The sequence below is a fragment of the Bos indicus genome, chromosome 26 (assembly GCF_029378745.1).
Source record: "Bos indicus isolate NIAB-ARS_2022 breed Sahiwal x Tharparkar chromosome 26, NIAB-ARS_B.indTharparkar_mat_pri_1.0, whole genome shotgun sequence".
Classification (NCBI taxonomy): domain Eukaryota; kingdom Metazoa; phylum Chordata; class Mammalia; order Artiodactyla; family Bovidae; genus Bos; species Bos indicus.
The window spans coordinates 1,271,391-1,343,479 of NC_091785.1; positions in this window are offsets into that span (position 1 = coordinate 1,271,391).

A 72,089-nucleotide genomic window follows, 5' to 3' on the forward strand; every position below is an offset into this window, starting at 1 on the left:
TGTGCAAAATTTAATATCTAATAAATTCCTAAATCGTGATTCAAGTTCAGAACTGACTTAGGGTTCTCATTCTGCCACAACTGGCTAAACCATAATGACTATGTACATGGTCAGTCTGATACCACACATAGTGTAGCATGTGGTTTAGCAAATGGTATATTATAGATAATGTTTTATGTACATTTGCAAAAAAAGACATAGTGTGCTCTTTTGGGCAGAATATTCTACAAATGCCAGTTATATCAATTTGATATTGCTGTTCACGTCTGTAATGTTCTTACTGATATTGTATCTAATTTTCTTTCAATTACTAAGAGAAGGTTATTGAAATATTCAGCTGTACATGTTGAATTCTCTATTTCTTTCTTCATTTCTGTAAGTTTTTGGAACTCAGTTGACACATGCATATACCTTTATAATTTTTATATTTTCCTGATATTTAGCATTATGAAATTATTCTTTGTTTCTAGGGATGTTTCTTAAGGTCTGTTCAGTCTAGTATTAGCGTAATACTTACGGCTCTTTTATCATTAGATTTTGCATTGTTTCCCCATTCATTTACTTCCACCTATTTGTGTGTATTTCTGTAGACAGCATATGTTGAATTATGCTTAGTTATTGTGTTTGGCAATCTCCATATTTTGATTACAGTGTTTTTTCCATTGGTATTTAATATAATTGCTATATTTGGACTCATATCTGCCATTTTATTGTTTTTTTCTGTTTCATGCAATTCTTTTTGCCTTTATTTTTTAAAATTAGTTTATTTTTTATTGAAGGATAATTGCTTTAAATAATTTTGCTGTTTTCTGTCAAACCTCAACATGAATCAGCCATGGGCATACATATATCCCCTCCCTTTTGAACCTCGCTCCAATCTCTCTCCCCATCCCACTCGTATAGATTGATACAGAGCCCCTGTTTGAGCTTCCTGAGCCATACAGCAAATTCCTGTTGGCTATCTATTTTATATATGGTAATGTAAGCTTCCATGTTACTCTTTCCGTACATTTCACCCTGTCCTCCCCTCTTCCCATGTCCATAAGTCTATTCTCTATGTCTGTTTTTCCATTGTCACCCTGTAAAGAAATTCTTCATTACCATTTTTCTAGAATCATATATATGTGTTAGAATATGGTATTTGTCTTTCTCTTTCTGACTCACTTCACTCTGTATAATATGTTCTAGGTTCATCCTCCTCATTAGAATTGACTCAAATGTGTTCCTTTTTATGGCTGAGTAATATATCATTGTGTATACTTACCACAGCTTCTTTGTCCATTCATTTGTCAATGGACATTTAAGTTGTTCCCATGTTTTAGCTATTGTAAATAGTGCTGCAATGAAAATGGGATATGTATGTCTTTCAATTTTGGTTTCCTCAGGGTATATGTCTAGGAGTGGGATTTCTGGGTCATATCTTTTTACCTTGCTTATAGTTTCCTTTGCTGTGCAAAAGCTTTTAAGTTTAATCAAGTCCCACTTCTTTACTTTTGTTTTTATTTCCGTGACTCTGGGAGGTGGGTCATAGAAGATCTTTGATTTATGTCATCGAGTGTTCTGCCTATGTTTTCCTCTAATAGTTTTATAGTTTCTGGTCTTACAGTTAGGTCTTTAATCCATTTTGAGTTTATCTTTGTGTATGGTGTTAGGACGTGTTCTAGTTTCATTCTTTTACATGTAGCTGTCCAGTTTTCCTAGCACCATTTATTGAAGAGGCTGTCTTTGCCCCATTTTATAGTTTTGCCTCCTTTGTAAAAAATAAGGTACCCATAGGTACATGGGTTTATTTCTGGGCTTTTTATCTTGTTCCATTGGTCTATATTTCTGTTTTTGTGCCAGTACCATACTGTCTTGATGACTGTAGTTTTATAGTATAATCTGAAGTCTAGAAGCTTGATTGCTCCAGCTCCGCTTTTCTTTCTCAAGACTTCTTTGGCTCTTCAGGGTCTTTTGTGTTTCCATGTGAATTGTGAATTTTTTTGTTCTGGTTCTGTGAAAAATGCCATTGGTAATTTGATAGGGATTGCATTAAATCTGTAGATTGCATTTGGTAGTATAGTAATTTTCACAATATTGATTCTTCCTACCCAGGAACATGGAATATCTCCCCATCTGTTTACGTCATCTTTGATTTCTTTCATTAGTGTCTTATAATTTTCTGTGTACAGTTCTTTCATCTCCTCAGGTAAGTTTATTCCTAGATATTTAATTCTTTTTGTTGCAATGGTGAATGGGATTAATTCCTTAATTTTTCTTTCTGATTTTTCATTGTTAGTATATAGAAATGCAACTGATTTCTGTGTATTGATTTGTATCCTACAACTTTGCCAAATTCACTGATTAGCTCTAGTAATTTACAGTCTTTAAGGTTTTCTATGTACAGTACTATGTCATCTGCAAACAGTGACAGCTTTACTTCTTTTCCAACCTGGATTCCCTTTATTTCTTTTTCTTCTCTGATTGCTGTAGCTAGGACTTCCAGAACTATGTTGAATAATAGTGGTGAAAGTGGACATCCTTGTCTTGTTCCTGATCTTAGGGGGAATGTTTTCAGTTTTTCACCATTGAGAGTAATGTTTGCTGTAGGCTTATCATTTATGGCCTTACTATATTGAGGTAGGTTCCTTCTATGCTCATTTTTTAAAGAGTTTTAATCATAAATGGGTGCTGAATTTTGTCAAAGGCTTTTTCTGCATCTATTGAGATGATCGTATGGTTTTTATCATTCGATTTGTTAATATGATATATCACATTGATTGATTTGAGTATATTGAAGAATCCTTGCATTCCTGGAATAAACCCAACTTGATCATGGTGTATGAGCTTTTTGATGTGTTGCTGAATTCTATGCTAAAAATTTTGTTGAGGATTTTTGCATCTATGTTCATCAGTGATATTGGCCTATAATTTTCTTGCCTGTGTTGTTTTTGTCTGGTTTTGGTTATTAGGGTGATGGTGGCCTCATAGAATGAATTTGGAAGTCTTCCTCCCTCTGCAATTTTTTGAGAGTTTTAGAGGGATAGGCATTAGTTCTTCTCTAAATGTTTGATAGAATTCTCCTGTGAAGCCATCTGGTCCTGGCCTTTTGTTTTGGGGGAGATATTTGATCACAGCTTCAACTTTAGTGCTTATAACTGGGTTGTTCATAATTTCTATTTCTTCCTTGTTCAGTCTTGGAAGATTGAAGTTTTCTAAGAATCTGTCCATTTCTTCCAGGTTATCCATTTTATTTCATATAGTTTTTCATAATAGTCTCTTATAATCCTTTGTTTTTCTGCATTGTCTGATGTAACCTCTCCTTGTTTCATTTCTAATTTTGTTGATTTGATTCTTCTGTCTTTTTTCCTTGATGAGTCTGGTTAAAGGTGTGTCAATTTTGTTTATCTTCTTAAAGAACCAGCTTTTAGCTTTATTAATCTTTACTATTGTTTCTTTCATTTCTTTTTCATTTATTTCTGCTCAGATCTTTATGATTTCTTTCCTTCTACTAATTTTTTTTTCTTTTTCTTTTCCCAATTGCTTTAGGCATAAAGTTAGGTTGTCTATTCGATGTTTTTCTTGTTTCTTGAGGTAGGACTGTATTGCTATAAACTTCCCTCTTAGAACTGCTTTTGCATCCCATAGGTTTTGAGTTGTGTTTTCATTGTCATTTGTTTCTAGAAATTTTTTGATTTCCCTTTTGATTTCTTCAGTAACCTGTTGGTTATTTAGAAACATGTTGTTTAATCTCCATGTGTTTGTGTTTCCTACAGATTTTTTCTTGTAATTGATATCCAGTCTCATAGCATTGTGGTTGAAGATCCTTAATACAATTTCAATTTTCTTATATTTACTGAGGTTTGATTTGTGACCCAAGCTGTGGTCTATCCTGGAGAATGTTCCATGTACATTTGAGAAGATAGTGTATTGTTCTGCATTTGGATGGAATGTCCTGAAGATATCAACGAGATCCATCTCATTTAATGTATCTTTTAAGACTTGTGTTTCCTTATTAATTTTCTGTTTTGATGATCTCTCCATTGGTGTGAGTGGGGTGTTAAAGTCTCCTCCTCTTATTGCGTTATTGTCAATTTCTCCTTTTATGTCTGTTAGTGTTTGTCTTATGTATTGAGGTTGCATTGTATGTTGTTGTATGTTGGGTGCATAGGTATTTAAAATTGTCATGTCTTCCTCTTGGATTGATCCCTTGATCATTTGTAGTGTCCTTCCTTATCTCTTGTAATCTTCTTTATTTTAAGGTCTATTTTGTCTGATATGAGGATTGGTACTCCAGCTTTCTTTTGCTTCCCATTTGCATGGAATATATTTTTCCATCTTCTCACTTTCAGTCTATATGTCTTGAGGTCTGAAGTGGATTTCTTGTAGACAGCATATATATGAGCCTTGTTTTTGCATCCATTCAGCCAGTCTGTGTCTTTTGGTTGGAGCATTAAATCCATTTACCTTTAAAGTAATTATTGATATATGTTCCTATTGCCATTTTCTAATTGTTCAGGGTTGATTTTGTAGATCCTTTTTCTCCTGTTGTATTTCTTGACTATATAAGTCCGTTTATCATTTGTTGTGAAGCTGGTTTGGTGATACTGAATTCTCTTAACTTTTGCTTGTCTGAAAAGCTTTTTATTTCTCCATCAATTTTGAATGAGATCCTTGCTGGGTACAGTAATCTTGGTTGTAGATTTTTCCCTTTCAGTACTTTAAATAGATCCTGCCATTCCCTTCTGGCCTGCAGAGTTTCTGCTGAAAGACCAGCTGTTAAATGTATGGGGTTTCCCTTGTATGTTACTTGCTGCTTCTCCCTTGCTGCTTTTGATGTTCTTTCTTTGTTTTTAGTCTTTGTTAATTTGATTAGTATGTGTCTTGGCATGTTTCTCCTTGCGTTTATCCTGTATGGGACTCTTTGTGCCTCTTGGACTTGATTGGCTACTTCCTTTTCCATGTTGGGGAAAATTTCAACTATAATCTCTTCAAAAATTTTCTCATACCCTTTCTTTTTCTCTTCTTATTCTGGGACCCCTATTATTCGAAAGTTGGTTTGTTTGATATGGTCCCTAAGATCTCTGCTGCTGTCCTCAGCTCTTTTCATTATTTTTACTTTATTCTGCTCTTCAGAAGTTATTTCTACCATTTTATCTGCCAGCTCACTGATTCGTTCTTCTGCTTCAGATATTCTGCTATTGATTCTTTCTAGAGTATTTTTAATTTCAGTAGTTGTGTTGTTTGTCTCTGTATGCTTATTCTTTAATTCTTCTAGTTCTTTGTTAATTGATTCTTGGATTTGCTCCATTTTGTTTTCAAGGTAATTGATCATCTTTACTGTCATTATTCTGAATTGTTTTTCAGGTAATTTTCCTATTTCCTCTTCATTTATTTGGACTTCTGTGTTTCCAGTTTGTTCCTTCATTTGCGTAATATATCTCTGCCTTTTCATTTTTTTTTTTTTTTTTGTTATTGTGTTTGATGTCTCCTTTTCCCAGGCTTCAAAGAAAGTTGAATTTTTTCCGTGAAGAAGGTTGAATTCTTTCTTCCTTTTGGTTTCTTCCCTCCTATGGTTGGTCCAGTGGTTTGTGTGAGCTTCGTATAGGGTGAGATTTGTGCTGAGTTTTTGTTTGTTTTTCCTCTGATGGTCAAGGCTGCGTGAGGTGGTACTCCTGTCTGCTGATGATTGGGTTTGTATTTTTGTTTCGTCTGTTGTTTAGATGATGCATCCTGCACAGGGTGCTACTGGTGGTTGGGTGATGCCGGGTCTTCTATTCTAGCGGTTTCCTCTGGGTGCATTCTCACTGTTTGATACTCCTGAGGGTCAGTTCTCTAGTAGTTTAGGGTCTTGGAGTCAGTGCTGCCACTCCAAAGGCTCAGGGTTTGATCTCTGGTCAGAAACAAAGATTCCACAGTGGTTTGTTATGACATTAAGGGAGAGTAAAACAAATACCCCAAAACAAGAAGCCAAAGATGAACCCCAGACAAATGGCAGTTATAAAATCAGGCAAGTAATAATTAAAATAATGGAATATACACACATACATATACATCCATGAGCAAAGTGAAAACAGTCCAACAAAGTACAGTAGAATGACCCAGTGAACAAAGGAAATCAAAAATTATATTTACCAGTTAAGAACAAAACTGACTTAAGCACTAACTGGAAAACAAAACTAAAGCAAGGTGCCAATTGAGGAATAAAGCAATGAAAATAAAGCTAACAAATATATTGAGAGGAAAGGAGAGAAAGAAAAGAAAGAAAGAATAGATGTGCAAAGTTAAATAGAGATAGATAAAGAAGATATATGTGAAAGATTAACTGCAAGGGAAAAAGAACAGTAGGAAAAGCAAACAAAGGCATAAATGTAGAAAAAATAATAGGTTTAAAAATTAAAATTAAAAAAAGAGAAAAGAAAGAGGAAACTCCACAGAACTTCAAAAGCCCAACGTAAAAGTAGAGAGGTTTGTAACAACAATAAAAAATGTGACTGAGGGAAAAGAAAAAAAAAAGCTCAGAAGCTTAATTGGATTTCTTAGTGCCAATTGAATTAGCGCCAATTGGCAACAACAACAGAGGGGGAGAAAAAGGAAAAAATCCAAAAGAATCTACAGAACAAGTAAAAAATAAGAATAGCAAATGTTTTTCTTGAGTCACTGTTGTCAGAGTCTTTCCCGCGCTGAGAATCACAGTCCACCTCACTTCCTTAGGATGCCCTCCAACACTGTGCTGATCTCTGGACCTGCTGTGGGGGCTGCTCAGATTCTAATCTGGTCCTACTGCTGTGTGTTATTGTCTCCAATGTCCATAGCTATCAGAGCTAGTGTGTTTTCTTTTGTGGGAGCTCTCAGTGGCCTTTTATATAATGCATAGACACAGAGTCTGCTTAGTTGATTGTGTGGATTTGTGTTGTTCATGTTGATCTGTGCAGCTTGCACAGCTGGTGGGAAGGTTTTGGGTCTTCTTCTTTAGCCACACTGTCCCTGGGTTTCAATTGTGGTTTTATTTCCACCTCTACATGTGGGTCATCCACTGGGGTTTAGCTCCTGAGGCTGCCTTAGAGGACTTGGGTTTGCCCCTGTGAGGGCAGATGTGGAAGTGGTGCAACTGCTTGGTTCTCAGGAGTTCTGGCAGCACCAGGTACTCAGGGGCTTGGCAGCTAGGGCAGCAGGAAATATAGTGCTCTAGAGGGTATGGTAACCAATATTGGCCAATATGCTCCAGTATTCTTGCCTGGAGAACCCCCACTCTGACAGAGAAGCCTGGCAGGCCATAGTCTACAGGGTCGCAAAGAGTCAGACTGGACCGAAGCGACCCTGCATGCATAAACACAAGACTTGTATTTTTTTTTGCCTGTGGCAACTCTGTCCCAGTGAGAGTTGAGCATGAAGGTGGTGCAGCTGTTTGGCTTTCGGGCTCCCTGGTGGCGCCAAGTGTTCAGGGACACAGACTGCCTCTGCAGCAGGTGTCATGGCCCTATCAGAGTCTTTTTTTTCAAGCCTCTTGTAGCTGGTGATCAGAAGACCTCTTTGGCTACTCTTTCTCCATAGCTCTGCCTATTCAGGCACTTAGAGAGATCCCTTGCTTGGGGTCCTTCTGTGTTTCTCAGCGTGTCAGGCACATAGAGGGGTCCCCCCTGACTGGGGTCCTACTCTGTAGATCAGCTTATCAGTCACTGAAAGGCGCATCTTGAGTGGGGTCCTACTTTGTAGTTCAGTGCATCAGGCATTTGATGGGCCAGTCTCTCTACTGTTCAGCTACTGATGCTTGTGTGTGGAGAGAGAAAGGTTATGGTGATGGCTGTGGTCTACGCATGACTTAGAAGTATCACCTTGCTTTCATGGCTGCCTGGCTTTCCTTCACAGGCATTTCCCACCACGATCCCCTTCCTCACATCCGCTTGATATGTCTCTCTGCAGTCAACAGCAGCCCTCACCCTGGGTTTGTTCCACAATCCCTAAACTCCAGTTCCCAGCCACCGCACCTTCCGGGAGACCCACATTCCTGCCTGGCATATGTATGGCTGTGGCAAGGACTGTCTGATTCTCATCCCATTTAGGTTGCTACAGATCAGCTGTTTCACTCCCGGTCTTAAATATTTCTCCTCTGACTCAGACAGTTGCTCTGCTATGGGGATCAGACCCCTGCTTCAGTTCCCCAACCCACCGAGGACAGGTCCAGTCCTACTAACACTCCCATTTTCCCCCCTAGTTCCTTTGTCCTGCAGTGTTTTACATGGTTCTTTATATTCTTTTCCACTGGTCAGGTACTCCTGTCTGCTCTCAACTAGTGTTCTGCATGCACTTCTGTGTCTGAAGGTGTATTCCTGATGTATCCATGGAGAGAGATGTACTCCACGTCCACCTGCTCCTTCACCATCTTGTTCTTTCCTCTCCTTACTTTAATATCATCTTTTTGTTTGTTTGTTTGTTTGCTTAACAAATGCTTTTCTTTGTATCATTTCATTCCTCTGATTTTTAAATATATTTTTAGAGTTGTTTATTTGCTGATTGCTCTAGGGATTATAATATGCAATCTTATCAGAAGTTTCTTCAGGCTAATACTAATGTAATTCTGGTATAAAACATAGCAACTTTGCTCTAATATAGCTCCGTTTTCTGTCCCCCCCCCCCCATTCTTAGTGCTAATATTAACATATATTACACTTTTATGTTTTGTAAGCCTAATCTAAGAGTACTATAATTACTACTTTTTAATAAACATGTTTTTTAGAGAAACTAAGAAAAGAGGATATATATATACACACACACATATATATATGTGTGTATATATATATAATAGTGTCTTAATTCAGTTGGCTGCATGAGTACCATAGAGCAGGTGGCTTATAAGTAAACATTTATTTCTCACAATTCTGGAAGCTGAGATTTCCTAAATCAAGGCAGTGGCAGATTTATTGTTTGCTGAGGGCTTGCTTCCTGGTTCATGATAGTTGTCTTTTTGCTGTGTCCCCACATGGTGGAAAGAGAAAGAGAGCCCCTCGAGTCTCTTTTATAAGGGCACTTACCCTTTCATGAGGGGGCCATCCTCATGATTTACTTCCCCAAAGCACCACCTGCTAATACTGTCATATAGGGGGTTAGAATCTCAACATGTGAATTTGGGAGGTGGACATAATTCATAATACATAGTCTTTTATATTTACTCACCTGTTTTCCATTTCTTATACTCTTCATTTTTTTGTGTGTATTAAAGTTGCTGTTTTGTGTCATTTTCTTTCAGCCTAAAAGACTTCCTTTAGTATTTCTTGTAAGGCAGTTTCGCTAGAAATGAATTATTTCACTTTTTATTTATATATCACTGTCTTTGTTTCACCTTCATCTTTGAAAGATAGTTTTACTTGTTGACAGTTTTTTTTTTTTTTTTCCCCCTCTAGCACTTTGAATATGTCATTCATCTGCCTTCTGGCCACCATTGTCTCTGATGAGAAGTTAGCCATTAACCATATTGTTAGTCCCTGGTGTGTCATGAGTCATTTTTCTCTTGCTACTTTTAAGACTTTCTTTCTTGCTTTAGTGTTTTGACTGTGATGTGTCTGGCTATGTATCTTTTGTGTTTATCTTTTGGGTTCCTTGAAATTTTTGCATCTATATAATAATATTTAAAAATACAATATGGGGAATTTCCAGCCATTATTACCTTAAACAATTTTCTTTTTTTCTTGTCAGTCTAGGACTACTGTTACACATATAATAGTACATTGAAATTTTGCCTGCAGTTTTTTGATACTTTATTCAATTTTATTCCAACTTTTCTATTTTCTTTTCTTTAGATTGGACAGTTTCTTTTGACATATCTGCATGAGTACAAAGTTACAAAGTAAATTTGACAGTGGAGATGATATCTTTATTTTCTTCTCATCTGGCCTCAATTTTTTAATCTAAATAATACTGGCAAAGTCCTATGAATTTCTGAACAGGAGATAAGTGTAGGTAGCAGAGATACCTCGACCCCTAAAACTAACTGGAGTGAAAGGGAGTAGTGTGGCTAATCGGGTTAGCTTTGGGTCAAAATTTGCCTACACCATCAGGAAAACCAGAGCCCTCAGTGAATATGACCCATCCTCTTGAAATGGTAATTTGTTATCATTTATTCTTTTTTAAAGTAAATCTTGCATGTGACTGTGTTTGGTTCAGGAGGGAATGTAATCTCAGTAATCTCATTTCCTACACCAGGTGAATAGATAAGAGTGTTCTTTTCAGAAACAAAGAACAATTGCTCTGGAAGGAGTTCTGGCAAATTCAGCATTCTTTCTTTTGTTGGACATGTTATTTATCTTGTGACTGTTTCCTATCATTTGTAAATGGGGATAATAGATGATTGTAATGATTAAATAAGTTAACATATGTAAATATTTTAGAAAAGTGTCTGGCACATAGCAAGCACTCACTATGGATTAGCCATTATTATGATCATTTAATAACATTTCTGTGGTATTCAGAACCTCAGGTGTATTGGAATACCAGACGAAATGGCACCCCAGGTCACTTTCATTTCTCTTGAACTTGTGTTGCTTATGGTGAATAGATGATCCCAATGATAAGTGATTTGAAGAATCACCAGGACAATACTTATCAGATGTGAAATTCATAATTTCCCTTAAATGTTGTTTTTACACGGTAGTAGAATCAGTCAGTGATGAAGGTTTTATTCCATTTTGGTTATTTTCAAAAGAGAAAAGTCAAGTCAATCATATGAAAGTTTTGTTGTTGTGAACATTGCCTTCATCAATCAGATCCTAATTAAAAAAAAATTATATGGATTAGAGCCGATTAACAATGTTGTGATAGTTTTGGGTGAACACCAAAGGGACTCAACCATACACATACATGTATCCATTCTCCTCCAAACTCCCCTCCCATCCAGGATGACACGTAATATTGAGTGAGTTCCATGTGTTATACAGTAGGTCCCTGTTTGGTTATCCAAAGCAGTGTACATAGCAGTGTGTACATATCCCTCCCAAACTCCCTAACTGTAGCAATGTGTACACGTCCATCTGAAACTCCCTAATTCTACCTGGCAACCATAAGTTTGTTCTCTAAGTCTGCAAATCTCTTTCTGTTTTGTAAGTAAGTTAATTTGTATCATTTCTTTTTAGACTCCACATACAAAGGATGTTATATATTTATCCTATGACTGACTTCACTCAGTATGACAATATATAGGTCCATCTGTGCTGCTGCAAATGGCATTATTTTATTATTTTTAATGTCTGAGTCATATTCCAGTCTGTGTGTTTGTGTGTGTGTGTATGTGTGTGTGTGTGTGTGTGTGTGTGTATGTATGTGCCACAGCTTCTTTTTATCCCAAACTTTAAATTTTTTATTTTGTATTGGGGTATAGCTGATTTCTTTGGAAGGAATGATGCTAAAGCTGAAATTCTAGTACTTTGGCCACCTCATGCGAAGAGTTGACTCATTGGAAAAGACTCTGATGCTGGGAGGGATTGGGGGCAGGAGGAGAAGGGGACAACAGAGGATGAGATGGCTGGATGGCATCACTGACTCGATGGACATGAGTCTGAGTGGACTCCGGGAGTTGGTGATGGACAGGGAGGCCTGGTGTGCTGTGATTCATGGGGTCACAAAGAGTCAGACATGACTGAGTAACTGAACTGAACTGACTGATAGCTGATTAACAATGTTGTGGTAGTCTCAAGTGAACAGTGAAGGAACTCAGCCATATATATACATACATCCATTCTCCCACAAATCCCCCTCCCATCCAGGATGCCACGTAACATTGAGCAGAGTTCCATGTGCTATATAATAGGTCCTTGTTAGTTATCCATTTTATGTACCACAGCTTTTTTATCCATTGCTCTGTCAATTGACATTCAGGTTGCTTCCATGTCTTGGCTATTGTAAACAGTGTTGCAATGAACATTGGGGTGCATGGATCCTTTTGGATCATGTTTTTCTCCAGATATCTGCTAAGACATGGGACAGTAGAGTCATATGTTAACTCTACTTTTAGTTTTTTAAGAAACTTCCGTGCTATTTTCCATAGTGGCTGTACCAATTTACATTCCCACCAACACAGTGGGAGGGTTCTCTTCTCTCCACACCCTCTCCAGCATTTACTCTGTGAATTTTTTGATGATAGCCATTCTGGCTGGTGTGAGGTAGTATCTCATTGTAGTTCTAATTTGCATTTCTCTAATAATTAGCAATGTTGAACATCTTTTCATGTACTGCTTGGACATCAGCATATCTTCTTCTGTTTAGGTCTTCTGCCCATTTTTTGATTGGGTTGTTTGTTTTGATGGTATTAAGCATCATGGACTACCTGTAAATTTTGGAGACTAATCCTTTGTTGGTCACATCATTTTCAAATATTTTTCTCCCAATCTGTGGGTTGTCCTTTCATTTTGATTGTTTGCTTTGCTGTGCAAAAGCTTATAAGTTTCAGAAGGTCCTGTTTATTTTTATTTCCATTATTCTGAAGAGAGATTTAAAAAGATATGCTGTGATTTATGTCAGAGTGTTCTGTTTTCCTCTAAGGGTTTTATACTGTCTGGTCTCACATTTCAGTATTTAATCCATTTTAAGCTTATTTTTATATATGGTGTTAAAGAATGATCTAATTTCATTTTTTTTTACATGTAGCTGTTCAATTTTCCCAGCACCATTTGTTGAAGAGACTGTCCTTCCAATATTGTGTAGTCTTGCCTCCTTTGTTGTAGATTAACTGACCAAAGGTGTATGGGTTTATTGTGGGGTTTTCTGTCCTGTTCTATTGATTTCAGATCCTGATTTCTAAATGCAGCTGTGTTATGCAATACCACCAACACTTCTGGGTTTTGGGTTCTTACCAGCTATTTCCCCTCTAGTACTCCTTTCCCTACTTCTAATAGTTGAATTTAAGCAGACCTTAATTGAGTCATCTCCAGTGTCCTGGATCAATGTTATAGCTAGTACTAAAAAAAAAAAAATTAACAAAATGGGGGGAGGAAGGAGAGAGTAAGATGTATGGAGAGAGTAACATGGAAACTTACATACCATATGTAAAATAGATAGCCAATGGAAATTTGCTGTATGATTCAGGGAACTCAAATAGGGGCTCTGCAACAATCTAGAGGGGTAGGATGGGGAGGCAGATGGGAGGGATCTTCAAGAGGGAGGGAACATATGTATACCTATGGCTGATTCATATTGATATTTGGCAGAAAACAGCAAAATTCTGTAAAGCAATTATCCTTCAATTAAAAAAATATTTTTTAAAAATTAAAAAGGTAAATTAAAAACAAAACAAAACAAAAAAACCAAAATGTTTGGAAAAATGATCATGGACCATAATGATGTAATTTTTTGACTAGTCACTAGGAAATAGAAATCACCTTGATGAAACCTATATATATGCTTTAAAGACACTGAGTTTATAAATCCTTTTGTAAAATTTGCATTTATATAGGAAAAAATCGTTATAAATTCCCTTAGTTCAGTTCAGTCACTCAGTCGTGTCTGACTCTTTGCAATCCCATGAATTGCAGCACGCCAGGCCTCCCTGTCCATCACCAATTCCCGGAGTTCACTCAAACTCATGCCCATCAAGTCAGTGATGCCATCCAGCCATCTCATCTTCTGTCATCCCCTTCTCCTCCTGCCCCCAATCCCTCCCAGCATCAGAGTCTTTTCCAGTGAGTCAACTGGCATGAGGTGTCCAAAGTATTGGAGTTTCAGTTTTAACATCAGTCCTTCCAATGAACACCCACGACTGATCTCCTTTAGAATGGACTGGTTGGAACTCCTTGCAGTCCAAGGGACTCTCAAGAGTATTCTCCAACACCACAATTCAAAAGCATCAATTCTTCGGCGCTCAGCCTTCTTCACAGTCCAACTCTCACATCCATACATGACTACTGGAAAAACCATAAGCCTTGACGAGACGGACCTTTGTGGGCAAAATAATGTCTCTGCTTTTGAATATGCTATCTAGGTTGGATATAACTTTCCTTCCAAGGAGTAAGTGTCTTTTAATTTCATGGCTGCAGTCACCATCTGCAGTGATTTTGGAGCCCAAAAAAATAAAGTCTGACACTGTTTTCACTGTTTCCCCATCTATTTCCCATGAGATGATAGGACCAGATGCCATGATCTTAGTTTTCTGAAAGTTGAGCTTTAAGCCAACTTTTTCACTCTCCTCTTTCACTTTCATCAAGAGGCTTTGTAATTCCTCTTCACTTTCTGCCATAAGGGTGGTGTCATCTGCATATCTGAGGTTATTGATATTTCTCCCAGCAATCTTGATTGCAGCTTGTGCTTCTTCTAGCCCAGTGTTTCTCATGATGTACTCTGCATATAATTAAATAATCAGGGTGACAATATATAGCCTTGACGTACTCCTTTTCCTATTTGGAACCAGTCTGTTTTTCCATGTTCAGTTCTAACTGTTGCTTCCTGACCTGCATACAGGTTTCTCAAGAGGCAGGTCAGGTGGTCTGGTATTCCCATCTCTTTCAGAATTTTCCACAGTTTATTGTGATCCACACAGTCAAAGGCTTTGGCATAGTCAATAAAGCAGAAATAGATGTTTTTCTGAAACTCTCTTGCATTTTCCATGATCCAGCGGATGTTGGTAATTTGATCTCTGGTTCCTCTGCCTTTGCATATATAAAGGAAAAATATAAGTATAAATTCCCTTAACTAGGAAACCCTAAATAACTCTAATTAGAGCAGTTGAAGTGGGTTTTACTCTAATTCAGGTTCCCACAGAGGACTTAATGAACCTTTATGGTAATGAACACCCAGTAAAGTTAAGGTGTAATCTATATGTGAAAAGGGCATGAGAAAGAAACTATCCCCAGAGATAAGACTGGCTTTTCATTGAGTACTTCAGAACTAACAGATCTGTCTCAGCAGTTCTATTAAACTGGTTGGCTAAAAGTAATATATGAACAACATAAAATTTGAGAGTTATATTTTATTTGGCAGAAAATTTTAAGACTTCAAGCCTGGGAGGCAGCATCTCAAGTAAACCTGAGAGAACGGCTACAAGGAGGTGAAGCAGGGAGTCAGGTTATATGGGAGTTTTGTAATAGAATGCAGGTAGTCTGAACGTCGAAAGAGTATTCTTAAAGAAAACAGATATCTCAAGTTAAGGAGTTAAGTCCTTTTCTATGTTTGGGAAGTTGCAAGACTGTCGGATCACTGAAGTCATTCTTCTGATATACACCTCAGCTATCTGTGCTGTGCTAAGTCGCTTCAGTTGTATCCAGCTCTTTTGCGACCCCATGGACTGTAGCCTGCCAGGCTCCTCTGTCCATGGGATTTTCCAGGCAAGAATACTGGATTGTGTTGCCATGCCCTCCTCTAGGGAATCTTCCAGACCCAAGGATTAAATATACACCTCTATATGTCTCCTGCATTGGAAGGCAGGTTCTTTACCAATAGTGCCACTTGGAAAGCAGCTATCTGAGGCCAGTATTCTCATATCCTGAGTTTCCTCAGGGGTCACTATGGGAGTGGCTGCAGTTTGATGGCTGCTAGATGGCAGGTATTCTTTTCCTTCCTTAGTTCCCTCAGGGCTCACCAGCTCCTTATTGGCAGTGGCTATAATGGCTGATGACTGTCATTTTTTATTTACTGATACAACCAGCAGTATTCCATTTCTCACACTGAATGTAAATTCTGACATTATTTTAGTATATCCAAGCCTTAGATAATGAAAATATGCATGTAGGATTTACAGTGCTTCATGTTTTATTAGATAATGGCGGTCAAATATCTTTTCAGAGCTATCAAGTCTATAAAATCAAAGTTACTTGTTTCCAACTCATATTATAAAACTTTAAACATTCAATAATATACGAATACTATTATAAATATCCTACTTACTGTACATAGATCAATGTCTTATGATCGTTTTAATAATTTCCTCAACATTAAGTAGTCTCCTAAAGCAAACGGTGAATAAGAATAAGCAAGAAGCATCTCTGTAAACCATTGTTTCAGTTCAGTCAGTTCAGTTCAGTCGCTCAGTCGTGTTCGACTCTTTGCGACCCCATGAATCGCAGCACACCAGGTCTCCCTGTCCCTCACCAACTCCCGGAGTTCACTCATACTCATGTCCATCGAGTCAGTGATGCCATCCAGCCATCTCATCCTCTGTCGTCCCCTTCTCCTCCTGCCCCCAATCCCTCCCCGCATCAATTTCCAATGAGTCAACTCTTCACATGAGGTGGCCAAAGTACTGGAGTTTCAGCTTTAGCATCATTCCTTCCAAAGAAATCCCAGGGCTGATCTCCTTCAGAATGGACTGGTTGGATCTCCTTGTAGTCCAAGGGACTCTCAAGAGTCTTTTCCAACACCACAGTTCAAAAGCATCGTTTCTTCGGCTTACTGGCTGGTTATTTAAAATCTCTTCTACTTGGAATAAGTGTTTAATAACATTGTGCTTACCATCGTTCCACATGAAGTTGAATCTGACCTCGACACTAAATTACATCTTGGAAACAGAGTTTTTGGGTTAAGTAGAAAAGAATAGCTCTATTACTTTACGAGACAAAGGGGGCCACAGTGGGCTAATACCCTCAAAACTATGTCCAACTTGGAGAGGGTAGTGAAAAGTTTTTAATAATGGTTCAGAGGATGTGATCAACTCCTAGACTTTCTTCTAATTGGTTCCAGTGAGGTAAGTGGGAGTCAGCATAATTTGATTTCAGCTAATCTGGGATCAATGTGCTTGTAGGCAGCATACTGTTAATTTCTCCCACCTGGAGGGAGTTTCAGTATCTGCAAAATAGCTCAAAGATATTGTTATATGCATCTCTTTTTGGGGAACCAGGTCCTTGCCCCAAGGCTGCACTATTGTTTCCCTTGAGGGTTCCTTCCCTGTCTCCACATTCCCTCCCTTCCCTAATTAGCTATTGTTGCAACCTGCTCCTTGAAACTCAGGAAAGGTCATGGAGCCTGACTGAATCCTATTTCCTATAATCAAGAAAGGAGGAACACAGAAAGGCATTTTGCCCAGAAGTCCCACAGGATCCTACTCAGTATCACACAGCATCTTAGGTAACTGAAAAGCTTGTCTTAGTATTAATGATGTGCAGAAAGGAATGAGAGAAATCAAAGTGGTGAATAGTGGTTACAGGTGAAATTTTTACCATTTAGGGAGCAGTCTTTGGGGTTTTCCTGGTGGCTCAGATGGCAAAGAATCTGCCTGCAATGCAAGAGACCTGGGATTTATCCCTGGGTCAGGAATATCCCCTGGCTTCCTACTCCAGTAATCATGGCTGGAGAATACCATGGATAGAGGAGCTGTCTTTATCACTGAAACCCACAGCTGTGGAGGAAAATATGTATTCTGACCATTTAAACAATAAATATCAATAGTTTCTGTGACCTCTGCCTGATTTTCCCATTTCTATTCAAACATGACTAAGAAGAACTATACCGGAAGTATTTCTTGTAATATCAGGTAAAGTTCACTAGCTGTGATTGGGACCTCTGACTTGGTTTACAAGTTGCTATTTCAGATTTCTTTTGTTGTGCTTCAGTTCAGTTCAGTCACTCAGTCATGTCCGACTCTTTGCGACCCCATGAATCGCAGCATGACAGGCCTCCCTGTCCATCACCAGCTCCCGGAGTTAACACAAACTCATGTCCATAGAGTCGGTGATGCCATCCAGCCATCTCATCCTCTGTCGTTCCCTTCTCCTCCTGCCCCCAATCCCTCCCAGCATCAGGGTCTTTTCCAATGAGTCAACTCTTCGCATGAGGTGGCCAAAGTATTGGAGTTTCAGCTTTAGCATCAGTCCTTCCAATGAACACCCAGGACTGATCTCCTTTAGGATGGACTAGTTGGATCTCCTTGCAGTCCAAGGGACTCTCAAGAGTCTTCTCCAACACCACAGTTCAAAAGCATCAATTCTTTGGTGCTCAGCTTTCTTCATAGTCCAACTCTCACATTCATATATGACCACTGGAAAAACCATAGCCTTGACTAGACGAACCTTTGTTGGCAAAGTAATGTCTCTGCTTTTGAATATGCTACCTAGGTTGGTCATAACTTTCCTTCCAAGGAGTAAGTGTCTTTTAATTTCATGGCTGCAGTCACCATCTGCAGTGATTTTGGAGCTTAGTATTGTTCAAATGGGGATGTTGTGCTGAGATAACATACAGCCACTAAGGACTAATTTTGCTCTTGGTTTATTTTAAAAAGTATTTCTTGAGTGCTATAATAAGTACCAGGGATAAAGTAGTTAACATGGGGCTGCCCTTGACCTCAAATAGCTCCCTAGTGGCTCTGGCTCATTTGCTTTAAAGAGGGCTGCATCTTGGATATGCCTATGTTGCCTCCATTTCCTTATGTCTACCATTGACCTTTCCTGACAAAATGCCTACATTACCATAGTATTTTACTTTTGGTTATGATTCATAGTGCCCTGACTATTTATAGCCAATCATTATTGAGCTTTATTCCATGCAAGCTAATGTGTCAAGGTCCTTGGAGGAATCATTTCCTTTAGTTCTTATAACAGTTCACGTTAATTTTTTCTGTTTAGCAGGAGATGAAATAGGACTTGAAAAGTCCAAGTACCTTATTCCAGGTTATATAGGTCTCACCTGATGGAGCTGAAACTGCTACTACAGTCTCACTCTAGAACTCAACATTTAGCTACTATGATACACTCTCATACTTTATTTTCTTTATTTACTTTAGTAACTCCAAACTTGAAGAACTAAGTAAATGGGGAAATAGGGAAAATGTGTTAATTGAGTCTTTTTGAGTTATGAAGAGAAAATTTCAAGATACACCGCTTAGTTATTTCTCCCCAGAAATCTGCCTTTTGCTGGTAGGAGGGACCTGTAATTTGATTTGAAAAAACTCCCTCTGGAACTTTGCTTCACCCACTGTGAGAACAACCAGTGAACAGTTACATCCTGGGCTGCATACTTTTTACCTTACTCTTCCAGACATTTGATTTCCAGCTGAACTCTGCAGGTTTCTGACTTTAACTATTCTTGGTTTCACCTTCTGGCTCTGTTTCCCAACCTTACATGAAATAGGAGCATTGTAGCTCCCAGTTTGATCCCTGTCTCCTCTGAGCTACTCCAAAGAGGCTGCAGGCTTTCCAGTTGGACTCCTCCATGACTTCTTTCTGCTCACAGTGTTTTTTTCACATTCAGTATTCCTTCCCTTGGGACTTTTAAGCAACTTTTAATAGGAGGTCAGTAATTACAGTACAATAGGGCAAATAGGTTGCAGAGAAAAAGTCCCAGAAGTTATATGACCAGAAGTCAATTCTTAATTTGATGTTTTCAAGTGACCTTTAAGCCCTGTGAACATTTGATAGGAAAATAGTAAAAAGAATTATCCACTGACTTTGAAAACTGTGTAATTTCCTGGAATTACTCAATTAAGTCCGTGCTCAGTTGCTACAGTCATGTCTGACTCTTTATGACCCCCATGAACTGAAGCCCTCCAAGCTCCTCTGTCCATGGGATTTTTCAGATAAGAATACTGGAGCAGGTTGCTATTCCCTTCTCCATGTCATCTTCCTGACTTGCATCCATTGCAGGTGGATTTTTTTTTTTTTTTTTTAATCTCTGAGCCATCAGGGAAGCCCAGCAAGTATTTATTCAGCTCTTAATACATACGTCACTTTTATAAGCTTTACAGATGATATCAAAATCAGATGTACAAATACTGCTCTTAAACCTAGGAGGAAGGACATAAATGTAACTAACAGTAATACGTATGAGAAATGTGGCAGAGGTTTAGCCTTACCTGTGGAATCCTTGCAGACTGTTAACGTTTTTAGTTTTGGATGTTTTGGGATTTGGAGGACAAGCACCATGTGCATTACAGCTAAGCCTCATGGGAAAAGCCATTGTTAAACCACAGGGAAGTGAAGTAGAAAGGGGATTGGAGAGAACAACAGAAGGAGCGTCTAGGGAGGAAGGGAAGGACCAGTACAGATAGACTGTTGCATACCATCTCTGTGTGTTCAGAATTACCTGCATTTGGATTCAAACCAAACAGTGTGTTTCATTCACAGAGTTGGTGAGCCGGATGGAAAAATAGCTCATTTTGATGTTCATTGATCTAGGCATAAGGGCCTGATGTACTCTTTTCTCATAGCTTTCAAGAGATTGTCTCTGAACGCGATTGTCCCTGAGAATAACAGAAATGCACAATCTCTTTTTATTTGCTGTTCAGCAAGTCTGTGTGACTCATACCATTCTAAGTGCAAAATGACCATCAAGATAATCAAAACTGTAATTTTCATTAGTTTCACTTCTATATTCATGAAAAAGGAAAGAGACAGATCCTACCATTAAAAATGATTGCCCTTTCTACTAATTGAAATGATCAACTTGTAGTAGTTTAAAAGCTCTTATTTTTAGAGTTATGTCTGAGGTTCAGCAAGACAAAGCTAGTTATTATGCCTATTACCTTTCTTTTAAATTTATTGGGTTAGCCCAATAGTTTGTTCAGGTTTTTCATAACTTCTTAACAGAAAAACCTAAATGAGCTTTTGGGCCAACCCAATACTACCCCTACTAAGAACACTACCATCATATAATTGTTCTTACCTACATCCCATCTCCTTCTCTTGATCCCCTCACTTACTTATATTATCCTAACCTAAACAAACAGGCTACATTGGTTAATCTTTTGTATGAAGCAAACGTCTTCTTCCTGAGATTTCCTTCCTATTTCTATTCCTAAGGCTTGAGTTATCCCAATCTTGCCACATAATATTTATGCCCATGAGCTACATTTTCTCAAGGAGACCATTTATTATCCTTGAATAAAGAAAGAAATTTAGGTTTCTCTTTAAATATAAGGAATTTGGGATTCTATTTGGACCAGTGACTTTGAAATGATTATAAGTATATAAACTGCAATTCATTGCCACTTTAAAAAATATAAGCTGACAAAAGGGCAATAAAGTTACTTATCACACACTGTGCAGTGAATTACACCTATCTATCCATCTATCTATTTAATAGACTTTTACTTAAGTTCCTTTAGCTAGTTTCTTGGAATACAAAGATGAACACCAGTGATAGCTGATTACTTTACATGTTGTCCATAATTTACAGTGTCATATTCACAGGAAAACAATTATACTAACCAGAGTGTATCAGTAACCCTGCTTTCTTTAAGACTTTAGTAATTAGGCACTTAGTGAACAATGAGTTTATGCTGCTTAATACTGATTTCAACTACAAAAGCAACTCATAGATGAGAGAAATCATTGTGGCCTCTAGTAATTAGGGAAGGATTGGTTGAGAAGCTGGGACTGTATAGGAGCCTTGAAAGAGAATTAGTACTTAAATACATACAAACAAATAGGGATGTCCTTCCAATTATAGGGAGGTTGAGAAATAAAATCCCTTTTTCCAATGCCTAGGCTGTTTTCCACTCTTTTGTATCTTTGGTTTCAATATTACTGGCCATAAAGAGCAGGACTAGTTTGAAGTCAATGATTTTGGTTTTGGATTCTTCCTTGTGACAACACTGACCAGTTATTCATTTGGCCTTTTACTTCTATCAGTCAGCATATAGAGGATTACAGAAATCATCTCATCTAAAGGGTGTCCTGCAGTGTGATCTATTTATCATTTTTATGTGAAGTGAAGGGATACTCCTTGAAGGCAATGATGGTCCTTACTTGCTTTATGTTTTTTGCTTAATTTTTTCTTGTTTATAGCAAACATTTAGTTTATATTATTAAACATTTAGTAAAAATTCAATAAACATTAAGGATACTGAGTAGAGGAAGAGGGTAGAGATTATAATTCCTCATTGCCTTTTAGGAGATAATTCCATTGTAGGTCCAATGGGGTGTGAACAAGAAAACAATGAGCCAGCAAAAGCTGATTTTGTTGATTAACAAAAGGGCATGATGGTGAGAAATTATTTTGTTTTCTGAAATAATAAATTTTCAGAAACTTTGCTGTTTGAAGACTGTATCAGGAAGAATGGAATGGTTCATTTTGTATAGAGGATCTGAGTCACTTTGAAGCAACCTAAATTGCTAACGCATGTTCAGAGCACTATAGATAATGAGTTTCTAAATTAAAAAAAAAAAAAATTTATCTTAACTTTATAGTTTCCAAGAAACAGAACCTTGAGTTCACTTTGCAGTATAGATAAACCTCTATATATCATGCCCTTGCTTCCCTTTGAGCCTATCAAAACTCATTTAAATTTTACCTAAATTCTACCCTTCCCCAGGGATCCTGTAATAGAACTGCTGCTTCCTTTCTTTGATGTGTTATTACACTGTTGCTTTAAAGTGCCCTTCTTTGTTGTAGTTAGAAAAACCTGTGACAGTCTTTATCAGATTGGCTTTATTAAATCTTAATTCTTCAGATCTTGATTTTAGGGGAAAAGATGACTATTTTTCTCCACCTGATGAATAGTATATTTTTTTTAAGATTATTGATCTTTGCTCAGTAATTTTTGTTTCAAAAATACACACACTGTCTCTATTTGATAAGGTTATTTGATATAAACTAGAGAAACTTTGGGTAAATTGCTCATTACAGAAGCATGCACACAGGAGTGTAGATTTTAGTCACTCCGGTGCTTTAGTTCAGTTCTGTTGCTCAGTTGTGTATGACTCTTTGCGACCCCATGGATTGTGGCACACCAGGCTTCCCTGTCCATCACCAACTCCTGGAGTTTACTCAAACTCATGTACATCAAGTTGGTGATGCCATCCGACCATCTCACCCTCTGTCTTCCCCTTCTCCTCCTGCCTTCAGTCCTTCCCAGCATCGTGGTCTTTTCTAATGAGTCAGTTCTTCCTATCAGGTGGCCAAAGTATTGGGACTTCAGCTTCAGCATCAGTCCTTCCAATTAATATTCGGACTGATTTCCTTTAGGATGGACTGATTGCATCTCCTTGTGGTGCTTAGGGATGTAAAAAAAAGTTAGAAAATTTCCCATTGCCACATGGCAGATATTTTGTCTTTTATTTAGTGAAGTATCCTAAGCACCTAACAATATCTGGCATGTATTTTGTTGTTCTTGATATATATTTATTGAATGATATATACCCACAAACTTCCACACAAACAGTTGCTGTGAAGGGCTAGAGGAAATAAGCTAATTGTACAATTTTAGTCTTGAAGAAATAAAATAGAGGCAATTGTATCACTTTCTTCCCATCTTTTATAACCTGATATATGAGCTTTTACATCTATTCATACTGTCTTCATTTATTATGCCTTTTGGGTTATATAATTTAGTTAGTTACACAATAAAATCAAATTCTTAGCTTGCTATCAAAAGATCTGACAGTCCTTTCATGTTCATATTCTCTTACTCTCTTATTTGAACAACAACATTTTTTTTTTTTTAAAGTCCTACTTGTGACAGTGATTGCTTCCAAATATTCATGTGCTTCCCAGACATTTACCCCTCCTTTTGGGGTGGATGACTAGCTTTGGTGGATGGGCTTTCAACAAAGTGACATGGATCACTCTCAGGTTAAGGAAGTTAGAAGCTGCTCTATCACCTCCCATCTTTTTCTGTAAATGATGAACTTGGAGGCGATGTGTTAAGTATAGCACAACTCTAAAATGGATGAGGGGAGCTTGCCTACACCAAAATTTACATAAGGGACACAAGTGACGAAGTGTTACTATACTAGCACGTTGGAATTATTGTGTGTGTTAAAGCAGTTAGCATTATGGACTCTGCAAGATACAATTTTTATATTCAATCTGTTTTGCCAATCTGAGGTACTCACATTTTTACATCTCTGTCAGAAGTTTTATTTCTCAAGATCCAAAAATAGTTCTACCAATTCTGAGAAGCCTGCCTAATTGCTCCACATCAAAGGGGAAGATTGATCTGTTTTCACTCAGATGATCCATTGCATAGCTAGTCTGCAAAATTTATTTAAAATTTATAATTAGTGGACTCCTGAGGATGGCTATGATTATTATTTATCTCTTTCAGTATAGCTGCAATTTGTCCCCTAGTTTTGTTATGAGTTCCTATATCTTTTACTATATTGTGATCCCCAAAGACCTAGAATAAAATGCTTGCAAGTTCTTCCTAGTTACTAATTACATGGTAGATTTTTATCTTTTGAACATTCTAACAATGAACTTTTTATTGGAGATGTTGTGAGTGTTGAATGTAGATTTTTTTTCTCAGGTGATTTTAAAGCTATTTTTTTATTCTAATTTGAGTAAACTGAAATTGACTTAAGGAATTATGTGAAATGTTTACAATTAACATTAGCCAATGCTTCTCTGAAGTGGTAATTTAAATGATAATCTAATGGTCATCACCAGAGAAAGCTGCCTATCTTCAGTGGAACTTAAGATACTGCTCCTTGACCATGCTAATTTTGTATGTAATAAGGCTATCCCATTTGCCACATTGTGAATATGCAGACTATAAATGAACCAAACTTTGTTCCACATGCCCTTGCACAGTAAAACCAATCTTCTTACACTAAGTTGTTATAAAGGAAAGTTCAGTGTTAGGTGCCACTTCCAGGGTGCCAAGCAAGGAGTTCAGGGTAGTTAGTGCTCAAAACACTTGAATTCCTCAATGGGGTTTCAGGAAAGGATTCTTAAAGGCCATATGAAAGAGGGGAGTTGCAGGGTATGCGATCAGTTTGTGCACAGTTCTCTGGTTGATGATGAGGTAACATGGCCGTGTTACATTATCAATCCTCAAACTCCAGTAGGTCTAGGGGCTACATGCTCTTGGTCGGTAGATAGTTAATTTCTTCCATTTGGTGGAGGTTTCAATGTCTGCAGGAAATGTGCATCAGATACTATTATCTAGGTACTTCAGAGAAGAGCTAAAGCAGAGAATATGGGACAGGGGTCTGTCCCAGGAAGGCCCCATCAGGTCCTGCTCAGTCACAAAACCTCTGCCTGGCACTCTATTTGTCCAGGTATGCCCCTAATCCTTTTCACCTCAGATGTTAGTCTTTAATTATTCTATGTGCTCTCCCAGGGACATTGTAGAGGACAGGATGATCTAGTCCTAGGGTAAACTTGTCTCTTAAACTACTATAAGTGTTGAAATAACAGATGAATAGCTTGAAAATTACCACATGTTTAGTCCCTCAGTCGTGTCTGACTCTTTGCTACCATGTGGACTATAGTCTTTCAGGCTTCTCTTGTCCATGGGGCTTCTCCAGGCAAGAATACTGGAGTGGGTTACCATGCCTTCCTCCAGGTGATCTCCCCAACCCAGGGATCGGACCCAGGTTTCCTGCACTGCAGGTGGATTCTTAACTGTCTGAGCCACCAGGAAAGCCCAGTGTGAAAATTAGTAACATTAAATAAGCTCTTTGCCTTAGATGTAAATGTTGAGACACTAAGCCCCTTTGAACATTTTTTTGTTTATGAGTTCAGGCCAGTTTGCTATCAGTCTTAACCTGGCCCCTTTAGGCTAATGGTTATTGTTATTTTTAATTTTAATTATTGTATTTATTTTTAATTGGGATATAATTGGCTTTACAATGTTGTGTACAATGCTGTACAACAATGTGGATCAGCTGTAAAAAAACATATATCCCCTCACTCTTGGACCCACTTCCATCCCACCCTTCTACATCATAACAGAGCACCAAACTGAGTTCCTTGTGCTATATAGCAGTTTCCCACTAGCTATCTATTTTACATATGGTAGGGTATATATGTCAATGCTACTCTCTCAATTTGTCCCACCCTCTCCTTTCCCTGCTGTGTCCATGAGTCCATTATCTACTACATCTACATCTCTATTCCTGTCCTGCAAATAGGTTCATCAGTAATATTTTTTTAGATTCCATATATATATATATGTGTTAATACAGGATATTGGTTTTTCTCTTTGCTCTGTATTTCAGACTCTGGATTTATTCACATGCTACAATGACCCAGTCTGATTCCTTTTTATGGCTGAGTAATATTCCATGAAATTAAAAGATGCTTATTCCTTGGAAGGAAAGTTATGACCAATCTAGATAGCATATTGAAAAGCAGAGACATTACTTTGCCAGCAAAGGTCCATCTAGTCAACGCTATGGTTTCTCCTGTGGTCATGTATGGATGTGAGAGTTGGACTGTGAAGAAGGCTGAGTGCCAAAGAATTGATGCTTTTGAACTGTGGTGTTGGAGAATACTCTTGAGAGTCCCTTGGACTGCAAGGAGATCCAACCAGTCTGAAGGAGATCAGCCTTGGGATTTCTTTGGAAGGAATGATGCTAAAGCTGAAACTCAGTACTTTGGCCACCTCGTGCAAAGAGTTGACTCATTGGAAAAAACTGATGCTGGGAGGGATTGGGGGCAGGAGAAGGGGACGACAGAGGATGAGATGGCTGGATGGCATCACTGACTCGATGGACGGGAGTCTGAGTGAACTCTGGGAGTTGGTGATGGACAGGGAGGCCTGGCGTGCTGCGATTGATGGGGTCACAAAGAGTTGGACACGACTGAGTGCCTGAACGACAACGACAACGACAATATTCCATTGTATATAGGTATGTACCACATCTTCTTTATCCATTCATCTGTTGATGGGCCTCTAGGTTGCTTCCATGTCTTGGCTATTGTAAATAGTGCATGTTTGCTTCTGAATAGATCAGAAACTTCCCTACTGACTCAGCACAGAAACTTCCCTACTGACTCAGCAGAAGCCTCCCATCTAGTGTCACACAGAAACAAGTTGAAAGGGAATAGGGGTCATCCTTTCCAGAACTTTGGCCTACCTCTTGGGTACAAGACAGTGAAGTTCGGACCATTTCTTATGTCTACTCATTACACCTATTATCGAGTCCAAGCTTGTTCTGCTCACTGCATGACAGGCCAATGAATCTGAGAGATGAAGTATTGAGGCAAGGCAAACAACTTTATTTGGAAAGCAAGCTGACAGAAAAGATGACAAGCTAGTGCCTCAAAATAATCATCTTATCGGGGTCTGGATGCCAGGTTCTTTTATAGATCAGAGAGAAAGAAGCAATGAGGAACTAAAGTCAAAAGGCAGAATAGAGAGTGAGAGGCAGTGAGGGAAATAAAGTGAAAGGGTCTTCAGTCTTGTGAAACATCTCCAAGGGAATGGCAGGCCTTTGGAATATGTGTATTAACCTCTTGTATTCATAGGTGGGTAGGGACAAATTATCTATGAGCTGAACCAAAGGCACTTTAGTTTACAATCAAGCAGAGGGACAAGGCTCTCTGAGGCAAGCTATTAAGTAGGATTATAATAATAAAAGTAACAAAAAGCAAGTCAAAAAAACAGTTTCCAACATGGAGTCAAAATTGGCTTCCTCCCTGTAATACACCCATTATGTCTTCTTTTTATCCTCAGTTATAATGAGGCAGACAAAACACTGAGGGTATTCTGTGATAGCCCATTCAAGGTCTGTAGATGACCAATAATTAGCCTCTCCCTAAGTATATCTGAAAACATGAATCTTTTTCCAAATTGAATTGTAGAGGCTAACTGGAAGTTTATTTCATTTCATACTCTTATTCTGAAAAATCTGGTGTAAGTCAAACTTTATTTGAAATGCTCTAGGGAAGCTGCTGAAATCAGAGACTTTAGGTTAATTCTTTCATAGTTTGGATAATTACCATTGCTTCAATTGGAAATTTTACAGATTGGCTTCTCAATGCAAGGACTGCCTGCAGTCAGTTACCCAGAGTTCCATGATAATTGTATTTCTTTGTTGTATCTATTCTGATATTCATGGGCTGATTCCTTTCTCTCCTTAGATTTTCTCTGTTGTTTTGCTGCTGCTGCTAAGTCACTTCAGTCGTGTCTGACTCTGTGTGACCCCATAGACGGCAGCCCAACAGGCTTCCACAACCCTGGGATTCTCCAGGCAAGAATAATGGAGTGGGTTGCCATTTCCTTCTCCAAAGCATGAAAGTGAAAAGTGAAAGTGAAGTCGCTCAGTCATGTCCGACTCTTACCAACTCCATGGACTGCAGCCTACCAGGCTCCTCCATCCAAGGGATTTTCCAGGCAAGAGTACTGGAGTGGGGTGCCATTGCCTTCTGTTGTTTTAGAGATCACCAATTATTATAATTATTTGGTTGCAAAGTTTGCAAAACTTTGCCACTATGAAATCATTTATAAAACACTACTGAGCAAATACACACACACACACACACACACTCTCTCAGGTTCTGTATATGGATTTAGATGGCAATCTTGCTATAGGACTCTAAATTACTGCTCTTTAAATTATTTTGTGTTAAGAAGGAAACAAAAATAAGTAGAAGATTTTTCTTTTTTAATGTACTTGTCATTACCCCCATATTGTATCCATAGGTTGTACTTCTGTGTTAAATTTATTTTTAATTTCAAGTATATAAAGTGATTCCAGGAAACATTGTCATTTAAAATGGAACTTACATTCTGTAGCCTAGGTTGTCCCATTTTAATAGACCAGTAACAGATTTGTAAACTGAGCATAAGGAGAGACCAGGCAAACAGCTTATTTCTTAGACAAATTCCTGGTTCATAGTAAGTCAGTTCAGTCACTCAGTTGTGTCTGACTCTTTGCAACCCCATGGACTATAGCATGCCAGGCTTCCCTGTCCATCACCAACTCCTGGAGCTTGCTCAAGCTCATGTCCATTGAGTCAGTGATGCAATCCAACCATCTCATCCTCTGTCATCCCCTTCTCCTCCCGCCTTCAATCTTTTCTAGCACTAAGTTCATAGTAATAGATTGAAAGAATGAATGAACTTGCCTGAGATCAGCATCAATTAAGCTACAAAACATGATCTGGACTTAGGGCTCTTAGGTTCTTAAGTCCTTTCCATTACATTCATTATTTTCAAGCTCAAACTTCATGAACTAGGAATTGTCTGTTTTGGAGTCTTAGAAGATTAATGAAAAATTTGTTTTCTTCATGACCATCTCAACCAAATTAAGGGACAGATATCTAAGATATAAGGAGAGACTAAAGTGTACAAGAGGCATAGCATGAAAGACAATTATGAACTCTGCTACTGACTCAATACAGTTCTGACTCTGCAGAGTTGCAAAGAATAGTAAGGAGAGATAAGAAAGCCTTCCTCAGTGATCAATGCAAAGAAATGGAGGAAAACAATAGAATGGGAAAGACTAGAGATCTCTTCAGGAAAATTAGAGATACCAAGGGAGTATTTTATGCAAAGATGGGCTCAATAAAGGAAAGAAATGGTATGGATCTAACAGAAGCAGAAGATATTAAGAAGAGGTGGCAAGAATATACAGAAGAACTGTACAAAAGAAATCTTCATGACCCAGATAATCACGATGGTCTGGTCACTCACCTAGAGCCAGACATCCTGGAATGTGAAGTCAAGTGGGCCTTAGGAAGCATCACTACAAACAAAGCTAGTGGAGGTGATGGAATTCCAGTTGAGCTATTTCAAACCCTAGAAGATGATTCTGTTACAGTGCTGCACTCAATATGCCAGCAAATTTGGAAAACTCAACAGTGGCCATAAGGAAAAGGTCAGTTTTCATTCCAATCCCAAAGAAAGGCAATGTCAAAGAATGTTCAAACTACCACACAATTGCACTCATTTCACACACTGGCAAAGTAATGCTAAAATTCTCCAAACCAGGCTTCAACAGTACGTGAACCATGAACTTTCTGATGTTCAAGCTGGATTTAGAAAAGGCAGAGGAACCAGAGATCAAATTGCCAACATCCGCTGGATCATAGAAAAAGCAAGAGAGTTCCAGAAAAACATCTACTTCTGCTTTATTGATTACACCAAAGTCTGTAGATCACAACAAACTGTGGAAAATTCTGAAAGAGATGGGAATACCAGACCACCTGACCTGCCCCTTGAGAAACCTGTATGCAAGTCAAGAAGCAACAGTTAGAACTGGACATGGAACAGACTGGTTCCAAATTGAGAAAGGAGTATGTCAAGGCTTTATATTGTCACCCTGCTTATTTAACTTATATGCAGAGTACATCATGCAAAATGCCAGGCTGGATGAAGCACAAGCTGGAATCAAGATTTCCAGGAGAAATATCAATAACCTCAGATATGCAGATGACACCTTTATGGCAGAAATTAAAGAACTAAAGAGCCTTTTGATAAAAGTGAAAGAGGAGAGTGAAAAACTTGGGTTAAAACTCAGCATTCAGAAAACCAGGATCATGGCATCTGGTCCCATCACTTCATGGCAAATAGATGGGGAAACAATGGAAACAGTGACTGACTGTTTTGGGCTCCTTTTTGGGCTCCAAAATCACTTCAGATGGTGACTGCAGCCATGAAATTAAAAGATGCTTGCTCCTTGGAAGAAAAGCTATGAACAATCTAGACAGCATATTAAAGAGCAGAGACATTACTTTGCCAATAAAGTTCCATCTAGTCAAGGCTTTGGTGTTTGCAGTAGTCATGTATGGATATGAGAGTTGGAGTATAAAGAAAGATGAGCTTGAAGAATTGATGCTTTTGAACCATCGTGTTGGATAAGACTCTTGAGAGTCCCTTGGACTGCAAGGAGATCCAACCAGTCCATCCAAAAGAAATCAGCCATGAATATTCATTGGAAGGACTGATGCTGAGGCTGAAACTCCAATACTTTGGCCACCTGATGTGAAGAGCTGACTCATTTGAAAAGACCCTGATGCTGGGGACAATAGAGGATGAGATGGTCAGATGGCATCACCAACTCAATGGACATGAATTTGAGTAAGATCTGGGAGTTAGTGATAGACAGCCTGGCATACTTCATACATACAGATAGAAGCCTGGCATACTTCATTCCATGGGATCACAAAGAGTCGGACACAACTGAGTACTGAACTGAAGAAGTATTTACATTTGTAAGGGAAGTCGCCATTTTTTAGGGTGTCCCACGAAGAGCAGGATGATCAGATCTGGAAATCTTTTATTAATGGAGACAGTAATGTTTTAAATTTGCATCTCAATAACTTTTGTTTACTGTGCTTTTCCTGGGCACCTCCCATAAGTCACTTTCTTCACCCTCAACATGCTCTTTTGTCTTTAGCAGAGGATGATATTTAAGGGGAGAGCCTTACCATTTTGGAGAGTTACAACTTTCTAGGTCTCTCCCATGTACATATATTGTTAAATTTTTAATTTCCTTCTGTTAATCTCATGCCAATTTTATTTTTGCACCAGTAGAAGAAACTAAATGGGTAGAATAAAATTTTCTTCTTCTCCAGAGTAACACAGATGAACAGGAGAAATTAGGATTTTGTGTCTTCTTGTCATTTTAAGGAAGCATTTAAAAAGGGATTATTATTACTTTTATTGACCTGGATGCAGATGGAATCAATAGCATCCAACATATTCAGAAAGCCCAAGCAATGAAAATGTTTCCCTTTGCAGAAAACCAATTGGGCAAAGAATGTCACGAAACTAGGGAAATTCCAAATAAGAGCTTTGACTGCCCAGCTGACTCTTAAATTGCTCAGGACAAATACGTTATTCAGCATGCACTTAGTAACTGTCGGCTGTTATGCTGCTAGAACAGTGTAAAAATAAAGAAATTGTCCTTCTTGATTTCTTTGTCAAACTCTATAGAACTTTCTCTTCAGTGGGGACTTCTTCTATATCATCTAATAGCACCTGGAACCTGTTAACTTAAAAAAAAAAGAGCACAACCTGAAAGTTGCAAGTTAAGTTTTATTTGAAGCAAAATGAGAACTGCATCCCAGGAGACAGCACTTCAGATAGCTCTGAGAAAGTGTTCCAAAGAAGTACGGAATAGGTCAGTATGTACGAAATTTTGATGAAGGGAGAATACATGCAATCAAGTATGTATTTTTCCAGAAGGTTTCTGACAATCTGGTGAAGCTTTCTGCCAGTCACAAGGAACAGTCATCACTGTGAAAGATTTTAATGCTTTTCTAAATTTGGGGAGATATAAGAATTGGGCTCATGAAATCTGCTCCAGATAATATCTAACTATCTGAAGACCTGTCCTGCCAGTACCCACCCTCTCCCCTCTGATCCCCAACAGAATGCCTCATTTCTGCTCTCTAAACTGAACTCCTTTCAGGGGGTGTTGAATTAGTAATTTGGGAAACGCATATTCAGGTCAAATTGAAACAATGTTCTGGGGAGGAGAAAGAGTCAGGGGCCTATGGAGGCAAAAGCCACAATTTTGTTCAAGTTGTCTTGCAAAAGTCACAATTGGTCTGTGGACAAAGCGTTAATCAGTTGATGTGATAAAGAAATAGAAAGATTTGTTCAACCAAATTCAGGATTGGAACCGAGGAATACCACTCTGAAAGCTCTACAAACTGTTTTTACCCTTGGAGAGAGTTTGAGTCAGAGGGTTGTACGTTAATGATGTATTATAGAAAAGGCAGAGGAACCAGAGATCAAATTGCCAACATCTGCTGGATCATGGAAAAAGGAAGAGAGTTCCAGAAAAACATCTATTTCTGCTTTATTGACTATGCCAAAGCCTTTGACTGTGTGGATCACAATAAACTGTGGAAAATTCTGAAAGAGATGGGAATTTTAGACCACCTGACCTGCCTCTTGAGAAACCTAATGCAGGTCAGGAAACAACAGTTAGTACTGGACATGGAACAACAGACTGGTTCCAAATAGGGAAAGGAGTACGTCAAGGCTGTATATTGTCACCCTGCTTATTTAACTTATATGCAGAGTACATCATGAGAAATGCTGGGCTGGAAGAAGCACAAGCTGGAATGAAGATTGCCGGGAGAAATATCAATAACCTCAGATATGCAGATGACACCACCCTTATGGCAGAAAGTGAAAAGGTACTAAAAAGCCTCTTGATGAAAGTGAAAGTGGAGAGTGAAAAAGTTGGCTTAAAGCTCAACATTCAGAAAACGAAGATCATGGCATCTGGTCCCATCAGTTCATTGGAAATAGATGGGGAAACAGTGGAAACAGTGTCAGACTTTATTTTGTTGGGTTCCAAAATCACTGCAGATGTTGACTGCAGCCATGAAATTAAAAGATGCTTACTCCTCGGACGGAAAGTTATGACCAACCTAGACAGCATATTAAAAACAAGACATTACTTTGCCAAAAAGGTCCATCTAGTTAAGGTTATGGTTTTTCCAGTGGTCATGTATAGATGTGAGAGTTGGACTGTGAAGAAAACTGAGCGCTGAAGAATTGATGCTTTTGAACTGTGGTGTTGGAGAAGACTCTTGAGAGTCCCTTGGACTGCAAGGAGATCAACCAGTCCATCCTAAAGGCAACTAGTCCTGGGTGTTCATTGGAAGGACTGATGCTGAAGCTGAAACTCCAGTACTTTGGCCACCTCATGTGACGAGGTGACTCATTGGAAAAGACTCTGATGCTGGGAGGGATTGGCGGCAGGAGAAGGGTATGACAGAGGGTGAGATGGCTAGATGGCATCACCGACTCAATGTACATGAATTTGGGTGAACGCCGGAAGTTGGTGATGGACAGGGAAGCCTGGCATGCTGCGATTCATGGGGTCGCAAAGAGTTGGACATGATTGAGTGACTGAAGTGAACTGAATTGACATTTTACACAATCTGGATCTGGGTCATTATAAGATTAAGAAGATAGGTTACCTCCTGAGGTGTTGTGACCCTTGATGCAATTAAGAAGCAGTGTTACCTCCTATGGAGGATTAATGCAGATGCACAATACACACTAAACAGGAAAGATAAGACCCAAGTGGGCCAAGAAAAATTTATATCTAAATTTTTTTCTTCTTGCCATAAAATGTGAATTTTATTTCATCAGATCTGGTATAAAAAAGAAGGTTTTCCTTTAAGAGATGGATTGTCATGAGTTCTTTAGGGTAGCATCTGATAAATACCTTTAGTTTCTAAGCCGATGTTGAATGCCTGAGTTAAGATAATATGTTGCCAAAAGTTCAGATTCCATCTGGTCTGAGGCATGTGTAAGTCCCACTTCCTCAGCGGCTTCCTGGCTCCATTATAGAGAGTTCTCAGTCCTATTGACTCCATTTTTATTTTCCTTTCACAGTGCATTTCATGCAGTATTTAAGGTAGTGAAAAGATGGAAGAGAAGGATAAGAAAGCAAGGAGGAAATGATATTTTAAAAATGATATAAATATATTGAGTTTTGACATATCTCAAGTTCTTCACAACCACTGTCTAAACCTACCAGTGATTCAGTGAAATAGATATTATTAGCTCTATTTGGAAGTTGAGGCTTAAAGAGGATAATTTGCTACAGATGTATAGTCAATATTTTGCATCTTTCTCGCTCCAAGAATTTGTTTCATCCTGTATTTGTTGCTACCTCTAAGGAAAGGAAGAAAGCAAAAAAGGGTGAAGAAGGAAAAGAAGTCAGGGAGATAACCTTGAAGGAAGAAAGACAGAAGAAATTAAGAAGTCAAGGAAGCAGGAATGAGGGAAGGAATCTGTTTTGGATCTCATCAATAATTAGAAATATTCTTTGACTTGCAGGAAGCTATTGCAGTTCCTGTTTATGCTTTTGCATGTGGACATGAAAAGTCTCAGAGAACATTGTAGTCATAGTGTATAGGTGGGCTCTTTAAACATGGCCTTGAAGAAATTCATTTCAATGAGTTCTGTGGCATGTTTGTCTCTGGGAGAGTAGGTGACTCCCATATAAACAACACTAAAACTTAATTATGTAAAATATATAGAGAAAGAGTAGCAAATTAATTATCTTTAACCAACCCAAAAGTTTAAACCAGGATGTTGGCCTTTTTGATGACTTAATAGTAGTGTCATTTTGTTAGGTCTCTGGCTGAGAGACAGAATAATGTCCAATTTGTTATCAGAACCTAAAAATCCCCATTTCACATGGTTTCCTGTCATAAGATGATTTATTGTTTTAATTTTCAGTACAACATTTAAGATATTAAGTGTTCTTCAGGAAGACCCTGTGTGGGATTTTGTTCATACTATATATAACCTTATTATGGCTTGTAGAGATTTACTTTGAAAGATAAGCAAAGTTTGCACTTTTTGGAGTAGAAAATTCTTTCATATATCTTCATTGCTCCTCAAAGGGAGCAGAACTTGTCACCCCAAAATGTACCATTTTGGCATAAGTATTATTTTAGGATGCTTATTTGTAAGAAACAACAGACACCGGAGAAGCTCTGAAAACCAAGTAAAAGTTACCCTTTTGTAAAAGGCATTTACAAGGGAATTCTCCATTTGTATGCTGTCTCCCTCTTTGTACCAGGAAGAAAAAGATGATTCTAAGTCTTTAGAAACTTTGTTTTAACATAAATTTATTTATTTTAATTGGAAACTAAGAAACTTTTATCAGTGGAAACAACAAGGATTTAAATCTGTATGACGACTTAATCTATGTTTACTGTTGTTTTTCTGGTAGCCTCTTATAACTGACTCCCACCTCCAGCTTCTTCTGACTTTAGCTGAAGATGTATTTAAGGCCTTGGCCATTTCAGAGAGTTGCTTGGTATATAGGATATTATTGTTTTGTTTTTCTCTTATTAATCTGTCTTCTGTCAATTTAATTATTAGACTGGCCAAAGAACCTGGAAGGGGAAAAGGAAACATTTTTCTGCCCCTACAGGAGCAAGCGGAATTAATTGCTGGTGGGAACCAAAGTGAATGAGGGTGAGGGAGTCATGGTAGTGATTGTATGGAGCAGGCAAAGAGATCCAGACTTCCAGACTCAGGTGTTCCCTCTTCCATCTGCTGCTTATATGACTTTGGACAAGTTACTTAGCCTCTCTCTTCCTTCTCACTTTCCTTGTCTGTAAAATGGAGATAATAATATTTGTTTCTTATGGTGATGAGGAGAAGTAAATAAAATGTATATGTTGTTTAAGAGAGTGTCTGAAACAAAATATGTTCTTTATAAGCACTTGTCTTATTGTTACCTAAGTGGTGTTGAGGATTGGATAGCTACCCTAATACTAGGAGATCACTGGGAAACTGAAGAGTGGAGTAAGGAGGGAATAAAAGCAAATGTTAAAGTACACATATGTCATGTGAGAGAAAGATTATGACTTTCACAAACAAATTTCAGTCCTTATTCCTGATACAGATGCATACTATTTTTATTTAAATATTTAAAGGAAGAAATTAAAAAGATGTCATAATAAAAAATCATTTAAAAATATTTACTAAACAGAATAATTTGAAGGTAAGTTCAGGACTTCCTATAGAGAACAAAATTGTATAGCATTTTCGTATTTTTCAGATATTGGCAAAGTTCTGTTTCTCTGTATATTTTGACATAATGTCTACTCTTTGGGTATCATGGAATTTGCTTTATCTTAGTTTTCATTTTCACTATTCACTGTTGCCACTTCCTAAAAAAGGAAGGCTTCCTATAAGGTTTCTTTTAGGCCCACACTCAGATAAATGAACTTCTTTATTTTACTTCATTAAAAAAAAAATGGATACAAATAGTTATCATGAATTTAAGTGCATGGATCAGGGTGAAGAAAGGGAGGAATAAAGGAGATAAGAGCTGACTTTAGAACAAATGATTGAATATGCACATTATGTAATAGAAATGATTTCCTCAACCCCTGGAGAATTTTCAAGTGAATCCATAATAGCAAAGACTAAAAATAGCTTTGAAAGTTAACAGGTCCCTGAGTAAATCAAATACTTTGAATATCAATTAAAGCAGCAAAAGAATTAATTATTTGTTAACCAAGTGAAATTTGCCTTGAATGAAAGGCTCTGAAGCCTTAAAATGAAATGAAAATGCACTGCTTGAACAGGAGTAGTGGCCTTTATTATTTCAGAAGAGTTAGAGGGGAGTTTAAATAAAAAATTTGTTTGGGATTTAATGTCAATTTCAGCATGATCTTTGTCAGAGCCAGTATTTGAAATAGCATCGGGGAGAATCCCTTAGATGGGTACAGGGTTGAATTATCAAAGAAGAGGGAAGTGTGGGAAACAAGTGTACTGGTAGCTTGAAAGAAGTGAAATTAATTTAAAAATTAAGAGTTAGGGAGAAAGACTCTGGCCAAATACCACCACCTCCTAAAAGCAGGCAAACCCACATTCCGTGTGAAGTCTTGACTTTTGGATTTTTTTTATCCTAGACTTAGCCATACCCATCAGTTCAATTCAGTTCAGTCGCTCAGTCACGTCCAACTCTTTGTGACCCCATGAATCGCAGCATGCCAGGCCTCCCTGTCCATCACCATCTCCTGGAGTTTACCCAAACTCATATGCATCGAGTTGGTGATGCCATCCAGCCATCTCATCCTCTGTCATCCCCTCCTCCTCTTACCCCCAATCCCTCCCAGCATCAGAGTCTTTTCCAATGAGTCAACTCTTCGCATGAGGTGGCCAAAGTATTGGAGTTTCAGCTTTAGCATCAGTCCTTCCAATGAACACCCAGGACTGATCTCCTTTAGGATGGACTAGTTGGATCTCCTTGCAGTCCAAGGGACTCTCAAGAGTCTTCTCCAACACCACAGTTCAAAAGCATCAATTCTTTGGTGCTCAGCTTTCTTTATAGTCCAACTCTCACATCCATGCATGACCACTGGAAAAACCATAGCCTTAACTAGATGGACCTGTGTTGGCAAAGTAATGTCTGTATTTTTTAATATGCTATCTAGGTTGGTCATAACTTTCCTTCCAAGGAGTAAGCATCTTTTAATTTCACGGCTGCATACAATGTTTCCCCATCTATTTCCCATGAAGTGATGGGACCAGATGCCATGATCCTGGTTTTCTGAATGTTGAGTTTTAAGCCAACTTTTTCACTCTCCTCTTTCACTTTCAGCAAGAGGCTCTTTAGTTCTTCACTTTTTGCCATAAGGGTGGTATCATCTGCATATCTGAGGTTATTGATATTTCTCCCAGCAATCTTGATTCCAGCTTTTGCTTCTCCCAGCTCAGCTTTTCTCATGACGTACTCTGCATAGAAGTTAAATAAGCAGGGTGACAATATACAGCCTTGTCAGAGATTATCCATCCTAGTCTTAGAGTATTGTTAGGTTGATTATCCTTGGCATGATTGGCTTGTTTCCAGAAGAGAGAGGCCTTCCTATTTCGATGGCTATATCCATATCCTGATGTCAGACAGATAAATCCATCCCATAACTGAGGAGTAATGCCACCAAAGAGTCTGATTGTTATGTTTCTAGATTTAGCTTCAGCATGCTGCTCTGATTGAAACTGAGTAACATTGAGTGAAAAGGAGTATTTATGACCAGATTTAGAACAGATATCATTAACTGGTGAATGGGTCCTATTTAGTGGCAGTGGTGGTGGCTTGCACAGTAGAATTTCTTCCTCCAACATAATTCCTCAGAAAGTGAAAGAAAGAGAATTTGCTCAGTCATGTCTGACTCTTTGTGACCCCATGGACTATAGCCTACCAGGCTCCTCAGTTCATGGAATTTTCTAGGCAAGAGTACTGGACTGGGTTGTCATTTCCTTCCCCAGGGGATCTTGTCAACCCAAGGACTGAACCCAGGTCTCCCGCATTGCAGGCAGACACTTTACCGTCTGAGCCACCAGGGAAAGTGAATGTGAAGTCGCTCAGTCCTGTCCAACTCTTTGCAATCCTGTGGACTGTAGCCCACAAGGCTCCTCCATCCATGGGATTCTCCAGGCAAGAATACTGGAGTGGGTTGCCTTTTCCTTCTTCAGGGGATCTTCCTGACCTAGGGATCAAACCCAGGTCTCCTGCATTGTAGGCAGACGCTTTACCGTCTGAGCCACCAGGGAAGCTGATATTTATTTGAGCCCCTTTTTTTGGGGCGGGGGGCAAGAATACTGGAGTGAGTTGCCCTTCCCTTCTCCAGGAGATCTTCCCGACCCAGGGATTCAACCTAGGTCTTCCACATTGTAGGCAGATGTTTTACCATCTGAGCCACCAGGGGGCCACCAGGGAAGCCCCATGTAATTCCTAAGGGTCACCCCATCTGAACTTTGAAGGGATGAAGTCCATCAAGGTAATCCAGAAGTGCTGGCCATAGATAATTGGCTAGAAACCCAGCAGATGGATTGATTTTTTTTTTTGAAACTTGCATATGATTGAGCCCAAGGAAAAAATGTATTTAGTTTGTAATAAAAAATGTGAGCAATTATCAAAGTGATTAACATACAGTCCAGGCTTAGCATATTTGGTTAGCTGTCTCCTTCATATATCATCATCTTCTCATCCTGGTCTGGTAGTTAGCAGAGGTCAGGTGTCAGAAATAGGAGTTGTAATGCATTCAAGAGAGGAAGCATTTTTGAGGTGAGAAACGCTAATCCAAGAGTTTACTCCTTTAAATTTTGCACCACAGGGATTTGTTAACAAGATCTGATATGGCCCTTGCCAATGACTATAAAAGTCCTTTATCTGAAGTCTTGTCCAGTAGATAACATCTCCAGGCCATAACCTATGGTTCTTCAGGTTTTCATCTCTTGCAGCTCACTGGGAAAGGAATTAGTTAATAACTTCTCATTTTCTTTAAGGGATTTAATAAGTTCTTGGCAATAATATAATATGTCACCTTTAAGTATGCCTTCATCTTGAGATGCCTACATCTAAGCACAAAGGTTGCCCAGTGATTATTTCAAAAAGAGACCGTTGATGTTTCCCAAAAGGAGTGAGCCTGAGATTGAGAAGCACCAGTGAGAGGCCTTTTGGCTGTGAAAGATTAAAATCCTCTGAGAATTTTGTCAATTGAGTTCTGACAGTACTGTTAATTCTTTTTTACCAGTCCCAAAGATTGGGGATAATAAGCACAGTGAATATGCTGCATTATTGGCCAAATACCACAAATGGAATTAATTTTTTGTTCAGTAAAGTGAATTGTTCAGTAAAGAAAAGTTGCTGTGCAACTCATTATCCATCCAAATAGAAATTACTCTGTCCGATAGCAGATTTTCTACTGGTAAAGCCATTGCTCTCCTGTAAGAAAATTCTTCCACCTCATGTGAGAATATGCAAACTGTTACCAAAATATATTTATATCCTTGATGGTGGCATTTGGACAACATCCAGTCACCGTACTTCAAAATGTTCTTTAGGACAGGAAAAGTGACCTCAAGATCCATAGAGTGGCTTTCAAGGAGTATATTTAGGGAAATTCATTGTGGGCTACTGTGGGGGAGAGTTCCCAGATATATTGTTTCTCCTGTAACATCATTTTTTTTTTCAGGATCTCAATTGGTTATGGAATGCATGTGCTAGAATAAAGATAATTGAGTACCTATAGGCATTAGAGACCTCTTATTTGGTTCAAACCATATTTGTGATGTGAGGCCAAAGACTCCCTTTCTTCTTGCATACTTGTTCATCATCCAGGGATAATTTCTGAGGAAATTAGCTTGACACATGGGGATCAGGTTTAAGTAGCAGATGTTCTCAAAGCTGGACAGAATTAGTTTAACTGCTGAGTCAGCGAATTGAATCCTGGTGGCCTCTATTGAATCAGATTTGGGATATTCATGTATTCTGAAAATGGGTAATCATCTGGATAATTTTATAGAGTCTAACAGTTCTGAGACTAGTTTTCCAGTTTTATGGATTGGTCTGAGGAAGTAAGAAATTCTTTTTGCTTCTAAAGCATTCCAAAATCATGAACCACTCTGAAAGCCTAATGGCTATTTTTGTAAATATTTGCTATTTGGTCTTTGGCTGGTTGACAAATCCAAATTAGAGCAATTAATTCAGCTGCTTCTGTCAAATTGGTATCTGTTAAATACAAACTTCCAATTAGGTGCTTGGTGGATGTTATTACATATCCAGCTCAGTAATGTCCCTGTTCAACTTTTAAGTAGGATCCATCTATAAACCAAATTACATCAATAGTTTTAATAGAAATTTCTTGTAAATAACTTCTAGAAATAAGAAAATAATTAGTAAAATGCAATTGTGACCGTTTTCTGCCTGTGGTGCTAGAAGCAAAGTTTTGGGAATGAGATTATTGCATTCAGCCAAAGTAATCTTAGGTAAGCAAAACAACAATACCTTATAGAGATGAGTCATCTCACAGATCAGTGCTGAATATGAGAATTCAAAAGGGATTCAACCGAGTGTGTAATACATCAAAGGAGACCAATTAGAAGTTCTTCAGTATCTTTGCACAGACAGCTGTTGTTGAAACAGCCTTCATACACAGTTCTTTTGCTACTGAATATAGCTCCTGAATGTAATAGCCTATGGTTGAATGCTGGTCACTGTGTCTTTGAGTTAATACTTCTAGAAAATTTCCTTTATTTTCATGTCGGAGAAGAATAAAATGGTAATATGTGATAAGGCCTGATGTTGCAATCTGAGTCAATGAAAAATTTAAGTCATCTCTAGTCTTTTCTCTTTCTATTGGCTATTCATTTGGGTCTGGTCAACCAGACTAGTAATGCATACAAAAGTTGGACAATGAGAAGAAAAATTAGGTATTCAATTCTGACAATCTCCAGGTAGACCTCAAAATCCTCTCAGCTGTTTCTTTGTTTTGGGATGCAAGAAGGCCAGGATTCCCTGAGCTCTTTCAGAATCAGTTACCAGTCGTTCCTTAGGTAGCAAATGACCTAAATCATTCACAATTGGTAAGCAGAATTGCAATTTGTCTTTGAGTACCTCTGCCTTTTAGAGGCTGATTGTAACAGGTGAATAGTGTCCTCTTGAGAGTCTTATTCAATTCTAGAGTATAAAAACATCATCTACTTATTTAATGAAGACACAGCCACTAGAAAAATGTATGTCAGCCAAATCAGCTTTAAGTAATAGAAAAATAAGTAGGACTTTTTAGTATAGTCCTGATGCTAACCATCCAGGTATATTGACATTCTTCCAACATGAAGGTAAAAAAGTGTTGACTTTCCTTTTCCACTGGAATACTAAAGAATACACTGCCTTGGTGTGTTACTGAAAAATAATAAGTATTTGCTAAATAGACTGAGAGCAGAGTGTAAAAGTTGGGAAGCACAGGGTGGTAAGGAATCATCAGTGTTACTTATCGTATATATGAAATGACATAATATCACTTGGAGATTAACAATGGCAAGTTAAAGATGTATACTATGAACCCTAAAGCAACAATTAAGAAAGCAAGTAGCTATACCTCCAACAAAGGAGCAAACTATAATAAAATTCTTCACCTAATGCAATAGAAGGCAAGACAAGAGGAAAAGGAAAAGAGAGATTTGAGGGACAATCAGAAAACAAGGTGATATATTTATAATATTATAAATTTATAATATTGCAATTTATAATAATTACAGTAAACGAAGGAGTTTATTCAACCTGATGAATGACATATATTAAAAACCTAAAGATAAGGTGACACTACGTGGTGAAAGCATGGACACTATACCCCTAAGATGGAGTCCAAGACAAGGATGTCCGCTCTTACCCACTGTCCAGCCTTACCATTTCTATTCATTATTGTACTGGAGGTTTTCAATAGCAGTGAGGGCAGAAAAAGAAAACATCCAAATCAAAGAGAAATAGTTAAAATTGAAATTGTCCTTATTCATACATGTAGTAAATCTGAGCACAGATACAAAAAAATCTTCAGAAACTAATAAGAGAATTTAAGTTTATAGGATGAAAGATCAATGTAAAATTTTTATATACTGCTGCCGCTGCTGCTAAGTCACGTCAGTCGAGTTTGACTCTGGGTGACCCCATAGACAGCAGCCCACCAGGCTCCCCCGTCCCTGGGATTCTCTAGGCAAGAACACTGGAGTGGGTTGCCATTGCCTTCTCCAATGCATGAAAGTGAAAAGTCAAAGTGAAGTCGCTCAGTTGTGTTCAATTCTTAGTGACCCCATGGACTGCAGTCTACCAGGCTCCTCCATGCATGGGATTTTCCAGGCAAGAGTACTGGAGTCAGGTGCCATTGCCTTCTCTGTTCTATATACTAGGAATGGATAATTTGAAATTGAAATAAAAATGATTGTATTTAAAGTAGCCTTAAAATGTGAAATACTTAGAGATAAATTTTAAGAGTAAAAGTCTTATATAATGAAAATTAATATTTATGAAAGAAATTGAAAAATATACTATGCTCATCGTTCAGATTTATTATATTAGAATTTCAGTCTCCCTAAATTGATGTACAGATTCCAAACAATTTCAGTCAAAATCCCATCATTAGATATGGGATTTCATGGGTTGCTCAGTCATGTCCAACTGTTTGCGATCCCATGGATTGCAGCACACCAGGCTTTCATGTCCATCACCTACTCTCAGAGCTTGCTCAGACTCATGTCCATCAAGTTGTTGATGCCACCCAACCATCTCATCCTCTGTCTTCCCCTTCTCCTCCGGCCTTCAATCCTTCCCAGCATCATGGTCTTTTCTAATGAGTCAGTTCTTCCCATGAGGTGGCCAAAGTATTGGAACTTCAGCTTCAGCATCAGTCCTTCCAATGAATATTCAGAACTGATTTCCTTTAGTATTGACTGGTTTGATCTTCAGTCCAAAGGACTCTCAAGAGTCTTCTTCAAGATATTAGGAAGTGCAAATTAAAACCACAATGCAATACCATCACACATCTATTAGTTTAAAATTAAAAAGATTGACTTTGCCAACTGTGGTCAAGGATATAAAACAACTGGAACTCTCCTATAGTCTGGGCAAAATGGACTTAATGAAATAGTGTAATTACTTGGGAAATTGTTTGGAAGTTTCTTAAAAAGTTAAATGCATGCCTACCATGTCATCCAGGCTTTCTACTCCTAAGAGCATGTATTTGTACAAAGATTTGTTTGTGTGTGTGTATGTGTGTGTGTGCACTCTGCTGTTGCTGCTAAGTCGCTTCAGTCGTGTCCGACTCTGTGCGACCTCATATATGGCAGCCCACCAGGCTCCCCCATCCCTGGGATTCTCCAGGAAAGAATACTGGAGTGGGTTGCCATTTCCTTCTCCAATGTGTGAAAGTGAAACATGAAAGTGAAGTCACTCAGTCGTGTCCGACTCTTAGCGACCCCATGCACTGCAGCCTACCAGGTTCCTCCATCCATGGCATTTTCCAGGCAAGAGTACTGGAGTGGGGTGCCATCACCTTCTCTAGTGTGTGCACTCAGTCATGTCCAATTCTTTTCAACCCCATGGACTATACCCTGCCAGGCTCCTCTGTCCACTGGATTTCCCAGGCAAGACTACTGGAGTGGGTTGCCATTTCCTATTCCAGGGAATCTTTCCCATTCAAGAATTAAACCTGTGTTTCTTGCATCTCCTGCATTGGCAGACACATTCTTTGCCACTAGCATCACCTGGGAAGCCCCACACGAAGACATACAGAATGTTGTACCTGCTTTGTTTTTAACAGTGGAAAACTAGGAACAACCCACGTGTCCGTCAAGAGGTGAATGGATAAACTGTGCTATATTGCACAATTGAATAGTACTCAGCAATAAAAAGGAAAGAGCTCTTGATACATGCTACAATATGGAAGGGTCTTACTCTATGTTGAAAAAAAAGAAGTTTATACCAGAAAAATAAAGCACATAATGTCTGATTACATTTAGTAAAAATCTAAGATATACAAACTAATATTTACCAATGTGTAGCAGATCAGTGGTTGCTTGGTGACAGTAGGGACAAGAAGGGGTGGAATGAAAGGATTACTAAGGAGTAAAAGGAAATTTTTATGTGGTGATAGATATGTTCATTATATTGATTAGAAATATGATTTTATGATGTTTAAACATTGAAACTTATCACAGTGTACACACTAAATGTGTGCAAGTTATTGTATATTAACTACTTAATGATTTTTTTTAAGAATCTTCTTGGAAAAAATAATTATGCTTAAAAGTCTGAAGTGAGCCTTTATCTTTTAAAGATGTTAAAACATGTCTGTTTATAAAGCTTTCTATAATTGTAGATGCATAAAAATACAAAGAAATTCTTCTATCCAGAGATTGGAATTTCTGTTAATACTGTGCCTGAAGCACAAATACACCATTTAAAAATGAAACCAAGTGTCAGTAAAAACAGAGGTCAGGAATGTAAGGCATACTAATTCAAATGTCATTTTGACATCTAGTTGAGATAAATATCTATGTTTGTACAGAATTGAAAATTGACTAGGGCATTAGCGAGAACACCCAAAGACTATTTACTGGAGCTGAAATATATAAGCAAGGTGACAAAGGATCAGTGATTTATGAATATAACCTGGTTCAGTAAAAGAAGTGAATTAAAGAACATCAAGCATATACCTTGCTAAATCATTTCTCAGTATAAAATTAACTCCATAGACTGAAAATCGCCCCAAAGAAAACATAAAACTGGTCTATAGGACAATCTAAAAAGGGCAAGTAGACCCTTCCTTGTCAGTGTAAGATTATTCTTTATCAGACACTCACCTTTATTTGACCTATGTTTTTTTAAAAAAAATCTTAAGAGTGGATTTTCATCCAATTTCATTTCAATCATTTCCTTTGAGAATCCTTCCCTTAAATTTATAGTTTTCAATGTCAGTAAAATAATGATCTTTAATATATTTAGTTCTCAATTGTATTTAATCAAAGTTATCTCATCCACTGATAGTGTTAGACCTGTTTTGGCATCTGCACTTTCCTGATGTCATCTATTCAATAGATCAACATTATCCAGGCTCCCAAGAGCACCTGTTTCTCTCCTTGTCTACCTTCCTTTTAGCTATTTCTCTGGTAATTTATAGTCTTATTTATGTATGTGTGAATGTGTGTATATTCTCTTCCTCTCTCCTGATAAAATTAAATTTGGTAAATGTCAAATACTATCAGAAATTGAGTAATTTTATACAAATGACAAGTTGCAGAACTTCTGCAGTATTTATATTTTTAATATTAACATTTATTCCAAATACACTTATTTATAATATATGTATGAATGTCCTTTTTGAAATTAGTATGTATTTTCTTTTAATCATTTAAGAAATATTAAACATTTATCATATATTAGGAACTGCATGAAGTCTTGAAGCTTCAGTGCAGAATAAGATAGATATAGTTTGTCTTCATATAACTTACAATCTAGTGAAAAAATTAAAAATTTGAGCCCCTACTTAGATATGCTACTTATAGACATGATCACTAATGGCTCAAAAAGCAGATAATTTCTAGGCACCAGTTGTTGCAAGGTCAGCTTTCTCCTCCCTGTCTAATCTCACTTGTTCCACAAAACTTTGACCTAATATTTACACTATGTGGCTCAGCTGGTAAAGAATCCACCTGCAATGCGGGAGGCCTGGATTCAATCCCTGGGTTGGGAAGATCCCCTGGAGAAGGGAACGGCTACCCACTCCAGTATCCTGGCCTAGAGAACTCCATGGAGTCACAAAGAGTCGGACATGGCTGAGCAATTCTCACTAATGATTCTTAATTTGAATTTACTTATTGTAAATTTCAGCTGTCTGTAAATTTCATCCTTCTTTGTATCATGTCAACATTGCCTTGTATTGTTATCTGAAGAGTTTATGCATAAATATCTTATACTGTCCCATTGGGTGTAGGGTTTTTGGATGTGAGGATGATACTTTATGCTTCTTCAGTGTTTTCCTTCTGCATAGCAGAATAAATACTAGAAACTTAATTAGGCTGTATTGATGGTGTCATCTCAAGTTTTCTTATTTTGGCAAACATTCTTTGGCTTGAATTGCATTAAATCATAATTATTTTGCAGTGGGAATTTCTTAAAGTGTTTTCTGCAACAATATCACAGAAAATGTAATCTAAAAAGTTTTATTGATTGTTATGGTTATCATCCAAGATGTATCAACATGTATTTTAAGAAAAAGCTAATACACATATTTAAAGCTTGGGCTTTCATATAAACTAAAGAGATAAATGTTTTGTACAATTTTGCTATTGAGATTTAGGTTTGTAAATAAAGTATTTAGATCTCAGTATAGTGCTAGTAGTAAAGAACCTGCATGCCAGTACAGGAGACATAAGAGACAGGGTTAGATTCCTGGGTCAAGAAGATCTTCTGGAGGAGGGCATGGCAACCCACTCCAGTATTCTTGCCTGGAGAATCCCATGGACAGAGGAGCCTGGCAGACTACTATCCATAGAGTTGCAAAGAATAGGACATAACTCAAGTGACTTAAGGTCACAGATATCCTTTATTGGATACAGAATGATAGATAAGAAAGTAAAGTAATACACAGGAAAATAATTTGTAAAGAAACTAATACTCGAAGAATTAAACTTCTACATCATGAATGGTAGAAATAAAACTACTCTTTGATGTTACAGGCTCAAACAAAAGGAACTTCTCTCTTTTCATTAGGTCTGCCTACAACTCTGAATTGTTCTCAAAATAAGTAGGTGGTACATATTTATTTTTATGTTGCACTATGTGAACAGAAGGCAGAGAGGCAGGTGGCCTTGTGGCTATAATGTATAAGTGATTGCTTATATACTGGACTCCATTTCCATCCTGCCTTACCTTATTTAAGGCTACTGCTGAGAAGACTGAGAATTTGGTTTGATTGGAGACCCACTCAGGGCTTTGTGATTAGACTGTATGTCAGTCTTAATGAAAAGTGCACTTCTTGTATACCTTGCATTAGAGTAGCCCTAATTTTACAAGTGGAACTTGTGCTGCAACCAGATAATACATGTACTTTTTGTTTTACTAGAAAATCACATCTGTGCATCTGGCCAGTGGTATCTATTTCAACTCTGACTCAATCTAGAAGTTAAATTCACAGCCTTAAAAAGAGTCTCACCTATCAAGTGTGGAACAAAAGATAAGGGCAGATTTCAGACTTAGCAGTATCTGAAGTAGAGTCTTAGAGATGAAGTAGAAAGCTTACAGAGTAGAAGAGATCATTCTTACATAGAAATTTGATGACACACCTTTGGAGATTATGATAGCAACAGGAGTTGAAGAATCTATATTAAATGTCTAGGCATTGTGGGTTGAGAGTGGAATCCGTGGCTAAGGCCCTTTTGCAAAGAAACTTCACCTATTGATGAATGATGTGGAAAAGAGTGGGATGCATGTGAAAGGTATTCATAAACCTTGGACACAAAAGAGAAGAAACATCCACATCAGATTAAGACAAAATTATATTTTATATCTTATGGTTTGGGGTTATATTGGAAGCTTACTAAATATTATTTATAGTTTGTTGTATATATATATATATTTGTACTTCATTTATCCATGGTTTTTCTGCTCTATTAGATGGGCTCAAATTTTATTAATTATTTTTGGTATATACGTGTTTGTGTTTTACGTATCTATTAAGAATATATCCAGCTGTAAGCAACTGAAAACCCAAAATATTGAGTTAAAAAAATACAGAAATCTCTTTCATTCTTACATGTATGTAATGTGTAAGTAAGTACTGCAAGAATGATGCAGAAAACCCATAATCATCAGGGACCCAACTAAAAACTTTCATTGCTTGCCTATTTTCAATGCTTGACTATTAATGTATGGGCCAAGAGGGCTGTACAAGATCCAGGAACCATACAATATCCTAGGACTTGAGGACACAAGCCTGGCAGAAGGGGCAACCTTCTCTCTTCTACCCAGGAAGTTACATGTGATGCAGTTTCCCAGCAAAGAGACTGTCTTTTTCCCATCGTATATTCCGGCCCCCTTTGTTGTAGACTAATTGAGCGTAAGAGTGTGTGTTTACTTCTGGGTTCTCTGTTCTGTTCCATTATCTGTGTGTCTGTTTTTGTGCCAATGTCATTGCTATTTTGATTACAGTAGCTTGGTGGTATACTTTGAAGTTTGGGAATGTCATGCATCCGTCTTTGTTCTTTCTTTTCAAGATTGATCTTTCCACTTTTTATATCATTTCTAATTCCTTCATTAATGTTCTATAATTTTCCATGTAAATGTCTTTACACTCCTTGGTTAAGTGATGCTGTGAAAGTGCTGCACTCAATATGCCAGCAAATTTGGAAAACTCAGCAGTGGCCACAGGACTGGAAAACGTCAGTTTTCATTCCATTCCCAAAGAAAGGCAATGCCAAAGAATGCTCAAACTACCACAAAATTGCACTCATCTCACACGCTAGTAAAGTAATGCTCAAAATTCTCCAAGCCAGGCTTCAGCAATACATGAACTGCGAACTTCTAGATGTTTAAGCTGGTTTTTAGAAAAGGCAGAGGAACCAGAGACCAAATTGCCAACATCTGCTGGATCATGGAAAAAGGAAGAGAGTTCCAGAAAAACATCTATTTCTGCTTTATTGACTATGCCAAAGACTTTGACTGTGTGGATCACAATAAACTGTGGAAAATTCTGAAAGAGATGGGAAACCAGATCACCTGACCTGCCTCTTGAGAAACCTATATGCAGGTCAGGAAGCAACAGTTAGAACTGGACATGGAACAACAGACTGGTTCCCAATAGAAAAAGGGAGTACATCAAGGCTGTATATTGTCACCCTGCTTATTCAACTTCTATGCAGAGTACATCATGAGAAATGCTGGACTGGAAGAAGCACAAGCTGGAATCAAGATTGCTGGGAGAAATATCAATAACCTCAGATATGCTGATGACACCACCCTTATGGCAGAAAGTGAAGAGGAACTAAAAAGCCTCTTGATGAAAGTGAAAGTGGAGAGTGAAAAAGTTGGCTTAAAACTTGACATTCAGAAAATGAAGATCATGGCATCTGGTCCCATCACTTCATGGCAAGTAGATGGAGAAACAGTGGAAACAGTGTCAGACTTTATTTTTGGGGGCTCCAAAATCACTGCAAATGGTGACTGAAGCCATGAAATTAAAAGACTCTTACTTCTTGGAAGAAAAGTTATGACCAACCTAGATAGCATATTGAAAAGCAGAAACATTACTTTGCCAAAAAAGATCCGTCTAGTCAAGGCTATGGTTTTTCCAGTGGTCATGTATGGATGTGAGAGTTGGACTGTGAAGAAAGCTGAGCACTGAAAAATTGATGCTTTTGAACTGTGGTGTTGGAGAAGACTCTTGAGAGTCCCTTGGACTGCAAGGAGATCCAACCAGTCCATTTTGAAGGAGATCAGCCCTGGGATTTCCTAGAAGGAGTGATACTAAAGCTGAGACTCCAGTACTTTGGCCACCTCATGCAAAGAGTTTACTCATTGGAAAAGACTCTGATGCTGGGAGGGATTGGGGTCAGGAGGAGAAGGGGACGACAGAGGATGAGATGGCTGGATGGCATATGGCATCACTGACTCGATGGACGTGAGTCTGAGTGAACTCCGGGAGTTGGTGATGGACAGGGAGGCCTGGCGTGCTGCGATTCATGGGGTCACAAAGAGTCCGACACAACTGAGCAACTGAACTGAACTGAAGTTTATTTCTAGATATTTTATTCTTTTTGATGCAATTTTAAATGGGATTGTTTTCTTTTCTCATAATTTATTTTAGCGTATAAAGAGCAACAGATTTCTGTATATTAATCTTGTACCCTATAACTTTACTGAATTTGTTTATTTTAGTAGTTTTCTGATGGGGACTTTAAGGTTTTCTATATATATTATCATGTCATCTGCCAATAGTGACAGTTTTACTTCTTTCCTTCCAAACTGGATGACTTTTGTTCCTTTTTCTTGTCTGGTTATTGTGGCTGCTGCTGCTGCTGCTGCTAAGTCGCTTCAGTTGTGTCTGACTCTGTGTGACCCTGTAGATGACAGTCCACCAGGCTCCACCGTCCCTGGGATTCTCCAGGCAAGAACACTGGAGTGGGTTTCCATTTCCTTTTCCAATGCATGAAAGTAAAAATAAAGTCACTCAGTTGTGTCTGACTCTTAGCAACCCCATGGACTGCAGCCTACCAGGCTCCTCCATCCATGGGATTTTCCAGGCAAGAGTACTGGAGTGGGTTGCCATTGCCTTCTCCGGATTATTGTGGCTAAGACTTCCAATACTACGTTAAATAGAAGTGGTGATAGTGGGTATTCTTGTCTTGTTTCTGATTTAGAGGGAAGGCTTTCAGTTTTTCACCAATGAACATGATGTTAGCTGTGGGTTTGCCATAATTACGTCTTATTATGTTGAGATATATCCCCTCTATACCCTCTTTGGACTTCCATAGTGACTCAGCAATAAAGAATTTGCCTGCAGTGTAGGAGATGCAGGTTCAATCCCTGGGCTGAGAGGATCCCCTGGAGAAGGAAATGGCAGCTTACTTCAGTATGGTTGTCTGGGAAATCTCACGGACAGAGGAGCCTCACAGGCTGCAGTGCATGAGATAACAAGACTTGGACACATCCTAGCAACTAAACTATCACCACCACCACCACCACATACACTTCAAGAGTTTTCATCATGAACAGATGTTGAAGTTTATGTAATGTTCTTCTGCATCTGTTAAGATGATTATGTGATTTTAATCATTCCTTATGTTAGTATGGTATATCACATTGTTTGTCTTGTGAATATTGAACCTTCCTTGCATCCCTGGAATAAATTTCACTAGATCAAGGTCTGCCTTTTTATATATTGTTGGATTTGGTTTGCTAATGTTTTGAATTGTTCATCTGGTATATTGTTTATTTCTGTTGTGTAGATGGTTTTGGGGGGCGTTTTCTCTTGCACTTTCAAATGAGACAAATTCCTCTGTCTTCTCATTTTAGTTCTCTTTTTCTGTCTCTATGAAATTAGGAGAAACAGTTGTCTATGTCTATCTTTTTTTTTCATTTTTGAAATTTTCTTTTCTAATACAGGAAAATATTCATAAGGCATTAATGGATGGAAAGAAAGAAGTTACAAAGTCCTATGTACAGTGTGATTCCATTTTTGTTTGCTTTAAAAATATATTACATATTTTAATATACAAACATATAAATATATGCATATATAAATTCTAGAATGACATCAATAACTTCAGATATGCAGATGACACCACCCTTATGGCAGAAAGTGAAGAGGAACTAAAAAGCCTCTTGATGAAAATGAAAGAGGAGACTGAAAAAGTTGGCTTAAAGCTCAACATTCAGAAAACGAAGATCATGGCATCTGGTCCCATCACTTCATGGGAAATAGATGGGGAAACAGTGGAAACAGTGTCAGACTTTATTTTTGGGGGCTCCAAAATCACTACAGATGGTGACTGCAGCTATGAAATTAAAAGACACTTACTCCTTGTAAGGAAAGTTATGACCAACCTAGATAGCATATTCAAAAGCAGAGACATTACTTTGCCAACAAGGTCCGTCTAGTCAAGGCTATGGTTTTTCCAGTGGTCATTATGTATGTGAGAGTTGGACTGTGAAGAAAGCTGAAGTGAAGTGAAGTGAAGTTGCTCAGTTGTGTCCGACTCTTTGTGACCCCATGGACTGTAGCCTACCAGGCTCCATCCATGAGATTTTCCAGGCAAGAATACTGGAGTGAGCTGCCATTTCCTTCTCCAGAGGATCTTCCCAACCCAGGGATCGAATTCGGGTCTCCCGCATTGCAGGCAGGCAGACGCTTTACCCTCTGAGCCACCAGGGAAGCCCCTGAAGAAAGGTGAGCGCTGAAGAATTGATGTTTTTGAACTGTGGTGTTGGAGAAGACTCTTGAGAGTCCCTTGGACTGCAAGGAGATCTAATCAGTCCATTCTAAAGGAGATCAATTCTGGGTGTTCTTTGGAAGGACTGATGCTGAAGCTGAAACTCCAATACTTTGGCCACCTCATGCAAAAGAGTTGACTCATTGGAAAAGGCTCTGGTGCTGCAAGGGATTGGGGGCAGGAGGAGAAGGGGACGACAGAGGATGAGATCGCTAGATGGCATCACTGACTCGGTAGACATGAATGTGAATGAATTCTGGGAGTTGGTGATGGACAGGGAGGCCTGGAGTGCTGCAATTCATGGGGTCACAAAGAGTCGGACACGACTGAGCGACTGAACTGAACTGAACTAATGAAGCAAAATGTTGGCAATAGTTACCTCTGGGATTTCAGGCCATTTTTGTTTTCTTTATTTGTATTGGTAATCATGAGTTTTCTTTCCTTTATATTCAAGAAGAATAACCATACTGAAACCATCCACCTCAGACTGGGACTTCAACTCATTTGGCCAGGCCTTGAACCCAGCCACATCCCATGGTCTTCCAACTGAGATCACACACCTGGTCTCAGGACTTAATGAAACTCAGGTTCTTGATGTCACAACGCAGAAATAATTCAGTGAGAGACAAAGTGATAGGTAAGAAGTGGATTTATTTAGAGAGAAACACACTGCACAGTGTGTGGGCTATTGCAGAAGGTGTGTAGGGCCATTGCAGAAGATGTGTGCAGTTATGGCTATCTTGAAGGTGGGGGATACTTAACACTGGAGTGACCTTATGGAGTCTGTAGCTTTAGTTGGAGAGCTGGATTTGTCATGAACATGAGTTACATCTTTCCTTAAGTTGTGCTGGCAGCTTTCACCTTGGTAGGAGGTGGAGCTGGAGATGTGCTAGGGCTGGAGCTAGCTATGAGGCAGGCTGTCAGTGGCTGTCGCCTGTGTTCAGTGGCTGTCATTGCCCTACTAGGGTAGTGTCAGACCCTAAGTTACTAGAGCAGAAGTTCTGAGGTTCAAGTCCAAATGGCTCAGTTCCCTTTAGGTGTGTGTTCTACTTCCTGGCATCAGCACCCTTGCCCCAAAGGGAAGTAATATGGGAGCAAGTGGTGCCCTTTTGGGCTGTTAGTTTGTGATGGTGTGCATGCTTGTGGTCCAGATACAGCTAGAGGTTGGTTGTACTGCTTGTACAACTGGCAATATTGACTGTCTCTACCCTTCTCAGATGCCACTTGTGGTTTGAATCTCCTTTGTTCCTCACGGCCAGTCTCTCCTCTTGTGCTCTGCTGCCCCCATCCTGCTGTGTGGCTGCACTGGAGGGCAGGCAGGGCCCATGTGGGCTCTCAGTGTCAGGGTACAGGCTTTGGAGGACCGGGGCTATTTCTGATGCACTGCCCCTGCAAGCACCAGTAAAGACTATCCCCTCCCTTCTCCGATGCCACTTCTGAGCTGCTGCTGTTTCTCATGGCCGGATTCTTTCCTTGGTTTTGGTAGCCCTCCTTCCAGTGTGAAGCTGTGGTTTGAAGTTAGTGCATTAACTCTACCCAAGCTGAGGCATGTACTAGAGTGGTCGTGGGAAACTAGTCATGAAACCTGTGTGGTACCAGTCCTCCAGCCAACTATCTTCCCTTTTTCAAACGCCAGGACTGGAGCACTTAGTGTGGCTTGCACCACTTATTCCCCACTGAGGATGTTTGTCTCTGTAAATCTTTTCCTCTAAGTCTCTTCTCTGAGGCAGAGGCCCTGCCTAATTTTTTTTCTTCCCGTCACACCTGATTCTGTGTGGATCTTTCTTTCAGCCTTGGCTATATGGAAATCTTTTTGCCAGTACCCAGTTATTTTTCTTCAAGAATTGTTCTACTTGTAGATGTATTACTGATGTGTTTGTGGCAGGGAAGTGATTTCCATCTTGATCTCCTCCAATTTTACTCTGTTTTTCTTTGATAGATTTACACTTACATGTCTGATAAAAAAATTCAACTGAAAATTGAAGGTTTCTGTGTAATAGTGTTGTTGAAACTTACATAGTTGCAATATAAGGATAAAAACAATGAATTAACTAGCCATTTAATGCATATTTAAAAAAGCCTGTAGCAAGTGCTTAAGGGATAAACCTAAACTGCATGTTAAGCTAAAGTTGGCAATTTTATCTCTGGTTGCTCAGCCTTTTCTAAAACCAGCTTGAACATCTGGAAGTTCACGGTTCACGTATTGCTGGAGCCTGGCTTGGAGAATTTTGAGCATTACTTTACTAGCGTGTGAGATGAGTGCAATTGTGCGGTAGTTTGAGCATTCTTTGGCATGGCCTTTCTTTGGGATTGGAATGAAAACTGACCTTTTCCAGTCCTGTGGCCACTGCTGAGTTTTCCAAATTTGCTGGCATATTGAGTGCATCACTTTCACAGCATCATCTTTCAGGATTTGAACTAGCTCAACTGGAATTCCATCACCTCCACTAGCTTTGTTCATGGTGATGCTTTCTAAGGCCCATTTGACTTCACATTCCAGGATGTCTGGCTCTAAGTGAGTGATCATACCATTGTGATTATTTTGGTTGTGAACATCTTTTTTGTACAGTTCTTCATCAAAAAAGCAAGAGAGTACCAGAAAAACATCTATTTCTGCTTTATTGACTATGCCAAAGACTTTGACTGTGTGGATCACAATAAACTGTGGAAAATTCTGAAAGAGATGGGAATACCAGACCACCTGAACTGCCTCTTGAGAAACCTATATGCAAGTCAGGAAGCAACAGTTAGAACTGGACATGGAACAACAGACTGGTTCCAAATAGGAAAAGGAGTATGTCAAGGCTGTATATTGTCACCCTGCTTATTTAACTTCTATGCAGAGTACATCATGAGAAATCCTGGGCTGGAAGAAGCACAAGCTGGAATCAAGATTGCTGGGAGAAATATCAATAACCTCAGATATGCAGATGACTCCACCCTTATGGCAGAAAGTGAAGAGGAACTCAAAAGCCTCTTGATGAAAGTAAAAGAGGAGAGTGAAAAAGTTAGCTTGAAGCTCAACATTCAGAAAACGAAGATCATGGAAACTGGTCCCATCACTTCATGGGAAATAGATGGGGAAACAGTGGAAACAATGTCAGACTTTATTTTTTGGGACTCCAAAATCACTGCATGTGGTGACTCAGCCATGAAATTAAAAGACTCTTACTCCTTGGAAGAAAAGTTATGACCAACCTAGATAGCATATTCAAAAGCAGAGGCATTACTTTGCCAACAAAGGTCCATCTAGTTAAGGCTATGGTTTTTCCAGTGGTCATTATGGATGTGAGAGTTGGACTGTGAAGAAAGCTGAGCACCGAAGAATTGATGCTTTTGAAATGTGGTGTTGGAGAAGACTTCTGAGAGTCCCTTGGACTGCAAGGAGATCCAACCAGTCCATTCTTAAGGAGGTGAGCCCTGGGTGTTCTTTGTAAGGACTGATGCTAAAGCTGAAACTGCAATACTTTGGCCACCTCATGTGAAGAGTTGACTCATTGGAGAAGACGCTGATGCTGGGAGGGATTGGGGGCAGGAGGAAAAGGGGACGACAGAGGATGAGATGGCTGGATGGCATCACCAAGTCGATGGACGTGAGTCTGAGTGAACTCTGGGAGTTGGTGATGGACAGGGAGGCCTGGCGTGCTGTGATTCATGGGTTTGCAGAGAGTCAGACATGACTGAGTGACTGAACTGAACTGAAGCTAAAGTTTGGTTTTGAAAAATAAATGAGACCTCAAAGTTTCAGGAAAATAGCACTTACCTCATTATGATAAGTAATAAAGAAGATAATTTGTGGCAAAGGATATAAAAGTTCTCTCCCCCAATGGACCTTTTTAGCATAGATACCCATTTCACCAATTAAAAAATCCAAATGCAGTAAAGGATAGTTAATCACAAACTACATTAGTATGAACTTAAAGTCTGTATTTACTTTCTCTAAAATTAAAAAATTAAGGAAAATATTAGTGTAATATATAGTGCAAATGTGTCTCCCTGTCTTTCGAGAGTTAATGCATTCCAGTTGGTTACCTTAGGAAGACGGGTGATAGAATTTTAAAATTAGAGAATAAATTGTCAGCCTTGCGATGTTTTGACTGTACTACTCAAGTGTCAGCAGTTGTTTTCAAAAGGTGATTGTGAAATATGTGGAGCCTGGAGGGTACTTAAGATTTAACCATCTGTCTGTACAGGTACTGTTTGTCATATGTGAAAATGCTCTTTTCATCTAGTCCTAGCCTTGGTAACACGTCTGCACTACTATGTCCTCTCTGGCTCTCACACTTTCAGAGTAGCACACAAGGAGAGGGGCTTTGGCGGAGTAGCCCATGGGTTGCGATACGCCTTGAAATATAAAAAAAGTATCCTTTAAAACTTTATCCAAGAGCTTTCTCAGGACCAACCAACTTTTAGATGGCTTAGTCAACAACTTACAAATAGTATAAACTTTTATTTTACAGATTTAGAGAAATAATGAAATGGAGATCATAATTATATTGGTCTATGGATACAATACATCAAGTAATTACAGTGATGTATTATTTTCATATTTGAAATTATAGCCTAACTTGCAATTTGTTTACCTTATTCTAAAGAATAAATCTTACTTTATGTTTACACTACAACTTTGACAGTGAGTTTCAGGCCAAAGCAATATTTTCCTTTAAAACTTGGTTGAACATTAGAATTGCCATTTGCTGATCCCTTACACATGTTTCCCAGGTGGCTCAGTGGTAAAGAATCCACATGCAAATACCAGAGACTCAGATTTAATCCCTGGGTCGGGAAGATCCCCTGGAGTAGGAAATGGCAACCCACTCCTGTATTCTTGCCAGGATACTCCCATGGCCAGAGGAGCCCTGTGGAGTACAGTTCATGGTGTCCCAAAGAGTTGGACATGACTGAGCATGCACATGTACAATGTGCTAGACATGATAAATACAACAATATTGGAAGTTACCAATTCTTATTTTCAGATGAGCAATTGAAATCAAGTGTAGTTAGGTAACTTCCCCAAGCTGGAAAATTAGAAAATTTTACTTTGAATTCAAATCTATCTGACATTTTAGACCCATATGCATTTTTTTAAATTTTTTTATTTTTTTTACTTTACAATATTGTATTGGTTTTGCCATACATCAACATTAATCCGCCATGAGCTTTTTGGGTTAGCAGACACTTATGAATATTTCTTGACAATGAAATAGCTTGGTATTTAACATGGTAGCATCTTAACATGGTAGCATAAGTTAGGTTTCAATTATAACAGGGTGTCATTTTAGGAAATGAAATTTTATCTCATTATATTTCCCCTAATTTATTTGTTTCCAGATATAGTTTATTCTTAAGAAAGTGGCTCAAGGTCCTATTGTTTCATATGCTGGCCCATTATTCAAGTAATTTAAGTCCATATGGTCTATTTTTAATTTTAATGAAAAGTGCAGCCTGTATATGGTAGGGGCATTTCTGAGTTCCAGATTATGATAAATCACTGAACACTATCTAATCATATCTTCTCTGGGATGATCCATTCAGGATAAGCAAGAATACTAGCTTCTTATGCCTGTGTGTAATCATCAACCCCAGTTGTGGTTGTTATTGTTAGGGATAATACATAATATTTCCCTAGGATTGGGCTTCCAGCCTTTTTTTGAAGCTTTTAAGGTCATTAATGATACTATTATTACAGTTGACAAAGCTGGAAACAATCATATTCCTAAGCAAATGTACTGGACAAGTAACTCGAGATTATAGAGGCCTATTTTGGTTCCCTTGGTCCATGATAGGATTGTATGGACTTCTGGATGGCTCAGGAGTAGATTTTGCTGCTATGTTGGATGAGTTTAGTGCCAGCTGCCCTGTGATAAATTTTTAACTTGGAATAAGGTAAAGCATAAGACTTGTGAGTGAGGATGCATAAAAATTTAGTATCCTAAATTCTTGGTGATTCTGAATGCCTGGTGATTGACTCAAGCTTAATTACATGGGAAAAAGCTATTCCATTAATATATTTTACAAATCGTCTTCACTGCTGCCTGCTTACAGGAGGCAGTGTGGTGAAATGAAAAGAATATAGCATCAATAGGATTATGCTAATTTCAGGTAGAGCCCAGGCTGAGGAATTTGGAGGGCATTTAGTTTGGGGCCAGTCACCTGACTACTCGAAGACAATTTTCTCAGATCACAAATTTATCACAATTATGTTAATAGGGCTGCTGTGAAGCTCTAATAAAAAAATCAAAGGTACTCTATAAATTGAAAGGAACTGTTCAAAGTCTAGTTGCCTCAGAGCCTTTTGGGAAAGGGATTAGGAGTATAAATCCAATAGAAAATATTGGATCCAATAGAACTATAAATCCAATAGAAACTAATTATGATACCCATAATATGATATAATATGATACCCATAATATGATATAAATCCAATAGAAACTAATTATGATACCCATGATATGATATGATACCCATAATATGATATCCATAACTATGGGTATCATAATTAGTTTCTATATTTTTATACAGATGATATTGATAGAGCAAGGTTAATTATGGGGAAATCTTACAACAATTTGCCGGGGTCCAGCCCTGGTGGATCCAGGGAATTCGAAGCGGGGACGGAGTCGGCGAGGATCAGGAAACAACTGCTTAATTAAACTTTAATTAAGGATATAAAGAGTAATAGAATAAGGATAGCTCAGTGAGGAAATTCAGTGGAGAAAACAGGCTGAAATAAGGATAGCTCAGTGAGGAAATTCAGTGGAGAAAAGAGGCTGAATAATTCAGCCAGAAGGTAAGAGAAAGAACGACATGGTGAGACCAAGTTTCGGTGAACAAGGCCCGCACTTTATTTTCCAAAGTAGTTTTTATACCTTAAGTTATGCATAGAGGATAATGGGGGAAGGGGTAGAGTCAGGCAGCAAGCCAGGCTTTCTTCCTGCAAACTTATCATATGCAAAAGCTTAGGTGATTTGCATCATCTTCTGGCCTGGAGGCCTGTTAACATTTTAAGACCCTTTCTTCAGAAAACTTATTTTTCTCTAAAGGTGATTGGTCAGGAGCCACCCTCCAAAAGCATTAGATAAAGTTGCATTCCTACAGAGCAAAGGTGTGGTGGGCTATAACAAGAAAAAGAATTAACTCAAGGGTCCCAGGTTACAAACGTTAAAGCTACTACTTACACCAATTATGTTAATCAATACATTGCCAGGGACACAGCAGGTAAGGGATATGGAAACTTAGTGGCAAACATTGGCCCAACAAGTGAAAAGCCCTTCACCAATACAATTTCTAGTCAATCTTTTAACTGCTCAAAGGAATCTGTGTTTAGACAGTTTAGAACATCTCATGCCTCTCACAGTTGGGAGGCTCTGAGCAATCACATTTGGCAGGAAAAACCTATTCAGACAGGCTAGAGGACTTCCAAAGGAGTTTGTAGGTTGAAACACTGTCACACCCAGGAATTATTAACTGGAGCTGTAAGCTAACCCTTTTTTCAGAGAGAGGTAGTGGGGGACAGCCCCCCGTAAAGTCAGAGGTGTAGGTGAGAGCACAAAGCAGAAAGTAGGCAGACTCTGGTTTTAGGGGTAGATGCTCAAGAATTTCCAGGGGGACTCCTGAGGCTCGATCCCGCCTTTGCGTATGCCGAGCCTCCTTCCTCATGACCTTTGTCATGGGTGGAGCTCCTCACGCCGGCTCCTGGCAGTGATAGAATTCCAGCTGAGCCATTCCAGATCCTGAAAGATGATGCTGTGGAAAGTGCTGCACTCAATATGCAATATGCACTCAGTATGCAATATGCCGGCTCCCAGCAACAATTTGCAATAGTGACATAGAAGGTAACTGCATTGGGTACAGATTAATGAAAATCTACAAATGCACATTTTTATTTTCAGTATATTTAACAATAATTAAAGGTTATAAAAACAGGGAATAACACACACATAAGTCCCTTTTCTCTTCACAACTTTGAGGAGAAATTCTGGCATACATCTTGAGAAAATCTTATGGGTTAACATGATGGGGTAGAAAAAAACATTATTAAAATTTGTGTCTGTCTGTTTAGCACTGCAGTACATGAAAGTTGCTGGATTTATTATCAAAAGGTTTTGTTTGTGTGATTGGAATTTTCTGACAGAACATGGGATCCGTGATCTATATGTCTGTTTTGGAGGACTCGGTCAATAGAGGTATGCAGGGCTGCTGAGAGGAACACACTGTTCCCCACAGCGGAAGCTGTTGTCTAGCCAAAAGATGTTTCCTTCTTATTGGGTGAATCCTATGTATTGTGTCAAAGTGAGGATTCTAAGAAATCTGAAGTCTGTCATGCTTAATTCCATGTATTCTTACATGCTTCTCCCTTCCTTAGGAAATTGCTTTCCTTATAGATTCCACTCATCCACAAACTGAACATCATGGAAGGTTCTGATCAAGTCCCACAGTTCTTAACCAGCCTGCTGCTGCTAAGTCACTTCAGTCGTGTCCGACTCTGTGTGACCCCCATGGACGGCAGCCCACCAGGCTCCCCTGTCCCTGGGATTCTCCAGGCAAGAACACTGGAGTGGGTTGCCATTTCCTTCTCCAATGCCTGAAAGTGAAAAGTCAAAGTGAAATCTCTCAGTCGTGTCCGACTTTTGGCAACCTCGTGGACTTCAGCCTACCAGGCTCCTTCGTCCATGGGGTTTTCCAGGCAAGAGTACTGGAGTGGGGTGCCATTGCCTTCTCCGTCTTTACCAGCCTACATTGATGTTTTCCCTATCTCAGTTCTGAGTACCAGATGATCATGCCCTCATGCTTCTAAGTCCTCAGTTAAATAACTTTATTGTATTTTACTTTAAAAAAGAAAAAATTCTGCAACTTCAGAGACATTATCTTCATTTGTGTATCTTTGTAACAGTCCTTGTACACCCTCAGACATCATAAGGTAAAATGAAGACTCATTGGTTGGTACTTTCTTTTTTTTTGGTTAACAAATTGTGCTCATTTGACTGTTTCTTTAAAAAGTTGATTCCTATATAGCTTTTCCCCTGCCCGGGGTGATTCAGGCATAAGTCCTGTGTGACCTCCCAAGATCTCTTTCAACACAAAGATTACAATATCGTGAAAAACTTAGGTATTTTGTATTAAGAAATGTCTTTTAAATGGATGCAATTTAAATGTTACATTCTTTCTTTCCTATATTTGCTTGCTAAATGCACTATTAGTATTTATTTGTGTATTGGAATGGCCTCTGTTCCATGGCAGTTTTTTCCCATGCAAACAGTTTATAGTATTTTGCTTATGAACTGCCATTCCCCAGGAAGAGGTGGAGGATTTTTAAATAAAGAGCTTTTATAGGGACCATCTTTATGAAAAAAAATATTTCTCCCTTTTTTATTATATTCTCTAGGCTCCATCTGTATTAAACATCTGCAGTTGTTCTTGACTTGATATATGTGAGTGCTATAACTTTTCAGGACATCCTCATCTGCTGAGCTGAAAAGTCCTCAATTACTTATGACGCATTACTAGTAAAGAAGATAAACCGTACTCAGACTCGTCTTGTGGTTGATGAAGCAGCTTCTTTTTGTTTCCTTGGCATCCTTTTGCAAACCATCATGTGCTCACTTACTTGAAGCTGCCTATGAATCATGCAGTGATCTAGGATCTGGGGCTACAATAATTCAAATATAAAAAAGTCCTTGCCCTCACAGAACTGACCTTTTGGTGGAGGCGGACAATTAATGACAAAAATATAATACATTTCTCTTTAGTATAATTCTGAAATAAAAACTTCTGGAGACCAGAAGATTCTTTATAATTCATACCCTCACCTAAATTAGTGAAAGAATGTTTATAAGTTTTATTCTTCACAATTAGAGTGGATACTCATAGATTTTATTATAGGAGTATTAATTTGCTTGATTTGATATGGATGTTATAATAGAAGAGAATATGTACTATATTGCTTTTCTAAAGTTAAAAAGCATATGATTTCTCAAGATGTTTAGTTCTAAGAGTTTCAGATAAGTGAGTGTGATCTGTATAATGTGGGTAGTGATAAGTCTTATGAATAAAATTAAGTAGCAGAAAGGGATTGGTGAAGGCAATGGCAACCCACTCCAGTACTCTTGCCTGGAAAATCCCATGGACACAGGAGACTGGTAGGCTGCAGTCCATGGGGTTGCTAAGAGTCAGACATGACTGAGTGACTTCACTTTCATGCATTGGAGAAGGAAATGGCAACCCACTCCAGTGTTCTTGCCTGGAGAATCCCATGGACAGGGGAGCCTGGTGGGCTGCCTTCTCTGGGGTCGCACAGAGTCAGACACAACTGAAGTGACTTAGCAGCAGCAGCAACGGAAAGGGATAGAAAGTGCCAGAAAGATTCTTCCTTTATTAAAGTTTAGTTCATTGGATCCTTGTTTTCACAGATTTCTGGTATCTTTAAGATTTATTTTTGTTAGGCACTTTTGGTCTTCAGTGCGAGCTTTGGCCTATTGCATCCCAGTGTATCTTACTCAGGAGCAGAATCCTGATACAGACTTCTTTAAAAATAAGTCACAGATATAGAAAGGTTAAATATCCTCAAATTCAGCCACTTGGCTGTAACAACTATCTACACACACAAATATCTAAGTGCTGATTTTAGAACATTATACTTAGGAAAGTCTTAATTAATAATAATATTATGAATTTTATTTTTCTTGTTAGTATTTAGCATCACAACATTACTCTAATGACAAAATACAGGGATGGTAGAATGTGTCTCATTTCTCTCTTATTCCTGGAATATTATTTCTCTCAGTCCCTCAGCAGGAGTCAGGTAATTTGTGACGTGTTCTAAGGCTAAGTCTGTATTTTTTTTTTTCCCTTCTCATGATTGAATAACATCTCCTTGCATTTTTTATTACTTTACACTTATGAAGTGTTTTTATTAATATTTATACTAAAGATGGTTTTAGTCTACAATAAATCCTCTGTTAGCATTTAAGTTGGGGTATATATGGAATATTCATTAGTGTATTTGATATTCAAAACAATCCAGAGAGGTAGAAATAATTTTAAAATAAGGATAATGTTAGAAGCAAAAGAATGATATCGACAGGCAAGTTTATTTATCATTCTCAATTAAAGATGCATCTTTTTTAATTAAAAGATGCATCTTTTAATTAAAAGCATTTTTTTAAAAAAAAGCTCAGGAAATTTAAATTAGCCAGTGTCAAATAGTTTATGTATGGCCAATTTAAATTTCCTGAGCTTTATTATTTTTTTTAAAGCATCTTTAATTGAGAATGATAAATAAACTTGCCTGTCAATATCATTCTTTTGTTTCTAATATTATCCTTATTTTTAAATTATTTCTACCTCTCTGGATTGTTTTGAACACCAAATCCACTAATGAATATCAAAATCTTTTGCAAATGCTAATTTCCATTCAAAGTTATTTATGATTCTTGTGAGTAGTAGAATAAATATGTGACTTCTAGAAATAACTCAAAAGAAAACTAAGTGATGGTGCTTATATACGAAAAATATCCATTTATCAATTCTTGTAAAGAATGGCTTATAACAGGCTACATATTTGTAAATATGTAAAGCTTAAAAGTAGGAAAAAATACCAGATTTGGTGTTAGGAGATGAAGGTTATTAGTTCAGTAAACTTACTGAAATTAGCATGACATAAAATACAAAAAAAAAAAAAAAAACCAACAAAATTTTTAAGGCATTTTGTATATACTTGTACTTTAATGAGAAATGGAACATGATTTTAACCAAAAATCAGAAGGAAAAAAAATCAGGACACTAAAGTTTCTATTCACTCTTACCTGGGCAATCAGCTTAATAGTAAATCTTCCAAACAGCATATATCTAAGTATTTATATAAAAAAACAAAGATTAAAGAAAGTGTCCCCAAAGCATATCTGGTATAGTTTCTTTCTGTGTGTGTTACTTGCTCAGTCATGTCTGACTTATCAAGATCCCACAGACTGTAGCTCACCAGGCTCCTCTGTCCATGGGATTCTCCAGGAAAGAATGTTGGAGTGGGTTGCCATTTCCTTCTCCAGGGGATCTTCCCAACCCAGGGATCCAACTTGGGTCTCCCGCATTGCAGGCAGATTCTTTTCCATCTAAGCCACCAGGGAAGCTGCAATATATTTGTCTTACTAGACAAAATAAACTTAAAAGTCAGGTTTACTATAGATTGATTTTTCATCTAGTTTTTACAGATATGTTGACGGGTTGGTGATAAAATATTTAAAATTGGTTTTAACAACTTGATTTGAGTTGTGTTAATAATAAAACATACCTTTCTTGCCTCTAGCAAACCTAGAAGCAAAAATTACTTGAACACCCAGGTGGTATATTTTTAACATTCATTGAGAGCAAGAATAAAAATTGACATGATGTAGTTGCCTACCTGTCAAGCTTGTATAAGTATATTCATAATTCATATGAAATTGCTTATGTGTTAAAATGGTAATTTTTATTGCAATAATATAAATATAGCCTTCACAGAAGAATGAGGTAGTATGATGTAGAAGAAAAAAGTATAACTAGAAAACAGGACACTGGCTTCTGGTTCTGTGTTACTAATTATGTGGAGTAAGTTTGTGTCAGAATAACCTCTCACCCTCACCAGACTTTTGCTTCTTTATTGGCTAAATGACAAGCTTGGAGTAGACAACTTTTAAAGTTTCTTTTAGTCCAACATGTTTTAATTTTATAAGCTAGGTACCCAGATGTGCATAAAAATAATGTTTTTCTGTGATTCGACTTAAATTTTATAAAGTGCCTCTTCTGCCTGATACCAGTCAATGCAATTTTGGTTATGCTTGTTTTTGTTGTTTAGTGGCTAAATTGTGTCTATTTTATGACCTCATGGATTGTAGCCTGCCAGGGTCCTTTGTCCATGGGAATCCCAAGTAAGAATACTAGAGTGGGTTGCCATTTCCTTCTCCAGGGATCTTCCAGACCCAGGCATCAAACCTGCATCTCCTACATTAACAGGCAAAATCTTTACCACCGAGCCACCTGGGAAGCCTTAGTTATGCTTACTAGATTTTATCTAGTGACATTTACATGCAACAAGTTAATGATTATCTCCTTTTTTGCATTCATTGTAGCTTTAGTGACATCTAAATTGCTACATTGTTGGGTGGGGTTACCAGATGACCTGTTTGTGTCTGCCCAGTGGCATCTGATGAAGTGTATACAATCTCTGGCAGGTGTCAACAGCCTTTCATAGTGCTGTCTGCTACTGTTTCTGGATTGGGTACTTTATAGTCCAGGTCACTCCTGTTGTACCTAGTTACTGTCATTACAGTCAAAGATGTTTCCAGATAATCTCTTTCTCTCCCCTGTCCCCCTGCCCTGCCTCGGTCTGTGTCTCTCAGTTAACATCTGCAACTTTCTTGGAGGCATAAAAAATAGAAGCTTCTCTCTTTGCCTTCTCTTTTTTTTTTTTTTTTTTGCTTTCTCTTATGAAGTCAAATCTAGAAACGTGTATGTTTCCTGGACCAGCCTCTATTTATATATACCTCATTTTAACATCTTTCATCATGGAGACCTATTAAAAACTCCCGTACCTGGTTTTGGGAAGCAGGGTAAAATCTTTCAGATCCTCCAACCTGTTTAGCATCTGTATTGCACTCCTGGCCAGAGCAGGCTTCCCTGGTGGTCCAGCTGTTAAAGAATCTGCCTGCAATGCAGGAGACCTGGGTTCAATCCCTGGATTAGAAAGATCCCTTGGAGAAGGAAATGGCTACCCACTCCAGTATTCTGGCCTGGAGAATTCCATGGACTGTATAAGCTCATCAGCCGATGGCAAATTGCATTGATATAAACTCCATTCCTACTCCAAACTTTCACAATACCTGGCCAGAGCACAGCTAGAGAGGTGGGAAGGATAACTCTCTGCTTAGAAAGTCTGTCATGGTCTAATCTTCTTGGTCCCTCTTCAGGTATTCTTTTACTTCTTCTCTCCTTGAAGGATGTCTATCTAACCTTGGAAAGGGCGGAGGGTGACTAGAACAAGACTGAATGTTTTACGATATCTATTATTAAGCCAGAACCTTGGGTCCACAATATGAAAATGTTTGTAACTCAAAAGTCCTTTTTTTCTCAAATGTGTTACCTGGTCACAAAGAGTCGGACACAACTTAGTAACTGAACAGCAACACTTACAATCTTAATTTCTCTGATGAGTAATGATGCTGAGTACATTATTACCCCAGGGCTTCCCTGATATCTCAGTTGGTAAAGAATGCAGGAGACCCGGGTTCAATTCCTGGGTCAGAAAGACCTGCTGGAGAAGGGATAGGCTACCCACTCCAGTATTCTTGGGTTTCCCTTGTGGCTCAGCTAGTAAAGAATCTGCCTGCAATGTGAGAGACCTGGCTTCAATCCCTGAGTTGGGAAGACCCCTGGAGAAGGGCAAGGCTACCCACTCCAGTACTCTGGCCTGTATAGTCCATGGTATTGCAGAGTCAGACACGATTGAACAACTTTCACTTTCACTTTACTTTGTGACCCCATGGACTGCAGCATGCCAGACTTCCATGTCCTTCATTATCTTTTGGAGTTTGCTCATAATTCATGTCCATTGAGTCAGTGATACCATCTAACTATCTCATCTTCTGCTACCCTCTTCTTATTTTGCCTTCAGTCTTTCCCAGCATCAAGGTCTTTTCCAGTCTACCCTGAGCATTCACTGAAAGGACTGATGCTGAAGCTGAAGCTCCAACACTTTGGCCACCTGATGTGAAGAGCTAACTCATTGGAAAAAATTATATGTAAGTAGATACAACTTAATATCCAGTACACCAGCTAAAATGAAAATATTTGAAATAATCAAATTTGGTAAGGCTGAGGAGCAGTTGGTATTTTCATTGTTGCTCTTGGGAATGGAAAATGAGAAAACAGCTAAGGGGAAACTTTTTGGCATTTCTTTAATGTGGGCTTCCCTGGTGTCTCAGACAGTAAAGAATCTGCCTTCAATGCAAGAGACCTAGGTTTGATCCCTGAGTCAAGGAGATCTCCTGGAGAAGGAAATGGAAGCCCACTCCAGTATTCTTGCCCAGAGAATTCCATGGGCAGGGGAAAAAAAATCATAGTTATTATTTAGCAGCTCTACTCTTTAATATTTAGCTGAGAAAATAAAAACATACATCACATACACACACATACCCCAAAATGTACAGAAATATTCATTGTGGCCTCATTTATAATATCCCAAGGACAGGAGTGTTGGCATGCTGCAATTCATGGGGTCACAAAGAGTTGGACATGACTGAACAAACAACAACAAATAACTTTTCATCAACATGAGAATGACTAAGCAAACTATGATGTATTGATATAATAGGTACTATTCATCCATGAGAATGAACATGTTGACATGTGTAAGAAAAGTGATAAACTTCAAAAATAACATGTTGAACAACAAAGCCAAATGCAAAGGTTTATTAATTGTAAGTCAATTTATGTGAAATTTAAGCACAGGCAAAACTAATCTATGGTGAGAGAAAATGCTTTGGGGTGAAGTAATATTGAAAAGGAACACAAATTTTTTGATTGATTGGAATTTTCTATATCTTGATTGCGGTAGTTTGCAAAGATTTTATATGTATATATATTGTTGCTGTTTGGTCACTAAGTCCTGTTCAACTCTTATGACTCCATGTACAGGTAGTCCACCAGGCTCCTCTGTCATGGGATTTCCCAGGCAAGAATACTGAAATGGATCACCATTTCCTTCTCCAGGGGATCTTCCCAGCCCAGGGATCAAACCCACATCTCCTGCATTGCAGAGGGATTCTCTACTTCTGTGCCACAGGGGAAGTCCTATGTGTATACATACACAGACACATATATATGATTTTGGTTGAATAAGAATCATCAAATTGTGATGAAATGTGCACAAAATATGAAATAGGAATTTTAAGTTAAAACTAGGGGTAGAATTACAATGACAGTCTGATGATTTATCTTATTATATATAGGATAATTCATTAATGAGTTAATGTTCTATGAATCTCAGACAAATGTGGTGAAAAATATGTGTTCATTAATACTTTGTACAAGTTAAAACAGGCTTTCAAAATCTGTCATCATTAAATGTAGATAAACCCCTAATAAATTGAAAGTAATGAAATGTTAAATTTCAGACTTCCAATTTTAAAAAATCACAAGAGAGTCTGTATGGTGAACTATTACCATGTTGGAAAAGCGAGGCCATGGTAGGGGTCATAGATGGTGATTTATTAAAGCCCTTACTTTGCATTAGAAGATCTGTTCTTGAGTCAGATGCTCATAAAAGTAAGACAGCTTGATTTTTCTGATAAATCTAGGAACCTGGCTGCTGGTAATTTCCTGTTCAGTTTTTCACATTAAGTGACAGAAACTATAATTCTAAAAATACAGAGCTAAGTAAGCTGCGTAAATTCAAATAATGGAAATGATACTTGTTTGGAAATTTATGTTGATAACAAAATATATGTGGATTAAATTAAATATTTGAACACCTGTTAAGATAAGATAAAGAAGAATAGAAACTAGCACAGAAAGCAAAACAGGCAAAGAGAGTAAGTTGAAGGACATTTTTGTGTCTACTTCTTTCAATTTCCTATGGAGTGGGAAATATTTAGAAGTGACTGTAACTGTAGTAGCTGTGCCCTGGGCCTGTCCTTTTAGAGCAAGGACTTAGTCACCAATGATTTCAAAATGAAAAGAATTAGGTCTAGAGCAGTTGATCTGCAGTGAATATTCCAAGGAGATCACTCTATACCACATATTTTTGTCAGAGTGTATTTTGGAGAGATATACTTTGAAAGTATAATCTATTCTATCTTTGGGTTGCCCAAAACTGCCATTTCTTCCTGTGCAGAGCCAGTGATGATGATGACAAGGGTACCTCAAGTAAGAACAGGAAAATGTGACAACAACAAAGACAGAAAAATTAGTTGGAATGCGAGGACTACAAGCACTTTGTATATATTTGGGAGGCAGGGGAGAATGATTTTTATTCTCATGGCTCAACGAACTTGACCAGCCTTGCAGCATAATGATTAGAGAGTTTGCAAATCATGGAAATCATAACCCAAGAAATCTAGTCAAAATATACCATCTGACCAGACATCCTCAAACATCTTAAACGGTGTGACAAAGGATCCCATTTAAAATTATATAAAATAAGAACTTTCTGATAATGTTGACTGGAGATTTAATTTACAGTAAGCAATTTGGTCTCAGAACAATTTTTGTTTTGTCTTGTCAACATTTTTTTAAACATAGGCTCACTGTAAGAGTTATAATAATTTCACAAGCTTTTAGCATACAGGATAACATTTCTTAAAAAGCCAGTAAGGAAATAACATACTTCAAAAGATAGATTAATTATACGATTATTCCAGGCAGGGGTAGATGAAGAGAATAAGGCTCAAATTCAGTTGAGGTATACCTTTTCTTTCCTTTTTTTTTCCTAAATTGGGGTCAAGTTGCCTTACAAATTTATGTTAGTTTCTGCTGGATGATGAAGTGACTCAGCTATCTGTTTATATATATTCCTTCCCTCTTGGACCTTCCTCCTCCCACCACTCTCTGTCCCACCATCCTACCCATCTAGATGGTGTATATGTCAATCTCAATCTCCCAATTCATCTTCACTCCTCCCCCACCCCACCCTGTGTCTGTTGTCTCCATTTGCATCTCTATTCATGACCTGGAAATAGGTTAATTTGTATCATTTTTTCTAGATTCTACATATATGCATTAATATGTGATATTTGCTTTCCTCTTTTTGACTTTACTCCGTATGACAGACCCTAGGTCCATCCATGTTTGTACAAAAGACCCACTTTTGTTTCTTTTTATGGCTGAGTAATATTCCATTGTGTATATGTACCACATCTTTATTCATCTATTGATGGACAATTTAGGTTGTTTCCATATTCTGGCTATTTTAAGTAGTGCTGCAATGAACATGGGTGTACATGTACATTCTTTTTGAATACACAGTGGTATGGGAAAAAATTATTGAAATAAGAGATTCAAAGGTTCAACTCCAATATTTTAATTCAGTGTGTATTTTGTGAAGTTACTCTTCTCTGAGCCTAAATTTCTTAAGTTTCAGAATATGAAAGAATAGCACCTTAAATGACTGTTTTGAGTATTTGGCAAATACATATATGTCATACAGAGTGTATATTGTCACCCTTCTTATTTAACTTATATGCAGAGTACATCATGAGAAACGCTGGGCTGGATGAAGCACAGGCTGAAATCAAGATTGCAGAGAAAAATATCAATAACCTCAGATATGTAGATGACACCACCCTTATAGCAGAAAGTGAAGAAGAACTAAAGAGCCTCTTGAAGAAAGTGAAAGAGGAGAGTGAGAAAGTTGGCTTAAAGCTCAACATTCAGAAAACTAAGATCATGGCATCCAGTCCCATCACTTCATGGGAGATAGATGGGAAAACAGTGGAACAGTGTCAGACTTTATTTTTTGGGGCTCCAAAATCACTGCAGATGGTGATTGCAGCCATGAAATTAAAAGATACTTACTCCTTGGAAGGAAAGTTATGACAAACCTAGACAGCATATTGAAAAGCAGAAACATTACTTTGTCAACAAAGGTCCATTTGGTCAAGGCTATGGTTTTTCCTGTGGTCATGTATGGATGTGAGAGTTGGACTACAAAGAAAGCTGAGTGCCAAAGAATTGATGCTTTTGAACTGTGGTGTTGGAGAAGACTCTTGAGAGTCCCTTGGACTGCAAGGAGATCCAACCAGTCCATCCTAAAGGAAATCAGTCCTGAATATTCATTGAAAGGATTGATGCTGAAGCTGAAATTCCAATACTTTGGCCACCTGATGCAAAGAGCTGACTCATTGGAAAAGACCCTGATGCTGGGAAAGATTGAGGGCAGGAGGAATGGGGGACAACAGAGGACGAGATGGTTGGATGGCATCACCAACTCAGTGGACATGGGTTTGGGTGAACTCTGGGAGTTGGTGGTGGACAGGGAGGCCTGGTGTGCTGAGGTTCACGCAGTCACAAAGAGTTGGACATGATTGAGTGACTGAACCGAACTCAACTGATACATACATACATACATACACACACACACACACATACACACATTTATCAACATAGTATCTAGTGTTAATTATTAATATGTTATTATTGCAAGACAAGTGAAAAATTTAGTAGCTACAAACAGCAGTCATTATTACCATAGCTTATGAAAAAATAAGCAAGGGATCAGGTCATCTTAGCTGGGCTTACTCATGAATTTTTGTCTTTGATGGAGGTCTTCTGATCTGGTACAGTATTTACTGGAGTAAGTGTGGACACTTGGTTATATTCCACATGTTTCTCATCTTCCAGAAGATATGTTCTCATGACAATGGAAAGGGGGCAAGGGGGCAAGGGAAAAAACAGAAACATACAAAGTCTCTTGAGTCCTAGGCCTGGAAGCGGCATACTGCTTCCTCTGCTACATTCCATTGGCAAGTTGCTTTTAAATCAAGGTACAAGGATTGGGAAAATAGGCACCACCTCATTATTGAGAGGAACTAGAAAGTTACATCAAACATTATGAACATTTCAGAAGACATTTGTTTTCTCCAGGAGAGAAGTATATTATTACTGTATTATTATTCTCATCAATCAAATAAGATATATTTTCCATGATTGGGATGTTTGGGATGATACATCAAGCCACAACTCATTCTGTTCATGAAAAGCATCTTTATCCTGTTTCCTTGAAGATTTAAAAAAGGAGAAT